The 72,089-nt window shown below is 41.1% G+C and overlaps 1 protein-coding gene across 1 annotated transcript; it reads left to right on the top strand.

Moving 5' to 3' along the window:
* Positions 1-16,337: 16,337 nt before the first annotated feature.
* On the top strand, positions 16,338-68,006 carry GALNT5 (polypeptide N-acetylgalactosaminyltransferase 5). Its single transcript, XM_026674465.2, has 11 exons — positions 16,338-16,526; positions 16,659-18,407; positions 34,975-35,141; positions 35,774-35,893; positions 39,045-39,180; positions 40,118-40,237; positions 40,763-40,880; positions 41,971-42,294; positions 55,160-55,240; positions 57,174-57,335; positions 64,467-68,006. The coding sequence occupies exons 2-11, from the start codon at positions 16,999-17,001 to the stop codon at positions 64,605-64,607; spliced, it is 2,778 nt and encodes a 925-aa protein (XP_026530250.2). The 5' UTR covers positions 16,338-16,526; positions 16,659-16,998; the 3' UTR covers positions 64,608-68,006.
* Positions 68,007-72,089: the final 4,083 nt, after the last annotated feature.

Raw genomic sequence — 72,089 nt, 5'->3', positions numbered from 1 at the left:
TGGAACATTCCTGCAATTATAACTCTACATATCCTCATTTTTTATTTTAAATGGAGGATTCAAAGATTTATGAATGTATTGCAATTGAAGATGGTTAAGAGAGGGGGAAGCGGGACGAAACAATGTGAATACATTTGGAATACATTGAATAAAACAACAGGTTGCAATTAGTACAATAATAATAATTATAGCATAAAAGAAAAACTGTCTGAGCCAAGACCAATCAGGGAGCCAATTGGTTAGCCACTCAAAAGGTGAGTAATGAGCATGGATATTATTTTGAATGTATGATTGTAAATTGGCAAGCTCATCCTCAATAGTTTTATTCAAAGAATGAAAATGCACAGCACATCCACGGAATCCAACTAATGTACAGAACCCTCCCTGACGGGCTAAAAGATAGTCTATGGTAAAACGCTGCTGTAAGACATCTTGATTTAAGTCTTCTACTTCATGCTGCAAATCACGAATAATAGCAGTGGTAGCATTGATGGATTTTTCAAGTCTGCAGGTGAGACCAAGAATAGATCGTCTGTTTTCTTGAGCAATTATGCCAGGATAAGAGCCTAGAGCAGGGGTCGGCAAACTACGGCCCGCGGGCCACATCCGGCCCGTTGGTCTGTCCAATGCGGCCCGCCCCTGAAAAAATCGCTGCCATTGGTCTGTCCAATCCGGCCCGCCCTGAAAAAAATCGCTGGGCGTGGCGTATTGCCCTGTGCCGCGTGGCCCCCAAAGCTGCAAAACAGTGCGGAGCGATCTAGGGGTAGGGAAAGAAAAGAAATTTGCAAAGGCCTCGGCTGGGAGTTCGAAATCACCTTCGAGTGCGACCCTCCGAAGGTGAGTCCCCGCCGATCCCCTTTTTTTTCCGGGGCTTCCAGGCTTAAACTTTGCAAAGGCAAAGCTCGCAGGCTGGAGCGTCTTCCCGCCGAGGAGCGGGAAGGGTTCCACCCCGGGCGGGCGGGCTGCTTGGAGCCACCTAAAGCTAGGCCGCTGCTGGTGGAGCCTTGCCCTGCCTTGGTGCCCCGTTTCCGGCTTGGCGGTCCTGCTCGGCGGCACTTTAAAAGCCTGCTCCCAGCACCCGTGCAATTTCCCAGCAACTTTCGGCTTCGTTTTAACTCGCGGGCGCTCGCGCCTGGCCCCGAGCCACACAGCGGAGGGGAAGCCCGCGGGCGGGCGGGCAGGCGGGCTGCTTGGAGGAGGCGACCCGGCGGCGCTGCGGGCTTCCCTCCGCCGTGTGGCTCGGGGCCAGGTGCAGCGCCCGCGAGTTAAAACAAAGCCGAAAGTTGCTGGGAAGTTGCTCGGTTTTCCGGGCTTCCAGGCTTAAACTTTGCAAAGGCAAAGTTTGCAGGCTGGAGCGTCTTCCCGCCAAGGAGCGGGGAAGGTTCCGCCGGTGGGCGGGCGGGCTGCTTAAACTTTGCTCGGGCGGCACTTTAAAAGCCTGCTCCCAGCACCCAAGCAACTTCCCAGCAATTTTCGGCTTCCTTTTAACTCGCGGGCGCTCGCGCCTGGCCCGAGCCGCGCGGCGAAAGGAAGCCGGGCGGGCGGGCAGGCAGGCTGCTTGGAGGAGGAAAGTTGCTGGGAAGTTGCTCGGGTTTCCGGGGCTTCAGGGCTTTGCAAAGGCAAAGTTTGCAGGCGGGAGCGTCTTCCCGCCGAGGAGCAGGAAGCGTTCCGCCCGGCGGGCGGGAGGCTGCTGGAGCAGGCTGCCGTGTGGCTCGGGGCCAGACACTTCAGCCTGCAAACTTTGCTTTTGCAAAGCCCTGGAAGCCCTGGAAACCCGAGCAACTTCCCAGCAATTTCGGCTTCCTTTTAACTCGCGGGCGCTCGCGCCTGGCCCCGAGCCGCGGTGGAGGAAACCCGAGCACCGCGGGTCACCTCCTCCAGCAGCCGCAAGCCCGCTGGGCGGAACCCTTCCCGCTCCTCGGCGGGAAGATGCTCCGCCTGCAAACCTTGCCTGTGCAAAGTTTAAGCCTGAAGCCCGGAAACCTGAGCAACTTCCCAGCAACTTTCGGCTTCCTTTAACTTGCGGGCGCTCGCGCCTGGCCCCGAGCCGCGCGGCGGAGGGGAAGCCCAGCGGGCGGGCAGGCTGCTTGGAGAAGGCGACCCGGCGGTGCTCCGGCAGCAGCAACAGGCAGTTCCGCCCGGCTCCGCTCAGGTGTCCAGCTGGGGCTGTCAGGAGTTGCTACGCCGGCACAGCTCGCGCGGCTCCAGTCCTGCGTTGCCTTGGGAAGGAAAAGGCAAAACCAGGAGCCGCTGAGCCTGAGCCTCCGCTGCCGCTGCTGCCGTTGCAAAGCACCGCCGCAGCTCTTCCTTTTGCCTTTCCCTTCCCGAGGCAACGCAGGACTGGAGCGCGGCCGCACTGGCGGTAGCAACTCCTGACTCAGGGGGCCTCCGAGGGGAGGGGAAGGAGGAGAAGAGGGGGAAGGGTGGGGGCGATTCCCAAAAATCTTGTGCTGACCCGGCCCGTCTGTCAAATTTTAAAAGTCAATGCGGCCCCGAGCCAAAAAGTTTGCCCACCCCTGGCCTAGAGTAAGGACTCCTAACGGCCCCTGCCAATGCACGGCCAAATGTAGAACCAGAAGACAATTGTGTGTCAATAATGACTTCATCATTACATGTAGGCCCCAGAAAGGAACGCCGCTGTCGAGTTGATGGGAGCGTACCTATTTGAACAGGCAGAGTAAAATAACCTATAGTTGCACATTGATAATTTTGAGGATGAACGTTAGTAGCATATTCATCAAAAAAGAACCACATATCCTTAAGCTGCCAACCAGCGCATATCGATCCTGTATTAGATTGATCAGAGGCATTAAAAATAGGAAAATTGTCAGGATACATATCAGGAGCTATATTAATTCCATGCAAAGAAGAATTAAAGGTACCTGACAACCAATAGTAGTCAGAACAATAACTATAATTCCCTAGCTTTTTTAATATGTGCTGAGCATCATCATAATCAGACCAATTATGAAGCCAAGTGTGTTTAGCGTGACAACAGAAACACAGACCCCTTGTAAATTGACTAACTTTCAAATAATGCCAACGGACAGAATTCAATTGCATAGGGGGTGTAGAAAATAGCCAGGAGTGTGAAATAGATTGTAGTTGTGAGACAATAAATGTAGAAGACATGATCAAGTTAGGGGTAAAAAAAAATTGACCAAATGCCATTGGGGGCTCATAGTATAAAGTAATATTTGTGTCATGGGTCATAAACATGTATTGGGCATGACGAACCCACAAATTAGGGTTAAGACGAACCACAGAAGTGTCATTTTGAGCAGAAACACCATTAACCATAAACAAGAAAATACAAAGTAAAATGGTAACAGAGTTAGCAGTAATAATAGCAAAAACAGCAGCAACAAGATTTTCAGGAGTCTGAGGTAATGACGCCTGTTGCAGTTGTTGTTGAGCTTGATATGTATTAGATTTAACCTGGCCCCAAGTGATGGGTTGCGGGCGCATCAACCTTGGAAGACGGACTTCCGTGTTCAGATGAAGATTGAAATCTGGAATCAGGTTGTGAAGGCCCTGATGCCATGCCATGATACGGACGAACACAGCGCGCTGGAACCCACACTGCTTGTCAAGTAGAAGGATCTTCCACGGCGGTGTAACCGCGACCCCAGGTGATCAGCGGTGTAGGGCCTTTCCAGGTTGGAACTGGAGCTTAGCGATACTTTACCAAAGGCCTTGCTAAAGATTCAGTAGTTCGAAAATGCAAATTAACAGGTGAGTCTGCAAGAGAATCTAAAAAGGTTAAATAAATCCAAGTATATAATGCTACAGCAATGAGATTTTGAATCTTTCGCAGATGGTAAGGGCCAGACTCAGTTTGTAATTGTTTCTGAAGCAATGCCTTAAAAGTACGATGAGCTCGCTCAACTATAGCTTGACCCTGAGAATTGTAAGGAATTCCGTGCACTAAAGTAATATTCCATTTCTGACAAAAGGTTTGAAGTTCCTTACTAATATAAGCGGGGCAATTGTCAGTTTTAAACTGAGAAGGCCGACCCATTATAGCAAAAGAGGATAGGCAATGAGAAATAACATCTGAAGTACGTTTATGTTTTGAAGCAGTAACCCAAAGGAAGTGTGAATGAGTGTCAATAGACTTATGAAGATAACAGTATGGCTTAAAGGTTGAAAATTGAGTTACATCCATTTGCCAAATTTGATTAGCTTGGGTTCCTCGTGGGTTGACACCCACTGGAAAGGGAACTGCCAGTTGCTGACAAACTGGACAAGCACGGACAATATCCCGGGCTTAAGATAATGAAATTTTAAATTGCTTTGCAAGCGATTTGGCATTTTGATGAAAATAAGAATGACTAGCAACAGGATCAGCAAACAAAGACGCAACATCCTTTAAGGATTCATCTGCCTTCCAATTTCCTTCAGTCAAGGCATTAGTAAAGGGAGTATGACTTCGAATGTGTTCTACATACAAAGAATACAAGCGAGTTTCCAAACTATTCTTTAAAGATAAAAACAAGGATAACAAATTCTTATCCAAAGAGAGAGCACAATAAGAAAAGGGAAGAGATTGCATAGCTAAATACACATATTGAGTATCAATGATCAAGTTAATAGGTTGGTCATTGAACAATCGTAAAGCCAAAATCACAGCAGCCAGCTCAGCACGTTGAGCTGAAGTCTGCGTGGCAGTAAATTTAGAACACCATTGTTGTTGAATCTGCCAGAAAACCACACCCCTTGTAGGTGATCCATCAGTAAAGACTGTAATAGCTTTAGAAATAGGATTTCGCACAAAAATTGAAGAAAAGGCCGGATTTAAAGTAGTAGTAACCACTGTTCTAGGATCCTTGGGTAAAGAATACAAGTTTCCCACATATTGAGAAAAGGCTATCTGATATGATTCTGAAATCATCATCAAATGCTCATGTTCAACTTTTGTACGAGTGAAAGCTATGCTAATGAGATCCTGTCTTGTAAGATATAAGGCTCATTTACGACCTTTAATAATCAAATCCTCTAATGCTGATTGATAAGGATAAATGTTTCTAGGCGGAGTAGCTGACAAATTAATCCATTCATGAATGTTGACCACTTGCGGGGACACATTAGAATAAAGACATCCCGTGGGTAAGGGTGTAGTGGGAAGAATAGCTAAGCAAAGTCCTATTGTTAAGGATGTTATCCTGTCCACATATCGATGCTTAAACTTATTCAATATTTCTTGAAGGCATGTTCTTTGAAGATCAGTTAATACAACTAGATCTCCTGGTGATTGTGCTCCCTTCAAAGACTGAAATAAGGGCAACATATCACCAGTTGTAATGTAGAAAAATGGGCGTGCCCAATTAATAATGCCAAGTAATTTTTGCCATTGTACTAATGTATATGATTTCTGTACTTGTAATTCAGGAAGAATTGGAATGGAGGAAATGTGCAACATTCTATGTCCTAAGTAGATATAAGGTTCTACCTTTTGAATTTTGTCTGAGGCTATATACAATCCCTGTTGTGCCACAATATCCGTTAACTCTTTTAACAACTTAGATTCATCAAAATCCGGGGCTGCTATCAATATATCATCCATATAATGATAGACTAAATAGGAAGGAAATTTATTCCAAAAGGGTTGAAGGGCATTATCCACGAAATATTGACAAAGTGTAGGGGAATTAAGCATTCCCTGAGGCAACACTCGCCAATGATATCGTTTTGTGGGCATGCTATTATTAAAAACTGGGACAGTAAATGCAAGTTTTTCTTTGTCTTGAGGCTGCAAAGGTATAGTAAAAAAGCAGTCTTTAAGATCAACTACCAATAATTTATAAAAATTAGGAATTAAGTTAGGATTTGGTAGACCACATTGTAAAGGACCCATGGGTTGGATACATTTATTAATTTCTCTTAAATCATGAAGGAAATGCCATTTCCCATTTTTCTTTTTTATAACAAAAACAGTATTCCAAGGACTAGTAGAAGGTTCTATATGACCAGCAGCCAATTTTTCTTGAACCAATTGTTGTAAAGCAGCGAGTTTTTCCCTTGATAATGGCCATTGTTCCACCCAAACCGGAGTAGAACAGAGCCATTTAAGAGGAAGAGCCATCATCAAGAATCAAATGGACATTAAGAAGAGAAAGGATATCACGGCCTCAAATATTAGTATGAATATCTAGAATGTATGGTTGTAGGAAAAAGGACTTACCAGCAGATGTTGTAACATTAATTTCTTGAACACTCTGCCAAGCAGCTGTAGAACCTCCTATTCCCCACAATGAAGAAACTGTTGTTTTTGGCCACTGTACTGGCCACTGTAAAGAGATGACAGTAACATCGGCTCCAGTATCCAATAACCCTTGAAATGGTTTATTAAGGAAGAGCGTTAACAAAGGACGAGAGGAGTTCAGCTGATGAAGTAAGCCTACAGATAAAGAAGTTGATCCAAATCCTGCATCCCCACGATTACCTATACCAGGAGATGGAATTTCATATGGAAGAAGAAGCAATTGAGCAACAGAAGAATTACAAGGAAGAACTTGAGGAAGATTCACCCAAGTCTGAATCATGAGGATACCAGTGTAATCTGAATCTATTACCCCAGGCTCAACAAAATAGCCCTTTTTGTGTGCAGAAGAACGAGGCAAAATTAAGCCAACTAATCCCAAAGGAAGAGGACCTTTAAATTGAGATGGAACTATTTTAACTTCCATGGGAAATTTAAACTCAATTTCCTCTTGAGTGATTAAATTGATCCCAGCGCTACCGGCTGTGGCTGGGGAGGAGTGAGAGAGACTGCTGGAGGAGTCAGAGTGATGAGAAAGGCACGCTTTGGATTCTGGGTGGGTGCCACACCCATTGGCAAGTTTCCCGACCAAAACTGACATTGATTGGCTCAATGAAATCCCTTTTTACAAATAGGGCACTTCTTAGAAGGACGATTCTGAGGCATAGAAGGTGTAGAACGACAGTCCTTCTGAAAGTGGCCAGGCTTCTTACACTTAAAAGTTACCAATTGGTCGCTGTCCTTTCTGAATAGCAGCTGCTAACATATGCATTTTATAAGTTTGTGATCCAATATCCTGGCAGACTCGCAGCATATCTGCCAGAGTGTAATGAGCAGTAACCTTTAACGGCTGTAAAGCTCTTTTACAATCTGCATTAGCATTTTCAATAGCTAACTGGTGAAGAAGTTCACCAGCAGCTTCCTGATGATCAAATTGCTGTCTAATTGCTTTGGAGAGATGCTCAATAAAGTCAGCATAAGGCTCATTGGCATTCTGTCGAATGTTTGAAAAATTTGCTCTAGGTTCTCTAGCTTGGGGTACTTTAAGAAAAGCATGAAAGGCACATTGAGAAACAATAGTTAACGTAGCTGGAGGAAGAACAACTTGAGTAGGAATTGTACCAAATGGTCCAGAACTAAATAGCTGCTCAACTGCATATGCTCCTCCTCCTTCTAAAGCAGCAGCTTGAGCATGTCTCGTATATTCACTCTCTCAAACCACATATTGCATGGATGTTAAAATCATGCAAAATATTTGCTTCCAATCTTCAGGGATCATTGTATAACCATTTTTTATTCCTTCTACAAGTCCTCTTGTAAAATCCCATAGTCTGTAATTAATCCCATAGTCTGTAACTGCCTTTTTTAAAACTCTCTTAAGAGCTGATAAGGCAGACCCTCCCATTCTGCTACTTGCAGTCCAAGCTGTGGCCCCTGACCAGGATGATATTGTACTGGACAAACAGACAGTAATTCTGCAAGTTCTGTTCCTGAGACAGAGGCATCCCTTTTACAAGTCTCTACCATTTTCTGAAAAGAAGACTGAACAATAGAGTCAGGAGGCTTTTGCCTTGTATCTGCAGGAGCTGAGGGAATTGAAGACATATATTCAGGTGAAGAAGGGGGACAAATTACAGCATTAGTATAACGTGAAGGTGGAGATGTTAAAAGAGAAAGTTCATTGTGACCAAATGTTTCAATTGCATGACTACATAAATGGCACACGTGCAAAACTTCTATTTTTGCTCGAGGTTCAGTATGCAATGTTTTCCCAATACGTTCCCAATCAGTTAATTTTAAAGATCCCTTTTCTGGGTACCATAGGCACTGAGCTGCAATCTCCTGGACCAGCCTTAAGAGATTTCTCTGTGGTACCTCGGTATTATTTTTCTTTAACAAATAGCCTAATTCATCTACATGCTTCCTTTGTTCCTCAGAAAGCGAAGACCCCATACTTACAGAAACCAAAAGGTTGAAGAAACCACAAAGGGTTGAAGGTGCACCAAATCCTTGCCAGACGAAGTAAGAGGGTCCCTGTTCAGGCGCCACTTGTTGTAATGATGAGGCAGTCAAGTTGTTTGATCATGAACAACTGAATTATGATGATCTTTATTGGAGTATAGTCTTGCATTTATATACATTTTTAGTTATCCTCCATCATTGGTTAACTTTGGTTACTGCTTAACTTTCGTTACTGTTTAGTATAGTAATCCATACAATTAATTATCTCTAGTTAAAGTCTAACATATGTCTACTTCCCCTCTCTAATCCTCCTTTATCCATAGATTAGTGACTTTGTTTGCCTGAGTTGTATTTGCTTGGAAACATTCTTTATCTGAGGTTTGCCATCTGAGATTGGAACATTCCTGCAATTACAACTCTACACTGGGTCTTCCTGCCTTGCTCTACCTGTCCCCTGCTCTGCCCAGCCAGACGTTGCTCTTCCCCAGTTTCTTCCACAGCCAACAGAGCCACACTCCCACTCCCTGTCAGCTGCTCGGCCTCCCCCTCTGAATCAGATTCCGACAGGGGCATGACATGGCTGTCTGAATGGAACTTTTTAAAAACTCAAAATGCAGCAGAAGTAAAGAATGACAGAAAACAGTCAAAATGATAGAAGTAATAGTTTCCTAACTTATTTAGTGAAAAAATGTGGATATTTGTCCACCGGGCTGATATCGCCTTCCATCTAAAAGCCTCTGGAGATCTTTCCAAATATCTTTCCATCAATGTGTTTTTGGATAAGATAGTCCAAATTGGTTTCAAGACTGGAATTTTAAAAGCTGCATAAATATTCAGGCTGAGGTCTATGCTCTCTACCCCAAAAAATGAATCCTTCTTATTTGCCTTTCAAGGATTCCTCAGGAAGCAGGAAAGATGGAGCTTTTCTTATAATTAGCCTGCTCTGTGTCATGGAACAAGTCTTTAGACATGCAAGAATGTTAACATCTAATTACCGCTTATGTGATTGCTAACAAAACATTAGTAAAGTGGCAAATGTTGGCAAAGTGGTAAAGTGTGAAGTTGCAAAGTGACAAATTTTCCACGTGAATGGTACACATCTAAGCTTTGGATTCAAAGTTCAATTATGAAATTATGAGCATGAAATACTTAACAAAATTTGCATGAATATTCAAAACAAACCTAATATTCATTGATGCATCAGTATATCCTTTGTCCAGACTTGTTTCTGTAGCTTATTATCAAAGCAGTTATTTAATGACTCCAACAAGTGTAGCGTGAGAGGGAGTCCACATTAGGAAAGAAAAACAATCTATGGACTTGCTATGGTAGCAGCTGAATTAATTTTTGAGTAGACTTAAGGCTCAGCTGCTTTTGTTATCCTGGGGCATTTTTACCTGTAGATAAAGAAGGCTTAGCTCCTTTATATTGTATAAATCTGTACAGTAGTGATCTGTACAGTGAAAAAATAAATCAATGTTTGGGAGTTACCTTGCAAGGAATTATCCTCAAAAGTGATATGTGCAAAAATGTAAATCTGTAAGTAAAATAACCAGCATTCACTTACTTTATTTTAATTCATTTTATTACATTTCTATTCTAAATCTCAGACCAAGTGGCTGAATTCCATAATCATATGAAGTTTTATTATTTCATTTTACATTGGATATCTGTGTAATTTTAAACAGGGGCAAAAGAAGATTGAGATTCAGAATATGTAGCTGGATGACCTCTACTACCTTAATGAAGTTGCTTTTAGAAGAATAGCTTCTAACATTGCCAGTTGTACACTCAGTAGTATTTTTCTTCTTGCTGGCTGTAAGAAGAAAATGTGAACAAGTGGCGATAGGCAGACAATAGAAGATGACAATTTTTGGATTCACCATAAAATTCTGTGAGGCAAAATAACCGTGAGAAACCCTTTTTCTGGCCTCTGGATTGACATATACAGTATATTTAAATTGCCTTATGCTCATTTATTAGTTCTTAGCTACAGTGATTTTTATTTGAAAAAAAAAATGAGAGTACAAATCAGTTGCATTGATTAAGTTTCTTTGCCTGCTAGTACTAAAGTTGTATCTGAATCCACTTTTCTCTTCAACAAACCACTTTCAGATTCTTTTCTCCTCCTTGGCTTGAACATTAATCAGCATTTGGTACTGGATTGTTTTATTTTAAAAAAAGAGTTTTTAAAGATTGCTTGAAGGTGGACGTGCAGGGGCCATAGAGATATCAAGTGGGATGCTGTTCCAATGGACATAGGAGGCCTGCTTTTTTGGTCCCACAAGATGGCTTTGCTTAGTCAAAGAGACCTGAAGCCAATTCTGTTAAGAGTAACCAGATGGGCATATATAGTGGGAAATAGGTGGGCTTCAACGCTAATAACTGGCATCTTGAATTAAAGCCTTGAAGCCAACTGGGTACCTCATATAGTCACTTTGGTGCAGTGGTTAAGACACCAGGCCAAGAATCAAGAGACTGTGAATTCTAGTCCCGCCTTAGGCACAAAGCCAGCTGGGTGACTGTGGACAAGTCGTTCTCTCTCAGCTGAGGAAGAAGGCAAGGGCAAGTTTCTAAAAATGTTGCTACGAAAACTGCCAAACCTTTCCCTTTTCACTTTCCTTCGCTGCTTCCGACTCTTCTTTGGGAGCGATGTTATTTTTTTGTAAATTTAAATTCCAGGGTACCTTAGTTGTTGCTTTTGCAATTTAACCCGGTCAGCCAAAACTTTCACTTCTTATCTTCCTCCTGCACATTCTTTTCCGGTCGAGTTCTTCTTTGAGGTGGCCATTTCTGACCACCGCTGCAACCGCCTTCGGGAAAGGGAGTAATGGCCAGCTGAGGAGGAGAGATGCGGCTCTCCTCAACCCTGCTGGCAGTCTCCCCCCTCTTCACCACCTCTACGGGGTGGCTTAGCCCCGAAACCAGCCGGTTCGGGGCGCTCCAGCGGCAAGCCCAGACTGAAACCGCGATCGCGGATTTCTGTCTGTTGCCGAAGGAACTCAAACCAGAAGGCACAAAGTTATTTTTTCATTACTATCACAACTGTGAATAGTTGCAGTATGAGATCATTGTTAAACGAGGACTACCTGTACATAGTCACATGTAACCTGTGCAAGCAATGTATAAGAAGTGACATATTTCTCTGGAGATCAGATGCTGAAGGAGGCTGTTGCTGTCACATCCTGTCATAGGCCTTGTCAAGACAACTGTTTTTGCTGCTCTTAAAAACACAATAATAGATGATGATGGATCAACCTTTGAACCAATCCACCAAGGATTTTTCTCTTTTGCCTATTGCAATCAAAATGGTTCTAAATTATATTCTAAATCGTGATTACAGATTAGATTCTGATGTTTAGATGTTTTTACAGCCAAGTTTGTTAGTTCCCTTAGTTACATCTAATCATTGTCCAAACATGCCCTAGCAGTATCTTTTCCCTCCTTTATCCTAATGGCACTGCCTTCTTCTCATCTCCAACCCATGAGTGAGATAGGCTTTAGTAACCCTCCCTTTGACATTAAACAAGGGGAACCTCTAGGTCAGGGGTGTCAAACTCAAGGCCCAGGGGGCTGATCCAGTCCACAGGATGCTTAGATCTGGCCCACGGGCCCACCCTAGAAACAGCAGAGGACCAGCCCAGTGCCTCTGCCAGTAAAAACAAAGCTAGGAAGGGCTGCCTGTGGCCCTCTTGAGCTCCATTTTCACTGGCAGAGGATTGCAGGTGGCCATCACAGCCAAAACAGAGCTCGGGAGCCCGTTTTCACTGGCAGAGCACCTGGACCACCACAGGCACTGACACGAGTGACGTCGAGCTGGCCATGCCCACCCGGCCCCACAAGGTCAAACACAACCCTGATGAAATGAAATGGAGTTTGGCACCCTTTTATAACCTTCTGAGTCAATGACAGTCTCCTGGACCACTCTGGCGGCCCCGTTTTGGGCCTGGAAAGTATTCTGGACCATTCCGGAGACTCCATTTTGAGCCTGGACAGCCTCCCGAAGGACTCTGGAGGCCAAAAGCGGTTGTAAGGGGGTGCAATTTTGCTAGCAGAGGCACCATGGGCCCTTTGCTATTTCCAGACCGGCCCCACAGGTCAGATCTAAGCACCTCATGGGCCGGATCCGGCCTGCAGGCCTTGAGTTTGACAACCCTGCTCTAGGAAGTAGAAGCAAGCCCATGTTATTTTCCTGGCCTTATACAATTTAATTCCCAAATTAAAATATCTCTGCTTTTATAATTCTACATCAGATAAGGATCCAATACAGGAAAAAAATGACATTCAATAGATATATTTTCATTTACTTTGAAAAACATTACTTTTACAAATGAAGGCAAATATGTGTGTCTCAGGATAATGTTGCAGGTTCCAATCTGGATTGGTCACTGGAACCAGAGGTTTTGTCTTCAGAGCTTTCTCATGCTGGAGCCCATCCTCAGGTAACTTCTCTCTCACCAATTAGAGAGACACATCCTGGTGAGAGAAAAATTCCCTGAGGATGTCTAACTCCCAGAGAGCAGTATCTTACATATTTATGGAAATTTGTGATCAAGAAAAGTCAATAGATATCCATAGCACAGATGGATAGTTGCTTTCACAAAGGAGTTTGGAATGAGATATAATTACAATTGTAAGATTAATCAGACTCTGTAGATGTATTACAGAAACCTGATGCTACTTCCTTTAATATGCTTGCCCAATTAGATAGCATGAACCCATAATTATTTGGATCAAGGTCATGCAAAGCATTCACCATCAAGCTTTTAGAATTCAGTATATAGTCAGATAGTTTGGTGTAGGGGTTAAGGTGCTGGTCTAGAAACCCCAAGTGTGAGTTTTAGGCTTAAAAAACCTTTAGGCATAGCATATAGCGCATAGCATAGCATACAGCATAGCATAGGGCCAAAATAGTTTCAAAATAGCAATGAAAAGATGAAACTTTTAAAATTCCAGATGTACAATAAAGTATTCATAAGTACTATGAAATCTTGATAAGAACTGCAGGAGACTATTCATAATTAACCCTATTAATGACATAATTGTTTCCCAGGAAATAACATATGCATATTTTCTGATGGCCATTTATATATATCACTTTTAAAAGATTCTTCAAAGAAACTAGAAATAGAAAAGCAACAACAGAAAATCAAATATATAAGAACAATAAAATATATCAATATAAAGTAAAAACTGTCAATATTAGGTGGATAACTTGACTGCTCTCTTATATCTGAAAAAGTTTTTCTGCTAACTCAAGGAAAGAAAGATCCTCCAGCACAGAGATTAAGTTACAATTTTCTGCCTCATAGATGTAATTTTGTATACGATATAAGGTAGGTTTAGGTTTTGTTTGGAGCCTATATGATTACAAACTAATAGAGCTGAAAGCAAACTGGCAAATATAGATTTTCAGCTCTCACTACTGTTAGCTCATTGATCAGAGGAATCAAACCCCAGCTTTATTAGCAGTTCGCTTTCAGATTTAAAATGGGTTAATAATTCCTTTAAAGTACAGTTAAGTACGTGTTACTACTGCAATCTTCACTGTCAAATTTGCACAGTATCTCATGCAAAGCAGGTGTTCTATTTCAATATCCTGTAACACTATATCTTAAATATTTATTGTAGATAGGTGAGGCCTGGCTTGATTTCTTCTTGTTACTAAGCATCAAACCATGATCTCCATTTTGAGTTTTGTGTAATTTTTTTTTCCAAAAGTGGAATGAAAAGAAGGGAAAATCTTTATTACATGTTTAAATTTTCAGGTCCATGTGAGGTTGATCCTCAGTATTATTTTAATGTTAGTCTTCTGGAGTAAATTAAAAGCTGTTATCTTATGGTTGAACAAGTCTGTCCAAACAGAAACCACACATTTGTTTTTGCTGAGTGGTAAAGCCACATGGCAAAGTTTATGATAGCACTATGTGACCATGCCATTTCCAGCTCTGAAATGTTTCATGATTCATAATGTGCAAGCATAGTTTAAAAGTGAGGGCATGCTCCTTCATTTATTTTCAATAATTCATTCACCAGGTGAAAGGGAAAAGGCTAAAAACACACTATTTTATGTTGTTCAACTATTCTTAGCAATTTGTGGCTAGATGATAGTGTGAGAAGCTAGTATTCAAATAGGGCATCACAAGATGTTTGAAACCGCAGCATGGCAGCTTTCAATTTCTTTCCTTGTACCACACCAAAGGAATAGCAACATTCTTTCATGTGCTTAGTTCTATGCTGGCTATATTCGTATATAGCCAAGCATTTATATTTTGTAAGCCGCCTTGAATCGCCATAGGCGAATAGGTGGCAATATAAATTTAATAAATAAATAAATATACTGCCAGTCCAAAATGTGTTGGGTTTAGCAGTATGTGTGATCACAGTCACTGTCATACCATAGAGGCTGTCATTTACAGCAAGAATAGGCAATCTGTATACCCAGATCCACTCTACTGCAGCTGTCTTGGATAGGTTCACTAAACTTTCTTGTGTTTTTATTTAGTGCTGGGTGGAAGGCTTTTCCACATCCAGGATAACTACTACATATGCATTTTCTACTTTTCTTTATCACTTTTACACCACCTGAAACTTCTATTCTACACAAAAAAATTACTAAATTTTAAAACCAACAACATATTCCTATACTCAGATATAAATCACATGGATTCCAATGGAAACTACTCAGGGGTGGGATACCACAGGGTTAACTGCCGGTTCGGTCATTTACAAGGTTCAGTAATTTATGAAGTGCTTCCCTGCCCGCTGCGAGCACACCTGTAAATCGTCATCAGCATGCTGCGTGCAGAGAAGCAGCCTTTGAAACAGCCCTCTTTTCCTGCTTTTTAAACTGCAGCTGTGTCTCATTTGGCAGCTGAAGTTGAAAAATCAGGAAATAAAGATCAGGTAAGAGCCCAGGTGGGCAAAAACATCAGCAGACATAGAACCGGTTCTATGTCTGCTGCTCTTCAGAGCTACCGGTTCTACAGAGGTGGACAGAACCGGTAGAAGCCCACCCCTGAAACTACTTCCAATCCAGATAAAACAGATTTAGGATTGCAGCTTCAGATTCTCTAAACCTCTGGTGTTAGATTCAAATGAGATCTTTCCGGAACTACCAAGTATCTGCTTTCACGCACTTGGAACCAATGTTGCATTCTTGTTTATGCACCATTCAGAGCATCCAAGCCAAAGGAGTAATTAAAAAGCAAAGGCTGTATTCAGTAACTAGGCAGCTTTAAATTCAGTTCTACCAAGTAATGTTAGTGTTGGCTAACTTTTGGCTCGTTTGTAAGGGCTTTTTATGATTTGCATTCAAATGCCATAGCTCCACGATATTGCCTTCATCTCAATATCAATCCATGACTGAGATATCTCTCCCCACCTTTTTTTTTGAGTTTCTCCAAGAGCAGCTGTGAGTTACGTTACAGTGACTTAACAGAAGCAGGACTGAGGCTAGCAACAGACTGCAAATTACATGCTGATATACTGTAATTTTTTGCAGCATAAACATAAGGAAGAGCATGGCTCCCCAGCAGAGAGTAAGGCCCATATAATCTCCTCCAACTGCTGTTGATGAAGTACGGTAACCTGACCTTGCTGGAAAAGGAGCTTTTTCAGGGGGACATCACTTCTGTAGGCTTCTACCAGGGGAGGATCATTTGCACTTCCCATTAAAAATGTTCCATCATGTGGGGATTGTATTGTTAATTTGTAATTTCTGGCCTATTTTATTATTGCTCGTGACAATAATTTTTATATTGTTTATTGAGTCCTCCCTGAAAGCCTACTTAAAAATAAACACAATTTGAAAACATTCTCATTGGTTGCTCCTACTCCAAATATCAGAAAGTAATAAGAATAAACTGCTTTCAGGCAACTTTCTCCCCTTTTCTTCAAAACCCACCACCACCTCTTTGATCCATCGCCGCCAATCACCGGAGTAATATGCTGAGCTGAACCACAGTCTGCTTACTCCTGGCTTAGCATGTCAGCTCAATCCACCTAATTGTGATTGGCTTGTGATTAGCTTGTGCAACCTCTGAACTCAGCAAACCTGTTCAATAAACCCCGATGACACAAACCATACTTTGCGAAAGAAGAGGGAAAAGGTGGGCGGTTAATGACTTTACATAAGAATCAGTCAAGATTGTACAACGTATCTTCTGAAGAGAATTTTCCCGTGATTTCTACCGTGAGCCACATACACACAGGCAGACCAGGCTTGCTTCTGGCGTTTGGGCACGATTTTCCAAAAGTCTCTGGGATCTCGGAAGGTGGTAGCAGAGGCTACGCCAAAGCGGTAAGAAGTTTGCACTTTGTTTTCTCTCCGAGGCGGTGTCGAATTACAGAGAAAGAAAACCAGCTTGGGCAGAGTTGGGGGTGGGCGGGTGGCTGGGATCAGCCTCCTGTTAATATTTTTTGTTTTCCCCAGCAATCCCCCAGGCTGCCGAGAGAAAAAGGAAAGGGACTCCTAAGAAGAGGCTGCAATCTGCACCGCCGGCCGCCCGGGCCCTGGTTGCAGGCTGACTGGCTGGCTGAGGACATGCGGCTGCAAGGCCCGCCACGCGAAGGCGAGGAGACGTGGATGCCGCGCTATAAATATGCCACGCAGGCAAAGCGCAACAGGCGACTTCTCCTAGCTCGAGATGCGGGCGGACTCCAGGGCGAGGGGGCTCCGCGTGGCGCTCCTCTTGTCGCCTCTGTAGGTTAAGGAGGCCCGGAGGCGGCGGGAAAAAAAGCTTTTTGCAGAGGCGAGACAAACTTTCTGCGAAATGAATAAATTCCGGAAGGTTTGCCGAGGCAGCGGGAGAGCCCTGGCTTTGATCTTCGCAGCTTCGGTGGTTTGGCTGATCTTTGACATGGCAGCCCTCAAGTTGTCCTTCGGCGAGAGCGGCACCAAAGTGCTGCAAGGGGAGACGGGCGGGAAGCAAAAGGGGCCCGGGCGAGTTTGGCGCAACTCCGAGGATGGCGCGGGGAGGTGGTCCCGAGAGGAACCCGAAGCTTCCCCGCCGTTCGCGGGACAAGACGGGAAGAAGCTTTCTAGGAACAGCGAAGATGCTGGCCGGGACGCCGAAGGGAGAGTGGGGCAGCGCTTATCCCCCGGCGCGACCCCGGCCAAAGCAGCGCCCGGGAAAATACCCGGCCTGCGTGACATATTCCCGCTGAAATGGCAGCGGCTGCCAGCTCAACCTTTCTCCCGCGCCCCCGAGAAGAAAGTCAACGGGGCTGCAGCCACCGGCGGCGACCCCCGGCAGACAAAGCTGGCTCTGGCCCGGCGGGAACAGGAGCCCCACTCAGTAGTGGCTGGAGGGCGAGCGCCTGTCAACCCAACTCTTCTCAATGGAGTCCCTCAGAGGACCGCGGGAGAAGCAGAGGTGTTAGCGCACACAGAGTTCACAGAGACAGGGGCTTTGGCTGGGTTCAAACGTGGTGCCCCCCCTGGAAACATGCCTGAGGAATGGCAGGGCAGGCCTGGGCTTCTGAAAGCCAATGGGCCTGAGGGGCTAGTAAGAACGGTAGAGGTGCCCGAGGTCATGGAAAGGTGGGATTTACCTGCGGGCAAGCTGAATACCTCGACATCGGAAAAGAAGGAAGTCTCCCTGAATAAAATAGCTCCTGGAGACCTGCCAAGCAGGAACAAGGCAAAAATACCTCCTGCAAAGGATGCTCTATCAGAAAACCAAAAGGTCTTTGTAACCAAGGAGCTGGTCCCTATGTTTTTTCCAACAACTCAGCATCTCCAACCCAGCACCAAAGGACTTAAATTGATGGGAAAGTATGTACAGCTGCCAGGTGAGAAAAGCAGCAATAAGGGGGAAACCATCAATGCAACCAGAAGAGATGGCCTTATTAAAGCCATGACTACGGAAGGGATCCTTGCCAGAGGAGGAGCGTTGGGGAAGGTTGACAAAGGCCATTTAGCAGGCGAAGAGCAATTCCCCAAACCTAATCAGAGTAACGTGGATGTTGCAGAAAATTCTAGGCTGCACAAAGTGTTCACCATCGATAGGACCCTGACCCCAAGAGACCCCAGAGCACCTGGTCAATTTGGGCGCCCTGCCAAAGTCCCAGGTGAGAAGGAGGAAGAAGCCAAAAGGAGATGGAGTGAAGGGAATTTCAATGTCTACCTCAGTGACTTAATCCCAGTTGATCGTGCCATTGATGACACAAGGCCTGCTGGGTAAGCTGTAACTACTTGTGCTGCACAGCACACATTTAGGCCAGCGCAATTGCTGATTTATTAAACGCTTGTCTAGAACAGGAATTCTTGGGGGGGGCTGAGGATAGATTTCATGGGGTCCATGAATTTGGATATATTATATAAATATTATTATACCATATAGTTATTTTTTCATACAGTATTTGATAACTGCATAATTGAACATAATTGACTTGTTTTGTAGTAACATCTATATCTATTTGTATGCATTTAAATATGTAACACACATTTAAGTATTAACATGCCACCCAGTCATTTTGTGGACATTTTGTCCAAAAGAGTTTGTAGGCTTCATGGGACTCTCAAAGAAGTCTATGAAACAAACAAACAAACAAAAAGCCAGTTTGGTCTAGTGATTGAATCAATAGAAACCCAAAACCTCTGAGTTCAAGTCCCTCCTGTGGCTGGATGACTTTGGGTCATTCATTGTCTCTCAATCCAATTCACCTCACAGGGTGTGTGTTGTGAGGAAAAGAGGAGTATTAGGTATGTTCACAGCCTTTTGAATTATTTATAAAAGTAAAGACAGGATAAAAAAAATCTGAAAAGGGTAAAGACCCCTGGTTCAGATGTAGTCCTTTAGAAAGAGATACTATATTAAATATACAATATTTGCAAAAGCACTTAATAAGTAACATAAATTACCTAACATAAATTTGCACCAGCAAATTAGTAATAAGCATAATTAGCAATATGTGGAGTGGAATTAACTTTTAAAGTTTTCCTCAAAGCCAACATAGTCTATATATGCTTTTTGGGGGGTGGGGAATATCCAAACAATGTGAGGCCACCATATAGAAAAGGCCTCCCTCAATACTTTAAAAAAAATTACAGAACATCAGATGTTAGCCCTGAAGCTCAAATAGTAGATTTTAAAATTGTTTAAGGACTTAGAGTCTCCTATGAGTACTTTAAATTTAGTATTTTTCATAGAAGTACATTGGGCAAATGGAAGTACTGAGCAATGCCGATCCTTTGAATGTTTGTTCAGAAATTAGTCACAGGATATTTGCTTTATCTAATTTTCTGGTGAGTGTACATAATTTTGTGAGATGAGTGCATTTAAAATGGTGCGTCACAATTGAAACATAGCTATGGATTTTCATATCTGGAATCTTGTTAGTGGAACTGTACAGCTAGAATATTCATGCTGATACTAAGATGCACATGGAAATTGGAAACTGGCCCATCAGATTAGATATCAATACTACCAAAAAAGTTTAACTGAGTGATGTGCTGAATTGTGTAAACACACCAACATATGCATACATACAAACGGTTTGTGTAGCCTTGACAATGGAACACAAGGATTTCCTTTCTGCTTATTTCAAAGAACAAAGTTGGCCCTTAGAGGAGCAATTTTCCTGCAAGAAGAACTTTGCTTTGGCAGCTATCACCTCAAAAAGAAAACAGAAGTTTGAAACCAGTCTCAAGAGTATCCATCACTGCCCCTGGTGCTAAACCAGCAAAGGGCCACAGACATCCAGACAACCCATTGTTTTCTGTAAACTGCCCAGAGTCACTTTATGAGTGAGATAGGGCAGTATTTAATTTTTATAAATGAACTAGCTCGATACCCGTGCTTCACTATGATACTATGTGGTCGGGCTTAATTTTGGGGGAGGAAAATAAGGGGGGGGGATTGTGCCTCTGCCTACCAGTATCCATCGGTATTTATCTGGCTAGCGTCCTGTCAGTGTGTGAGAGAGTTGAGGACTGTTTGGAAAGTGAAACAGTATTTGCTGTGTGAGCAAGAAGGAGACAGCAAGGAGCCTGGGTGTGGCTTTGTTCAACTGTTCTGTACTAAAGTTGCTTGGTGCTCTGAAACAGAAACAGAAACTCCTTTCCTCTGCTTGTGTTTTGCTTTTGGAAGAGATTTCAGGTGGGGAGGGGGAGTAGAACTCCTTAGCATCAGAGCGTGTTAGTAATAATATACAAAATACTAACGCTTTGTTGGTCATTTTGAAAAACCCTTTCTTAGTGAGTACCTAGAAGCCAAGAGGAACATACGTGCCAAATTTCAAGTTTGTAGGCTTTACGGTTCTGGAGTTTTTGTGATGATGTGTGAGTGGTATTTTGCTTTTATATAGAGAGATTAGTTTTTGTGAGGGGTCCTTGGTGCTCTCTGGTGCTCTTGTTTTCTTGCAGATGTTTCATTACCCTAACTAGGTAAGATCATCAGTCCTAGTAAGGAGTGCTGTTTGCTGTCAGTTTTTATTCTGGTGTTTTGCCAATCTGTATGGGTGGGGTTGGTCTTAGGGATTCTTTGGTTGGGGTATTTACTGATAGCTCTTTGGCAGTTTCTTGATTGGGTATTGCTTACTTGATTGTTGGTCTGAAGTTGAACTTAATTAGTTTTCTCCAAATGTTCCCAGGCATGAGTGCATTACATAGTCCTCCTGTCCTCATCCTGCTTCTGTATTCAGCATACTTTCCTTTGTTTAAATGTCATTTTTTGGTTATAATTCTCTTATTACTTTTTGTTCAAAAAAATTGTTCAATTAGGTTTTTTTATTCTGTTGTAGGGAAAAGAGTTGTATAGTATTAAGCTGAAAGCTATAGTTTACAAATCTTGGTGATTCGGTTCAGACCATGTAAGCCACCACCCCCTCAAACCAGCACAACCGTAATATCGCTTCCTGTGATGTGTGAACTCAGCCACAGAATCAAATCAGTGGCGGACTGTCATTATTTCATTTTAACGCAGGCTTTCAGAGCCGTGCAAAACAGTATTACCCATGCATGATAATCGGCTAATAGAGAGAAGTGCACCGATTTGGGAATTGCATATATTTAAAACAGCATTTATGTGTCTTAAACAGTTGGTTTCTGGTACCTAAGACAGAAAATACCTGGTGCTGTTTTAACCTATAAAGCACACATGACTTAGTAACTGTTGAATTGCAGGATCAATCTCTTTAAGAAGGCTGCTCACCCTATTTGAGTTTAAGGGGTTCTTGCATCTTCACTGGGGAACACTTGGGACTCTTGAGATGGTGGTAGGAGAGCCCTCATCTTGCTTGTGTTTGCAAAGCTATGGGGACCTACCTTTTCCATCAAGATTTTGGCCTGAACTTTTTGGACTTGAGCTCCAGGTGTAATTTATTTGCATGGATGCTCACTTTTTAAAAACCGTGTTATAAAATGTTTGAGCAGTACGGAAATATTGTGATAAATAAATTGGATAAAAGCCATGCAAAACAGGGTTTTCAGAAGCCTTTGAGGAAGATAATTAGCTTCTCATTCTTGAGATAAATTCTTCTACCTAAAAGCTGTTTTCCACCTCCCTTTTTTTTTCTGCCAGTCTAACTGAATATGAAAGTAGATAGGCCAACAAATGCTGTCTTTGAAGCACAGGGACATTAATAAAGGCACCAGAGAGCCTTCAATTAATCTGTCTTGGATGTTGTCATAGATACATGTTGGTATATCGCCTGCGGAAACTGTAGTTTGGCATTCACTTTGTAAATTAGATTATTTGTACAATGCACTGTTGTATTGTGACTGGCACCTGATATCCTTGGATTTGGGTAGAGATAGTGGTGCATTATGGCAATATTTGGGCAGTCTTCAGAGGCACCTTGACAGAGTGAAGGCTCTAAAATGCAATAGGATCACTTGAATAGTCTATGAAGCCCAGAATGGCAAAGGGCAGAGAATAATGTTTCCCATCAACTGCTATTTGATCTGTGTTTTTAATCAGAGATGCCAGTCATTGAACTAAGAGCCTTGTCATGTAAAACAGACATGCTCCCATTGAGCTACAATCCACTATTTTTCCAACAAAACAACCCAGAACAAAAAAAAAAAGTTTTCCATCTAGGTTGGGAGGATAGGATCAACCACCCTATCAAACATTGGTGAAAAATGATCAGGGGAACGGATTCTCTGTGGGAGGAGTTCTTTGGTAGGTTGCCCTGGCCTTCTCAAGATCTGCTGGAAGATATATTAGCCCTAAGGGGTAAAGATTCCCAGAAGGCATCCATCAAACCCTTAGCTGAATTGCAAATAGAAATCGAGAAAAATGCTTTCCCTTCAGCCTTTTGTTCATGCAGAGAAGACCTGACCAAAACCTTTGACTCTTCTTCTATTTTTTTTCCCCTAAACCAGTATGATATAAAATGACAAATTCAATGAAATGAGAGAAATCTTTATCACCGGCTAGAGATGTACAGATTTTCTGCCGTACTTCTTTGATAGGCTTAGTGGGTCACATTGAAATGTTGCTTGCTTTGAGGCTGTCAATAACACCTTAGTGTTCGCTGACTATGTTGTAGGGGGAGGAGGAGAAGCTTTTATTTGGACAACATGACCGGAAAAACAGTCTTGCAAGTGGTTGTTGTTTTTTTCCCTTCTTTTTTTATAAAGGGCGCCAGCTCTCCAAACATATCCATTTATTCTACTAAATATATGCAAACAAAACACTTGAGCATTATGAATGTTAGTAATACTCCTAGAAATTAAAGTCTTGCCTGGGTATAAGTGAATCTTGTTTTCTTTGACATAGCTGCACTTTGTTTGGCTGTTTGAAGAGGGAGCTAATGCATAGAATTGCCAGGGGAAAAAAAAAGAAACAATATACATACTGGAGCACTTTAAATGCACCCATTTTTCTGATGTTGAAAGCATTCTTGGGAACAATGGTCTGACTCAGTATAAGGCAACTAGCTACGTTCCTTCACTTTTTGCATGTACATACATTTCAAGCCAGTCTACTCCAACCTCACTTCATGTTTATTCTTTAGAGACTTAGCATTCAAAAAAGACTGGCTTTAGGTTTGCGGGGATATTAATGTGGGACTGCAGGATCCATACGCTTTATTTGTGATTTTTGAAGTGTATGTATATTTTGAAGTGTAAAATGTCCATTGCTTTCCGTTTATCTTATAGAGGAGGTGGACAGCATTAAATTTAAATAAAACAAATAAGATAAATAAAAATTATCAACGGCACATCTTTTCTGTTTCTGTAGCTGTCACTTCTATGAGGCTCTCTTTCTGGAATATCTTTAGCCCTTGCCTTGATAGCTACTACAGGTGATTCTCGACTTACAGGAGTTCATTTAGTGACTGTTCAAAGTTACAGCGACACTGACAAAAGTGACTTATGACCCTTTTTCACACTTAATGATTGGGGCAGGGGGTCATGTGATCAGCTTCTGTGACCTTCTGACAAGCAAAGTCAATGGGGAAGCCAGATTTACTTTATAGCAGTGTTACTAACTTAACTGTGGCAAGAAAGGTTGTAAAATGAGGCAAAACTCACTTTACAAATGTTTCATCTAGCAATAGAAATTTTGGCTCAATTGTGGTTGTAAGTCCAGGATTACCTGTAGTTTAGCATTTTGTGACCTGGGGTGGATATAACATATAGCTATATTGCCCATGGATTATTGTAACATCCTTAACAACATCAAAAATAACACCAAGGCCTCCCACTTAGAATTAGCAGTCCTTCATTTGTGCAATAGTACTCTTCGCTTTATATACCGTATATACTCGAGTATAAGTCGACCCGAATATAAGCCGAGGCACCTAATTTTACCACAAAAAACTGGGAAAACTTATTGACTCGAGTATAAGCCTAGGGTGGGAAATGCAGCAGCTACTGGTAAATTTCAAAAATAAAAATAGATACCAATAAAAACTTTCACTAGGACAGTTGAGAATAAGTTTGATGTTCACAATTTCCTCTTTGAAAGAGACCAGTAAATAGGGAACAAGAAGATGAAGAAAAAGAAGTGTGTTTTTCACACTTTTCACACTGCAGTGAACAAAAATGGCATCGTAGGAACAGGCTTATTCTCAGTCCAAAGGTTTTTTGTGATTTCTTCCCTGATTTAAGGGAAATTTGGGAAACGATATCACTATCATGAAAGGTTTAATTGATTCACTAACCCAAAAAGAAGATGATGATGACAGTGGGAGGCAGGAGTCACTCTCCCTTGCAAGAAAAAGCAAGAGCCGTTCTTATTTCTCTCTCTCTCTCTCTCTCTCTCTCTCTCTCCCCCGTAATACAGTCAAGCCCTTTCCAGCACGCGCGATCTGCGGCGCAGCTTTGTACCTTGCAAATGCAAAATCCCGGGGTTTTTGCATTTGCAAGGTGCAAAGCGGCGGCGGATCGCGCATGCTGGAAAGGGCTTGACTGTATACGGGAGAGAAGAGATCATAAACGGCTCTTGCTTTTCGTGCAAGGAGAGTGACCCCTGCCTCCACTGTCATCAACATCATCTTCTTTTGGGTTAGTGAATCAATTAATTTGGGAAATGATCTCACTATCATGAAAGTCAGTGTTCTCGCGTGTAAGGGGAATCAGAAATCCCTGCGTTCAACGCCTAGCACGCAGCTGTGAGCAAATACTGGGAAAACCTGATTGATCAGAAGGAAGGAGGCAAAAGAGGGAGGGGTGGTGGTGGACAGAGGTCCCATTGGTATTTGTGAAACACTTGGTCGGCAGCGCTTAAAGTCAACGTCCTGGCTCCCACCCACCCAAAGCCACGAAGTCCCCCAATTGCGCAGCCCAGAATCGCCCTCCCTCAGGGGCAGCAACGACGCCCGGTGTTTCCCGAGACAAGAAGCTCCGCCGTGCAATGAAAGCGCCCTGGCTCTAGGCTCGCGGGCTCAGAAAACAACGCGAGCCGAGGTCGCTTTGGCTCCGCTCAACCGTTTCCTCAGCCCCAGCTGCTTTCAGTCCGCTCGGGAGGACGGGGAGGAGGTGGTGGCGGCGGCTCGCGTTGTTTTCTGAGCTCTAGGCTCTAGGCTCAGAAAACAACGCAAGCCGAGGTCACCGGCTCCGCTCAACTTCGTTTCCTCAGCCCCAGCTGCTTTCAGTCCGCTCAGGAGGAGGGGAGGAGGTGGTGGCGGCTCGCGTTGTTTTCTGAGCTGTAGGCTCTAGGCTCAGAAAACAACGCGAGCCGAGGTCGCTTCGGCTCCGCTCAACTTCGTTTCCTCAGCCCCAGCTGCTTTCAGTCCGCTCGGGAGGAGGGGAGGAGGTGGTGGCGGCGGCTCGCGTTGTTTTCTGAGCTCTAGGCTCTAGGGCTCAGAAAACAACGCTTGGCTGCGCTCGGCTCCGCTCAGCTTCGTTTCCTCAGCCCCAGCTGCTTTCAGTCCGCTCGGGAGGAGGAGGAGGAACGAAGCTGAGCGGGCCAGCGACTCGGCTCAGCGTTGTTTTCTGAGCCCTAGAGCCTAGAGCCAGGGCGCTTTCATTGCACGGCGGAGCTTCTTGTCTCGGGAAACACCGGGCATCCTTGCTGTCCCCTGAGGGAGGGCGATTCTGGGCTGCGCGATTGGGGACTTCGTGGCTTTGGGTGGGTGGGAGGGAGCGAGGACGGACAGAGTCCGTGAAGTGGGGCTTGCCTGCCCTTGCTGGCTGCCTCTGCTTCCTTAGGGCGGGGAAGGGGGCTCATCTGGACCAAGGGTGAGTCTCCCCCTCAGTTTCCCCTGAAGGATCTTCCGTCGCTTTTGCCTTCTCCCTACATCTTCCCTCTGTTAAAAATCCCCCCCACACACACACACTTATTTTCGGGCGGATAGATTTCGTGTCTGAGCATTCTCACATGGCGGTGGGTCTTCCCCCCTAAAAACAGTTAAAAAAAAAAAAACAATATATCCTCATGCAAGAACTTTTCTGCTTCCGATTACCCCCATGCTTAAAAGTTGCAAAGGAAACACGGAAGCAGGGAAGCGGCTGCCCAGCTCCGGAGCTCCACACCATTTTTTTTTTCAGAGGGAATCTGACTCGAGTATAAGCTGAGGGGGTTTTTTTTCAGCACAAAAAATGTGCTGAAAAACTCGGCTTATACTTGAGTATATACGGTAGGTCTGGTAGTCATAGCAAGAATTGCAATGTGTTTCTTTTGGGGGATGTTTATATCTTGTTTTTCAGTTCCAGGGTATCTCACAATTAATAAAATAGATAAATAGATAATAAAACAAAATTGTTAAAAAAAAGCAATACAATAACAGATAAGTCCTTGATTTACAGGCGCAATTAGGACCAGAATTTCCATAGTAAATTGGGGCTGTTTAAAGTCAATCGTCTTGTGACCAGACCCAATATTTTGGGACCATTTTTATCACAGTTGTCTTTTATTTGTTGTATTTTTTATAATGGATTATTTTAATGTTTTTTCAATGTTTTTTTTATTGTAAGCTGCCCAGATTATTGGATACAACATGGGCAGCAAAGAATGGATGGATGGATGGATGAATGAATGAACGAACGAACATATGAAGTGAATCATATCATTAAGCCAATGCAGCTTCCCCATTTGTTGGAAAGTGGTTAGGAAAATTACAAATCATTGCCATATGATTTCAGGATGCTGCCACTGGTCATAATATTTGGAGTAGACTCTCCTGCCCGAGCAGGGGGTTGGACTAGATGACCTCCAAGGTCCCTTCCAACTCTTGTTATTCTATGATTCTATAAATGTGAGCTGGTTGCCGAGCAACTGAACTGTGATCATGTGACCATGGGGATGATATGATGGTCATAAGTGCTGGGACAGGTTATAAATCATTTTTTCTGAGACAGCCATAACTTTGAAGCATTGTTACACGAATGGTCATAAATCAAGGATTGCCTATGTAACATAATTTAAGTTTCATAACAGTAAAATATGTTGGAACGAGCACCAGGTGTATCAATGATTTTAAACATCTGGCTTAAAATAAAGTCTTTGGCATAAATGAAAAATGCAATAAAGGCAATATATACATTTCCCTAGGGGAAAATAATTTGAATATTTCTGTCCTGCCCCATTCATCTGGTAGGGACTCTAGAGGACAGTTTCAAGGACAATTGTCAATTGTTATTTTACACTGTATTAAAACTATATTAAAATGAAAGTTCTTGAAAGTATCTTGGCCTAGTTAAAAGTGTGTGCGATCTGTGCTCATAACCTGGGGCATACATGACAGCAAAGTATCATAGCCTTTTTACTAATCCTTTGTAAGAAAATTGTGTCCCATGACACTCAGAGACTTACTGATGCAGAATGTTTTAGGGGTTTGTCACTATCGCTAGAGCCTTATGGCTAAAAAGTTCTTGCTGTCTCGCTGACACTCTTATCTTTTCATCTTTTTCTGAATACCAAAACTAATTCATTCTAAAATCTCATATTTGCAACCTGCAGCCACTAGAGGGCGCTGGAAATCAAGTTGGGTTTTTCCCCCCTCCCAGCTGGAATAAAACTAGGTTTGCTTCAGTGATGGGATTCAAAAAAATGTACTACTGGTTCTGTAGGCGTGGCTTGGTGGGCATGGCAGGGGAAGGATACTGCACAATCTCCATTCCCACCCCACTCCAGGGGAAGGATATACTGCAAAATCCACATTCCCTCCCCACCCCACTAACCTGCTTTCCAGCTCCATTCTCCTGTGCAGGGCAACCAAAGAAGATCCAGCCAATCAGCCGGGGCTCAGGAGACAGAGAATAGATGTGGGAGGGGCCAGTCAGAGGTGGTGTTTTCCAGTTCTCCGAACTACTCAAAATTTCTGCTACTGGTTCTCCAGAACTGGTCAGAACCTGCTGAATACCACCTCTGGTTTGCTTGTATAAGAATTGTGTTAAGAATAAAAATAATTTCCATAAACTCACTTTGCAGTTTTATGCTAGAGAACTTTCGGTGATCAATCCATAGCAGGGCTGTCAAACTCCCAGCCCACACCTGCCCATGCCCAGTTTAGCAAAGTGGGGGGAGTCACAATACATCACGTGACACAGCCATGACGATGTGAGTTTAACACACCTGATCTATAGTGTTAGGTAACTAAACTACGGTATAGTAGTAGTGGAACACATTTATAGAGGTAGATTCAGTGATTCACTCTGCCCTCTCCCCTGGAGAGGTAATTTTTACTACAGCTTGTCCAAGCTGATTCCCATGCGTGTTACTGAACGAGTCCAAGTAAGACCCAGTTCATAATATATGTGGCCTTCAGGCTTTGATTATTCTTTCTTTTTTCAATCCACAGTAATTTTACCTTTGTTATGGCAACTTTGAGAAGGTTCAGCTTTGGTGCTGGCATGTTAGCATTTAGGCTAAAAAGAACCCCATTATGTTCTTTTATGCTTCTGGATTATATATAGAGTTTTCTGTATCTTCAGCTATTTCTATATATATGTTAGTCTTTCTCTATCTGAATCCCTCTATATTGTTTGGAATTATAACTCTCATTTCTCAGACACATAGAGAATCATCAAAATTGCATTGAGAATTACCAAAGTGGAGGAGACTGCTAGAAGGTCTCACAAGTTGGCAAAAAAAACCAACACCCTTAAATTGTAGTAATAATGCAGATCTAGAACAGATGAGTGCACAAAAAATTAGATAAGCCATGGGTGTGCTATCCATTTTATGCTTGAGCAAGTTACCTTTTTCTCGGGCTTTTATAACTCTAGTTAAATCAGATTTACAGCTCCCAGGAAACCCAGGGCCATGTTGGTTGAGACTTTTGGAAGCTGTCATCTCTGGGCAGTTGGAAAACATAAGGTTTAGGTATTAGATGCTTCCAGTTTACACTCAGTTTACATTTGCTTTACATCTAGCTTCCTTGTACTTTGCCCTTCATAAATTATTTCGTTTCTCTTGACTTCTATTTCCTTATAACACATTGTAGTTGCCAACACTTAAAAAAAAAAAGATTTTCCTCTGGAAAAATAATATAGGTGCCTTGGGATTTGAAGACTATTTTGGCCACCCTGCTTGGTCACAGGAGGCGGGTGCTATTTTAAACCAGAAACTGGCTAATAGAAATCCAGGCAGCAGCCTGGATCTTTTATTTTTATCATCCACTAGGGACTATTCTTTGCCAGCGACAAGGATGTATTAATACAAACAACTGTTGACGAAATTCTATCAAAAGTTAGTGCAGTGTATGGGTTATTTCTCAATTAAACTTAACATAGAGTCTCTGTGATTGAATTTAACTCTTGTTCAGGAAAGCAAGTTGGAAGTCCATTATGGGGTCTCTTCTCTGCCAGTAGACCTGGTTCATGGTCAGAGAGTAGCATTGAATGACTGCATCTAAGCTTCTTTTAATTTACTCAAGTGCCTTGGGTGACCTTGTCCAGTTTGGAATATTGTGACAAATTTATAAGAGTATTTATCTCCAGCCACAAGTTTCTTCATGCAATGCCAGGTCAGAAAAATGTTATCTTTTATGTGGGGATGGGGTACTGTATGGAAGAGTGCTATTCCAAGGCTTCGCAGCTATCTGAGGATGCCAGTAATAATGTTATTATTAAATAAATAATAATATTATAAAGTAAGTAATAACCTTGCCTCCTTGCAAGAATGCTTAGAAAACAGATAACAGATAATCAGACTTGGAAGGGACTTTGTAGGTCATCTAGTCCAACCCCCCGCCCAAGCGGGAGACCCTACACCATTTCTGACAAATGGCAGTCCAATCTCTTCTTGAAGGTCTCAAGTGATGGCACTCCCACAACTTCCGAGGGCAAGCTGTTCCATTGGTTGATTTTTCTCACTGTCAGAAAGTTTCTCCTTGTTTCCAGGTTAAATCTTTCCTTGTTCAGTTTCCATCCATTAGTCCTTGTCTGGCCTACAGGCGCTTTAGAAAATAGCTTGACCCCTTCCTCCCTGTGGCAGCCCCTCAAATATTGGAAGACCGCTATCATGTGTCCCCTGGTCCTTCTCTTTACTAGACTAGCCAAGCCCAGTTCCTGCAACTGTTCGTTGTATGTTTTAGTCTCCAGTCCCCTAATCATCCTGATTGCTCTTCTCTGTACTTTTTCTAGAGTCTCAACATCTTTTTTATAATGTGGTGAGCAAAACTGGATGCAGTACTCTAGGTGTGGTCTTACTAAGGCTTTATAGAGTGATATTAGTACTTCCCTTGATCTTGACTGTATCCCTCTGTTAATACAACTTGGGATTGCATTAGCTTTTTTGGCTGCTGCTACACACTGCTGGCTCATATTTAGCTAGTTGTCCACTAAGACTCCAAGATCCCTCTCATAGTTACTGCTGTTGAGCTTGGTTTCACCCAGTCTATATGTGTACTTTTGGTTTTTCTTGCCTAAGTGTAGGACTTTACTTTTCTCTACATTGAATTTCATTTTGTTAGATACAGCCCAGTATTCTAGTCTGTCAAGATCCATCTGGATCTTGAGCCTATCTTCTTGGGTGTTAGCTATTCCTGCCAGCTTAGTATCATCTGCAAATTTGGTGAGTTCCCCTTCTATTCCTTCATCTAAGTCGTTAAGGAAGATATTGAAGAGTACTGGGCCTAAGACTGAACCTTGTGGCACCCCACTGCTTTCTGCCCTCCATGTAGACTTAGACCCATTAAGGACTACTCGTTGAAACATGACACCTCATTACAGTTTTCACTTTTCAGTCTTTTCAGTCTTCCTATTTCTTGGTTAGCCCTTGGAGGAAACTGGAAAATATATCCCCAGTCACAAATTCTTGGCAAGGGTCTTTCCATTTTTTTAAACCTTATTACAGAATTAGTCCATGTATTGTTTTCTTTGGGTAGTAACTTCATGGCATTTGCAGAATTTTTTATGTCTTATTTTTTTTCCAGCATCCTATCTGGCAATAAACTCCATGACTTTCTTGAAAAAAAGGTCTTCTACTCAATGTCAGAACTGGGTATGGAAGGACGGGAAAGCAATATTTTAAGATAATATAATGTAGATGTGCCTGAAAAGCCTATTTGTTGGCGGCAATATGTATGTCGAAACTCAAGTACTTTGGCCACCAAATGAGAAGAAAGGACACATTGGAAAAGATGTTGGGAAAGATTGAAAGCAAAAGGAGAAGGGGATGACAAAGAATGAGATGGGTAGATAATGTCACTGATGCAGTGGACATGAGTTTGGGCAGACTCAGGGAGACAAGTGAAGGACAGGGAGGGCCTGGTGTGTTATGATCCATAGGGTTGCAAACAGTAGGATATGACTTAATGACTGAACAACAACAATATATACCTCAAAACTGAGGCAATCAAACCAGGCCACAAATCTGGATTTTAAATTGAACTTTAAATGTTCTACATCTGCTCTTTGGTACACCAAACTTTCCTCTTCTCCTCCATGCTGCATCGAGAGCCCAGCCTTCCTATGATGTCATTTAGCTGAGTCTGTACTAAGATATAAAACCCAACCCCCGGGAGAGACCCCAGCTTTTGACTCAGCTCTTTCAGTCAGTAGCTGTGTCTCTGAAAGCGTTCTGTTAGATAGCACTCACCAGCGATCTTCAGTACCTTTTTTCCTCGCTTCAAGCAGCTCCCAAGGCAGCTGCTCTTCCAGGAGAACAGGGCTTGCTCTCCTGCAACGTTGGGAGCAGTGTTACAGAGCTCTGTGCAGGCAAGCTGGGCAGCGTCTGTAGACCTCCCCCACGCCTGCGATTTGGAGCGATCGTAAAAACGATCAGCAAACTGATAAGAGCACAAGCCAGCTGATCGTGTGGCTGGTTGCTGCGTTTTTCCCTTGCTGACTTCGCTCGGGGCTCTGTATAGCCTAAGGAGCGATTCTTCTATCTTGGAGCCTGTTTCCCCTAGTCAGTGGCCATCTTGGATTGAAGCCTTCCACCACGAGGTGAGCGGCCATTTTGTAAGCCTGGGGGCCATTTATACCCTAAGGGGCTTAATAGAAAAATTTCTAAACAGCTTCTTCCAATGCAAGAGCCTTTATTCTACAAATGGAGCAAGATAAGGATCAGGCAGAGCTTTCCCCCCCAGTGGAACAGTCTCTTAAGCCCAATAAGAGAAAAAGACGTAGGCAACGCACCCAATCAGTCCAGAGGGAGGTGGCTGCTAAAATCAAAGCTAAGGCTCTAGCCCCTAAGAAAGCAACTCAGGCTGAATTGAGGGCAGAGAAGCGCAGACATGCAGCTCTAGAGAGGCAGTTCAACAGAACTATTCAACATAAGGGAGTGCAACTACAGCATGTTTCAGGTGATACTCGTGGGCCCCAGCCAAGCCCTCCCAGGAGAGGAGAAGTTATCTATGAGCCTTTCCATCCTCCATCCTGGTCTCTTGAGGCTCTTGCAGTACAATCAGATCCTCAGGATCTCAGCAGATCTGGGCCTTATTTCCAACAGGCTTCTGTGCCCTATGCTCCTCCCCCTCCCTCCAGGCCTCGAACCTCTCCTCACTCTAGGCCTGAAGCCAACTTCACTCCAACAGCAGTGGGCCTTTGGCCTCTACCTTTGAGCATAGACCATCCAAGATGTTGTCTCATTGGCCATTAGGCAGGGATTGGCTGAAGGCTTCAAGCAAATTCTTCAACCTTGCCTCATCATCCTGATTTACACAGCCCCCAGGACCTCAGGGTCCATTCTTCTCTACCAGAATGGGAGGAGGTTGATGAGGAGGGAAGGGTTTCACCATCTGAACACAGTTACTCTTCTCATTCAGAGTGTGAAGAGGGTGAGATTTTTGACCAAAATCTTTCAGAGGAAGAGGATTCTCGCCCAGAGCAGACATCCTCTGCATTGGTCTTCAAACCTACTCTCTTCAGGCCATTACTCAGCAAGGCCTTGGTTACTGCCAAGCTGTTGCCAGAGGAAGTGGCTCCCGAGCCACAGGAAATCCCTCTAGCCAAGGGGATTCGCTCTTCTCCAAGCCTCTAGTGCATGCAAAGATTTTGCCTTCTCCCATTTCGTTCCTGGACATGGTCAAGGAACAGTGCGCTTCTCCTTCGGCAGGTCCTCGCCCATCTTCTCTAGATAAGCGTTTCTACAATGTCAGCACAGCTCTGGACAATGCCCTGGCAGTGCCTTCTGTTGACATTCCGGTTCTGGCCTCATTCTCATGAAAACAGATGATAAACGCTCCGAACAGACCCTCAAGCGCAATCACCAGGCCGCTGCTTGGGCTGTTCAGACTTCAACAGCAGCATCCTTTTGCACGAGGGCATCCATACGGTGGCTGCGCCAACTCCAGAATAGATTGCCTGCTTCTGACCTTTGGTCTCACCAAGACCTTAATAAGATTATTGCAGCGGCGGAATTCACTGCGGATGCCACTCTCAATTCCGCCAAATTTGCATCTAGGGCCATGGCATCTTCTATAGCAGCAAGAAGACTTTTATGGCTCCGAAATTGGCAGGTGGAGTCATGCTGAAAATGGAAGCTGGCTTCAGTTCCATTTGCAGGCGATAAGCTTTTTGGTGATGCTCTGGAACCTTTTCTCAAAACCAGAGATAAACGTAAAATTCTCTCTTCCTCTGAGAAAAAAGCCGACTCGCCCAGCTCCTTATCGCCCTCCTGTCTTCCGAGGGGAGACCTCATCTCGCTTCCCCCGCTCTCACAGGCCATACTCCCAACACCAAGACCAACGGGCGGAAGCATCTGGCAGGCAACAACCTTCTACTGGTAAACGACCCTTTCGGAGGGGAGGGGGTCGTTCCTTCCGTCACTCTAAGTAATCCCTCGTTCTCCCCACCCATTGGAGGTTGCCTAGCCTTCTTTGCCTCCAAATGGGAGGAGTCAATGATGGACACCTGGGTGCTCAGCACTATTAGGTCAGGGTTACAATTGGACTTCCTAACGCCACCCCCCAATTTTTTTTGATCTGTCCTGTCTCTAGGGACATTTCCAGGCAAGCCCTCATGAATCAGGCCATTCAGCACCTTCTTGAAATTAGGGCTATTCAACCTGGTCCCCCCTCTCAATGGGGACGTGGGCTTTACTCTCACCTTTTCATCGTTCCCAAAGCCTCAGGGGGGTGGCGAGCCATCCTTGATCTAAAATTTCTCGACCAATTTGTAAAATACAGGTGATTTAAAATGCAGACTCTGCATTCTATTTTAGAGAGTGTTCGGGAGGCCGACCTCCTCTCTTCCATTGATCTCACTGAGGCTTACCTCCACATCCCCATTTGGCCTTCATCTTATAATTCTAAATGGGGCCTTTTTCCTTGAAGACATCCTCTTCCTCCCTGATGCTCATTTACTTATTCCCTGATCTGCTTGGCTGTGCAGAAGAGGATATGACAGATAGGCATCTGTCACCATCTGATCATGGATCTAACAGTTTCTGTTTGAAGTTTGAGCAACCTAACTTTAATTTTGAGACTAAAAATTATCAAAAGAAAGAGTAAGAACCTTCAAATTCCCTAATTAGTGAGTACATGGACAGCAAACTGAGCAGGCATAACAGTTCACAATGCTCCCCACTATATATTGAGATGTATTTTAGGATTATGCCATTACTATTTCTCAATTTCCATTAAGCAGATGCCTAGCAATGCTGACTGGTGATACTGTTAGCTGTATTGGATTCAAGTACAGTACTCAGATGATAGCTTTCCTTACTTTACACTCAGATTTCTTTCCCACAATTTTTAATTGCTGGGGAGGAAGTGTTTGCATTTTGAGAGGTATTATTTAACTAGAATTTATTTTTCAGTGCTCAACTCTCTTGTCCTCAGAAGAAAAGATCAGTAAAATAAGTTTCTATGGCAATTAGAGAGGTTAATTTCACTTCTACCAGCCAGCTTGTATCAAGTATTTATGTTATATTATGCTATGCTATTAATCTCTTTTGTTCCAGATGTTCAAATCTTCTTGTCCACAATGATCTTCCCACCACTAGCATTATAATGTGCTTTGTTGATGAAGTATGGTCCACTCTCCTGCGTTCTGTCCATAGTATCCTCAACCGGTCCCCCCCTGAATTGATTAAAGAAGTTATTTTGGTGGATGATTTTAGCACAAGAGGTAAGTCAGTATCCTAGAAACAACATGCCATTTCATAATTTGTTGTTTGAAAACAAAACATTTTTTTTCATCATGATACAAGTTACTGAGGTTCTCCAATACATCCCATATATTTCCCTGAAATATCAAAGTGGACTTACTTTATTTCAGTGGATCCCCGTATGTCAAACACAAAAGATCAAGTCCCCCCATGAACAAAAATGGATTTATTGCTACTCATGCCTATTATGCACAATAATCTCCTCAACTAACGATTGGTACCTGCTTAGATAAGAGTCAACAGCATTCTAGGAGGGAGTTAGTTCTTTTGTGGCTATGTAGGGATTCTAATCTGATCCCTTTTTTCACTCTGCCTCCAGATTCTGCCATCCCTTCTCCTACATTATATCATATTTTTTCTCCCCTCACAATTTAGAAACAAATGTACCCAGCAAATGTAAAGGTATGATGTATAATCAGTTGATTAATATGCAGTTTCTACTGTCGGTAGAAAACAATTTTTTGGTATTTTTCAATATCCTCTACAAGTATCAGAGGCAGTGTTTGGGGATTGATGACCCACTTTATTAGTTAAATTTGAAATAGATACTATCTGTAGTACACATATTTGATTCTCCTCTGTTCTAATTTAGCTTACCTGAAAGACAAATTAGACAAATACATGGCACAGTTTCCAAAGGTCCGTATCCTTCATCTAAAAGAAAGACATGGTTTAATACGAGCAAGACTAGCTGGAGCAGAGATTGCCAAAGGTAAGCAGAATGGCATTGATTGATTAATTGCAGATACCCTACAAGGTACAGAAATAATTAGAACAATCTAGTTTATTAAATGAAATTTGTTCATTTAAATTTAATTAGAATAAAGGGAACTAAGTAGTATGTTCCAAGCTTTGGTTAGCTGGGAGCAGGTGCTAACATGCGGTTCTCTTAACTGAGTTCACACATTGTGTGAAGTCATGGCTTGTTTTATCCTCTCTCCTTTCTATTCTCAGTAGTTTACAGGTATTTTTAAAAAATACAATAAAATATAGGTAGTCTTCATTGAATGACTGTTCTGACTTGCGATAGCAGTAACCGGGTTGTAAGTATATCCGAGTAGTAATTACAACTTGGTTACTTGTACTTGGGTTATTTTTTTTCTATTTTGTGTTTGTACTGTTTGTAAGCTGCCTAGTCACTGCGAGCAAGTAGTTAGCTTTATAAATTTTCTAAATAAATAAACTGGTCCTCAGAGTTCAATATGACACAATTCCCCACGGTCACAGGATCATGATCTGAATGCTTAACAAATGGCCTGGATTGCCAGTCGTCACAGTGTCTCAAAGTCAGGTGGGCAGTCTTGGGTTCCCCACAAATAAATTCAGTGGGGAAGCTGGCAGGAAATCAGAAGTTGCAATCATCTGAAGTACTTGCTTAACAACCTGCATGGTCTTAGTTTAATGATAGTAACTGGGGACTGCCAGAAATGCTGTTACTAAGTGGTGCAGTGACATGACATCACACTTCTTAGGAATGGAAATTCCAGCCCTAATTGCTGTTAATAACCAAGGATTCCCTATAAACTCCGAGAACACCAAGGATTCATCAGTTCAACCCTGATCTACATATATTTTCTAGTTTTGGAATAAAATAAGAATCTAAGAACTTGAGACTATCAACATCACTCTATAAAATGATTAAATTGTTTAATTAAAACAAAACCATACTTCAAATTAATGTTAGAGATAAAACTAAAAACAACTTCCAGTACCCCCAGTAAATGTGATTACAGAGGATTTTTTGATTTAGTGACAGTGGCTGTTTACACATGACGTTAAGATCTAAACAGTACAAAAATCACTGGCTGAGTTTATATGCTGGGCTAAGCCATAAATAAGCTATAATATAATGTAATATAATGTATTATTCCAGCAACTATACAATAAGTTTATTGAAATCAATAAGATATTTTTAAAATTACACTGCACAATATGTTTAGTATTAATTCAACTGAACTCCAGAATGTCTTTCTAATCTGGCCTTTTTAATACATTTTAGGAGTAATGTTTTTAATTTTTAAATACTTTTCATGAATTTGATATTGTTTTATTTGCTATGCATCACGTTGGTGTTTTTAGCAGAAAGTGTTACACATATATTTCAAATGTTAAAACTTCCTGTCCACTAAAAATAGAAATTTAGTAGCAAGTTAATATAAAGGTTTTACTAAAAACTGTCCTTGAGGCCAGCTCTACTGATATTCCAGTGTGAAGATCTCCTCTACTTTAATAGCTATTGTAACAAATGCTCTTGCCAATTTTCAGAATAATTATATATTTGGAATTGTTTTTCTTCTGAATGTTACTGTTATCAACTCTAGGACATTTTATGGAAGATATGCTTTTGCTTTGATTTTTGGACTCAAATTGTATTTTGAGATATGTGTGATAGAAATACTTTCTGAAAATATCTTTTTTCTAATTAATATGAAAATAATAATATGTGTTCCCCGAATTAAAGGATTACAGAGTTGTAAAGAGTTCTATTTGGTATCTTTGTTGCATTTTTCTGTACATTCTGTCACCATATTTCCCTTTAGAATCCTGAATAATTTTTCCACACAAGCCTGATCTATTGGAAATCGTGTCATGAATAGGATAATGTAAATAAATTTATAAAGTCTCCAAGTTTTGAAAGCTGATGACCATCAAAATGAAATGTGAATTAACCCAATGCTTCTTTAATGAGTTGGTTGGGTTAATTGTAGCCAGAGAAAATGAGGTAATTACATTACACAGTCAATAAGGTTTAATTATGCAGACTCACTGAGGGAAAGTAAATTTTGAGAGAGGTGAATATTTTCAGAGGTAATACCAAAAATCATCAAAAGGAGGAGAAACTTTTTGACTTCTCTCTTCATTTTTCTTCCTTTAGATAATATACCTTTATTGGTTAGTGATTGATTTTCACATCTGGGAGTTCAGCAGCCATCCTTGTATGTTTAAAAACAAATAAAAGTCTTGCAAATTTGTGGAGGCTAATCCTACCACTATGCACCCAAGTCATGTAACCACTAGACATATGTTTTATGATCATGAGGGGCTTATGTGCAAAAATCCCCTCCAGGCAAGAGAGAATCTATTACATTATAAAAGATCTCAGTATTAGTATATTAGTATGCATATAACAACTCCATTTTGAGTTTGCCAGCTATGCAGCAGTGATGGAGGCATTAGTAGGTGATAGGACCAGTTATTGCTCACAAAGAGCTAATAAGCACCTTCAAGATTGTTCTGCATGAAATAAAATTGGTCCTTCCATAGGTATACCTTTTTATTATTACACCACTGCAGTGTTTGCAAGTCTCTGTTAATAAAATGAAAAACTTTATTAACACGTTTTCCAACTCATATGTCATATATATTGATGAAGGTTTAAAGCACATCACAATTTCACTACTCTAGAGAAATTTCTAATTAGGTGAATATGGTGCTGGCCAGCGGAGGCATTCTTATCAATTAGTGAAATGCCATAAAGGACATTTTCCCCAGTGGTATATAAAAATTGTGTGTTGGAAAGAATATATGGTATGATTAAGATACAGTTAAGAATTAGCATTTCCAAGTTACTTTTTAGTGCGGAATCTTTTTATGATTCTTGACAAAGTGAACAGTAAAAAACAACATCATATCGTGGCAAGGTGGAAGTTTTTGAATAAACAATGAAGAGATATAATCTGAGGGGAAAAAATCACTTAAGTAATGTCTCTTGTGAACTTCCTCGTTATATATGGATTGTATGTTAAATATCTATCCACAATAAGCGAATCGAATTTTTTTTTCGAGAGGCCAATAAACACTGTAAACTTTGCCAAATTTTTCCTGTCTCCTTGTTATAATGGCAAATTTACTTCCTTCTCTAGGTGATGTCCTGACCTTCTTAGATTCTCATGTGGAATGCAACGTGGGGTGGTTGGAACCTCTACTGGACAGAATTCATTTAAATAGAAAAAAAGTTGCTTGCCCTGTCATTGAAGTGATCAGTGACAAAGATATGAGGTGAGTTTTATTCTTCCATGTTTCCCTTGAAACTAGGGGGAGGGGGAGGAATCCATGGGCAGAGAGGGAATTTAGCATAGCTTTTTCCAGGACTGTAGCCTGAACAAGGTCTTCCAGGAGGGAGCACGCCAATAATTGAATTGGTCACACCTTCATGATCTCAGGTACTCTGACTGTGTCCTTTTACCATTCAGCTTTTCTGTCTTGAAGGGGATTATTCAGCAAGCTCTTCTAGGCATGTTCCTTCAAAACACTTTAAAAACATTTACAAAGTATGAGTAGTGATGGGATTAAAAAATGTTTACAACCAGTTCTGTGGGCGTGGCTTGGTGGGCGGGGCTCACGGTTGTGATTCAACTGGTATAACAACCGGTTCGGTGAGCAAGCGCTTTGCTACTGACCTCCTGCAATCTCCGTGTGTCTTCAACAGCTGACACGTGGCAATCTGCTGTGCCATGCTAAAAGCAGCTGAGCTTGAAAACCATGAAATAAAGGTCAGAATAGAGCCGGGGTAGGCAGGCCCAGAAGCTGATCATCGGAGCGAACCAGGTCACTCACAGATGATCCTTGGAGCTACCGGTTTGGCTGAACTGGGCCGAACCGGTAGAATACTACCACTGAGTATGAGTGACAACAGGAGAACCCTTGGGACTCTTAACACAGATTACCACTCTCCTTTGGGCAAAACACAGTTCTACCATAGATAGAACATCTTTTCTTGAGATCCTTTCTTGTTTGTTATAAAGCTTAATTCAAAATAAAATAAGAAAACACAAACATATCATAACATTAATCAATTAGTTCATAATTTTGCAGGCTATTGTGTCTAATCTGATTTTGTTAACCCCAAACCTCAGAGATGTCATTCAATTTTTTGTAGCTTCTGATTCAGCATTTGCTTTTTAAATGAATTCTTTGCATGTTTTCCATCATTTAGTTACATGACCGTGGATAGTTTTCAGCGTGGTGTTTTTACATGGCCAATGAATTTTGGGTGGAAGCCAATTCCTTCAGATGTCATTAAAAAAAATAAGATTAAGGAAACCGATATAATTAGGTAAGTGTATGAAGTTAAAGTTTTGTGAACAGAATTGCTTTTTAAGTAATAAATGTCTGACATGGTAGAATGACACATAGTTTAATGATTTGCAAATTTCTTCTTTCTGGATGGAAAGTAATATGATGTTAAGCATGACCTGTTTATTCAACTACAGATGCTACTTTAAAACAGAGTAAAGAACTTTTGATTTTCTAAATATTACTGAGTTGCTATTGCTAATAGTGCTATTACTGAATTACCTCTGCCCATTCTGATTCATGAAACTTGTAACTTGGCAATGTGGCCACAAGTTCCCTGCTTCTTTAAATTATTGTCTAACATAAATCAAGAGATTTTATAAGATTTTGAAAAAAACATCAAACTATTGCCAAATTAGTTTTCCAATGTTTTGAACTTTCAGGTATATTTGCATGTAATACAACAACTGTCATTTGTGTGCAAAAGGACATATCTCAAAATAGCAAAATCTTCATTTGCCCTCCAAAACCACAATGTACATGTAATGTCTGGTTCAATTATTAGATGTCCTGTGATGGCAGGTGGGCTGTTTTCTATTGATAAGAAGTATTTTTTTGAGCTTGGAGCATATGATCCTGGCCTTGATGTTTGGGGAGGTGAAAATATGGAGATCTCATTCAAGGTATGTTAAACATTTTCATTTGTTTCCGATTCATACCTGATTGCCAAATTAATGCTCTCTTGTCAGTAGCTAAATCGTGCATATGCATTTGTTTCCAATTCTCCTAACTATGGATGATTAGGAATAACTGTATTAAAATAAACAGTATGTCATTATGGTATGATTATTAGTATCTATGGAAGGGGATATCCCTAATACCCCAATGCCTGGTAAATCAAAAGTATGTTATTATGGCTGCAAATCTCTAAGCAAGATAGTCAGCAGACAAATGTAATAAATAAAATAAAAATTGTTATTTGTGTCTATTATGTGCAAAGTCAGTGGACCAAAGTCAAGAAAATTGACTTTTCCCTGTATATAGATAAGAGTATTATTCATAATTATATAACTAATAATCTATTAATATTTTAACTGTCAGGTTTCTTAAGCAATATATATGGTATTATCTAAATATAACTTATATTATAAAATCCTAACCTTCCCTTTAAATCATGACATAAAGCTTCAAATGGTGACCAATCACTCAATATCTACACTTGTATTTAAATTGTTACAAAGCAATGATCAATGAAGTTTTAATACAATTCAGCATGAAGTCTCAGTCACCAAATGATAGATTGAGGCCTCACCACTGGTTTGCATCAAAAGAAAGTTTTAAAAAGAGTGTGCAAGCTAATATTTGTGCTCATTGTAAGTGATGTAATGTCTGAATTGCTAAACAACCATTATGGCCATTGTTTTACTTGTGAAGGTTTCAACAAGAAAGTAATTTTGAGTTGTAGAAATTAGACAAGGTGGTCTAAACCACGACTTATCCAGGAATTTGAAACCCCAAGACTTTATTTGTGCTGTAAATACATGGTTGATGCAAATCACAATTTTATATGTTCTCAACTTAGTAGATACGGAATTTCTCATGAAAAAAACAAAGTAAGACACATGCAGAAATTAAGAAATCTACACACTGCAGATTATGGAATAAAATTGCCAGAAAAAAAACAAAGTAAGACACATGCAGAAATTAAGAAATCTACACACTGCAGATTATGGAATAAAATTATCTATTGTTGGCCTGATTTTATTTCATCAGGTTTGGATGTGTGGAGGAGAAATTGAGATTATCCCGTGTTCCCGAGTAGGTCATATTTTTAGGAATGATAACCCCTACTCCTTCCCTAAAGATCGCCTCACTACAGTAGAGCGGAATTTGGCCCGGGTAGCAGAAGTTTGGCTGGATGAATACACAGATCTTTTCTATGGACATGGTTATCACCTCATTCAAAAAAACTTGGACATTGGGGATTTGACTCAACAGAAGAAACTGAGGAAGCAGCTTCAGTGCAAGAACTTCAAGTGGTATTTGGAAAACGTGTATCCTGATTTGGAGGCCCCTCTTGTTAAAGCTAATGGGCTGGTATGTTCATTTTACCAATTCATTTTACCAATTTGTGCTATGTGCTATGTTAATTGTGGTTTTAGCTTAATTTCTTATGCACTATAAAAATCTCACGTTAGCAGCAGCAAAATGTATTGTTACATTAGTTGAATTTCCCATCAAGTGAAGTTCTAAAGAGATGGGTGGATGAATTGGTTGATTTATTATTTTACCTTGTTGCATAATGCAGTTTTGTTCTAATAATTCATAATAATTTAAAAACTTCAGCATGGACTTCTGTATGTATAGTATGTTGAATCACTATCCTGAGGGTAAAATCCACAATATGAAAAAAATCAAAGGATTTTGGTATTGGGATTTTTAACTCTCAAATCCATGAATATACTGTATCTTGAGATTCTAATGTCAGTATGGTTATTTAAAGTGAAGCATAGAAAAACACTTCATAGAGTTCATCATTAGTTGTCCCTATGAAGGCCCCAAGATTGTCAGATGACAAAGAGGGTGGAGAATGTAAAAACTCTAATGTGTCATCACATAGACAGAGCACAGATAGTCTGCGATAGTCTTTTCCACTGTTTGGGTAAGCCACAGATATTGGTCTTCCTTTATTGTTCAAGTTCTGCTTCTTTAAATACATAGCTGGAAAAAAATGGGTCGTTGGTTTCGGGTAAAAGAAATCAATGTTGGGAGTAAAAGTATTTAAAAGTTTTTGATGACCAGTTAATATTGAAGTGTGTTAGTGGGACATTTAGGATTTATATACAGTAATTACGGAATTTCATTTATTTATGAAATTTATATGTCACCTCAATCCAACTAGACTCTAGAGCACTGGCTCTCAATCTGTGGTCCCCAGACCCCTGGGGCTTCATAATATTATCAAAGGGATTCATGAAGGCTTGAAGAAATGTTATGATTTAAATCTTGAGGTAAGTCTTGGTGATCTGTGACCATGGTTCGTGGCCACAAAATATATTTAAAGTGGGGTCCGTGGTGAAGAAAAGGTTGAGAAGCACTGCTCTTAGAGAATTAGTTGAATTGAAAACAAATTTGTGAGTGGGTGGTGGATATTTCTGGTATCTCCATGTTAGGAATAAATTAATCCAATGCAAATTGATTTCAAAGCATCCTGAGTGAAAACTAATTTTGGGGAGATTAGGGATTACATAAAGGGGGTGGGGGTAATTGAAGCAATTTTTAACTACAAATTAAGGGCCTTTTTACTTCAGATTGTGATATTGGGATAAATATAGTCTTTCCCTGCAGATAGGTCCCCTGGCCTCCATAAATTCTCTGCATAGTCTTTGGCAGATGAATATTTTCTGATAAATTAATACTAACAAGTTAAGGCTGCTGATATTTGGAGCTGTGACTATAACTCTTAATTTGTATTCTTTTTACAAGTAATAAAAATAGTAACTTTCCTTTACCTGTAACGGCTTTTCTTTTTTAAGAGTGACTGTGTAGCATACTTTGGTTCTTCCAGCAACTAATTTTTGCAAGTGTATTGCCTCAAAAGATAAAGAAAGTTAATTTAACTGTCAGGCCAAAAAGAAAAATCTTTCCTGGTTGAAGTTGACATCAATAAGGTAGAAGGTGCTCTGGGAAAAGATAAAGCCAAGCAAAGTTATTTGGAATGGTTTATATATACAAGTAACCGAATCCACACATTGTGCTATAGTCTGGTTTAATTAATTATAATAAAAAAAAACATATGGAAGCTTAGATTAACTAAAGCCTGAATAGGCAATGGAGGTCATGGGGTCCATCTGGTAATTATTACGACAAAAAGATTAAAACTTGGAATGGAGATGGAATAAATGGTAAAGACAGAGATTTTATAGAAAGTAATGGGTATGCTTGGAGTAAACATAAGTTTTGGTTAGTTTTGTAGCAAGTTGGCCAAAATGTGCCCAAACTGGTTACCACTTTTTGTGCCATTGGCACGAAAAGCTGCTTCTGAAACAGATATGACTAATGCTCATAGCTTAATCTACATCTTTTTTGTCTTACTAAAAAATTTTTTAGTGAAGTCTCAGTTAACCAAAGCCATAATAGATGGTTGGAATCATAGGAGAACCATGACATATGGAAGATTAGATGTGTAATGTAAGAAGAACAAATATTAAACATGAATTAATAAAGTGTGTTGATAAAAGTAAGAATAAGTTGAAGGATATAATAAATCTGAATGACAGTGGTCTAATCTACAGTTCCATGGAGAAATGAAGGAATAATAACAAAAAGGTAAAATGTATGTAGGAAGATAAGTGTATGAAAGTAGGAATTCATAAATTGGTGATAATTAGAATACACTTTTGTAAATGAGAAATTGACTGATTGTTAATAAGATAAGATAACATATGATTGAAGTAAAATAAATGGAATGATTAGGAGATGGTTCAGTACTAAGCAAGTGTGATATTTTTTGAGTTGTTTAATATATATGGATTCATATCAAAATCCTTATTAGAAGGTTTTTTGGATGAGGATGTACATATGTATGTATTCGTGTCCTCATGATAACGGTTGAGTAGCTGAATGATATTGAATGAATGTATAATGATTGTAGACTGTAGAAAGGATAAAGTATGGCTAAAATTAATGTATCAAACATCAAGCAATTATTTTTGACTAAGAAAGTTGAAAGAATAGTTGCAAAATTATACATGAATGATGAAGTGCAACATGTAGATGATTTTTTCTATTTTTGTAGAATATTTACTAAAAATAGAAACAAAGGTGGCAACATTTAAAGACATATAAAGGCTAGTAAAAGGGTAGAGATTGGTATGTTGTATGTTGCAAGGCTCAAAAGAAGCAAAAATGGTTGCTTACAAGAAGGTGTTTCTATTCTCTTTGACGTAGTAATTGTGAACATTGGGTATATCCAGAGAAATGAAAAAGTAAAATGAAGTGGGAATACCGTATATACTCGAGTATAAGCCGAGTTTTTCAGCCCATTTTTTGTGCTGAAAAAACCCCCCTCGGCTTATACTCGAGTCAGATTCCCTCTGAAAAAAAAATGGTGTGGAGCTCCAGAGCTGGGCAGCCGCTTCCCTGCTTCCGTGTTTCCTTTGCAACTTTTAAGCATGGGGGTAATCGGAAGCAGAAAAGTTCTTGCATGAGGATATATTTTTTCTTTTTTTAACTGTTTTTTTGGGGGGGGGAAAGACCCACCGTCATGTGAGAATGCTCAGACACGAAATCTATCCGCCTGAAAATAAGTGTGTGTGTGTGGGGAATTTTAACAGAGGGAAGATGTAGGGAGAAGGCAAAAGCGACGGAAGATCCTTCAGGGGAAATTGAGGGGGAGACTCACCCTTGGTCCAGATGAGCCCCCTTCCCCGCCCCTAAGGAAGCAGAGGCAGCCAGCAAGGGCAGGCAAGCCCCACTTCACGGACTCTGTCCGTCCTCGCTCCCACCCAAAGCCACGAAGTTCCCCAATCGCGCAGCCCAGAATCGCCTCTTCCTCAGGGGGCAGCAACGACGCCGGTGTTTCCCGAGACAAGAAGCTCAACTGCGTGCAATGAAAGCGCCCTGGCTCTAGGCTCGCGGGCTCAGAAAACAACGCGAGCCGAGGTGGCTTCTGCCCGCTCAGCTTTCAACATCCGGCGCCGCCTGTTCTATGTGCCGGGCCCGGCAAGTCCAAGCAGCCAGCACATAGAACAGGGCGGCGCCGGAGATCATTAGCCGCCTCTTTCGCAGCACAAGAAGAACAGGGTGGTGCCAGACCATTGGAGAAGCGGAGCAAAGCAGAGATTAGTAGCTGCCTTTCGGCGAAGAAAGCTTCCCCAACCAGCTGGCTGGTCGCCTCCCCTCGGCCATACAGAACAAGCAGGCAGAGAAGGAGAAGAGCAGCTGGCCAGTTGGGGAGGCTTCTTGTGCTGCGAAAGAGGCGGCTAATGATCCCCCGGCCCGCTCGGCTTCTCCAACATCCGGCGCCGCCCTGTTCTATGTGCCGGGCCCGGCAAGTCCGAGCAGCCAGCGCGTGGAGCAGGGCGGCGCCGGAGATCGTTGGCTGCCTCTTTCGCAGCACGGAGGCTCCCGGCTGGCCAGCTGCTCTCCTCCTTCTCTGCCTGTTTGTTCTGTGTGGCCGAGGAGGAGACCGGCCGGCTGGTTGGGGAGGCTTTCTGCGCCGAGGAGGCGGCTGCTGGTCTCCGGCTTTGCTCCGCTCTCTGATGGTCCGGGCGCCGCCCTGTTCTTTGCTTGGGCAGCCGGGCGCCCGCAGCGGCGCCCACGGCAGCAACAGGCAGTTCCACCCGGCTCCGCTCAGGTGTCCGGCTGGGGCTGTCGGGAGTTGCTGCCGCCAGTGCGGCTCCGGTCCCGTGTTGCCTTGGGAAGGGTGGGGCAAAACCAGGAGCTGCTGAGCCTGAGCCTCCGGTGCCGCTGCTGCCGTGCAAAGTGCGCTGCCGCGGCTCTTCCTTTTTGCCTTCCTTCCTGAGGCGACGCGGGACTGGGGCCGCGCCGGCGGTAGCGACTCCTGACTCAGGGGGCCTCCGAGGGGAGGGGAAGAGAGTGACTCCTGCCTCCCGCTGTCATCATCATCATCTTTTGGGTTAGTGAATCAATTAAACCTTTCATGATAGTGAGATCGTTTCCCAAATTAATTATTTTTATTTTTGAAATTTACCAGTAGTTGCTGCATTTCCCACCCTCGGCTTATACTCGAGTCAATAAGTTTTCCCAGTTTTTTGTGGTAAAATTAGGTGCCTCGGCTTATATTCGGGTCGACTTATACTCGAGTATATACGGTAAGTTAAGAAATCTGTGGTAAGAGGAAGTGCTAGGGTCAAGAATGAATAAAGGTGGATTGAGCATGAAAGTGAGTGACCAGTTCAAAAAAGTATATTGCAATGGTTTGGTCATATGGTATTGAGAAAATGAATGAGAATTGAATTTCAAAGTAAATATCTATATAAAAAAAACAGTGTCTTGATAGGAAGGGAAAGTACCAAAAATTATATTTGGACAGCATTTATGAGATCTTAGAAAGAAGTAGCTGAGAAAAACAAACCTAATGTATTATAAATCAATATGTGGATTTGGTAGAAACAAGGATAGTTTGTAAGTATATAAAAGACTTCTGACAGTTTGCAAAGTACAGAGAGATATAGTGAATTGTATTCATATAAATGAGATATAACTGTTTTTTTTTAATCTTATTTCATGTGTATCCATTTTTAATGTCTTGTTTATTTGGTTAATGTTCTTGTTTTTTGCTGCATGTAGCACATTACGTTCATTGAAAGGAAATAATGTGATGGGTATGTATGTATGTATGTTCAATAACAAACTATTACATGTGTTTATACAACACACAAAACTACAACAGAAGTAATTTCCTTTATGGTTTAGATCAGTGGTTCCCAAACTTTTTCAGTCCACCGCCCCCTTGGTACTACAAACTCATCCTCAATGCTGCTATTTTTGAATCCAGGGGCAGGATTCAAATTTCTGTGGGCGTGGCCTAATTTGAGGGTGTGGTTTGCTGGTAACGTGACTGGGTGGGTGTGGCTTGCTGGTCACATGACTGGTTAGGTATGGCTTGCTGGTCACATGACTGGGTGGGCATGGTTTGGTGACTGGCAAACCAAATACAAGTGGTCCTCACTTAATGGCCGGTTGCTTAACAAGTGTTCTAATTTATGATTGGCCTCCCCAGAACTACTTGACCTGTTTTTGGAGTTTTGACAGCCGTGCACACACATATACACATACTCCCTTCCAACCCTGCTGGAGCAGGTTATTGGACTAGAATCGGCAAAGCATCTCTGATTAGATTCTAGTAGTGAATAAAATCTAATCAGAGATGCTTTGCCAATTCTTGTTGATTTGTTTTATTTGTATTTCTTTATTTTATGTTGCTGAATTGCATTGACATGTGTTTCCCTTCTTGTGCACAACCCAGAAGCTTTTGTGATTCTTTGCAGCAAAAATTACCGACCTCTGGCTTTGCTCTACTTTTCAAATGTGACGGCACTGCCGCATTCTAGGTGCCGCCCCCCCAGGTCCACCCCATTGAGCCCGCTGCACTGGAGGGACCTGCCCAAGTAAGTCCGAGCAGGGCGGTGCACCAAATCAATGGGGTGAGCCTGGGAGAGGGAAAGAGAGAGAGAGAGAGAAAAGAAAGAAAGAAAGAGAGAAGGAAGAAAAGAAAGAGAAAAGGGAAAGAAAGAAAAAGGGACAAAGAAGGGGGGGATGGAGGGGGAAGGGGTAGAGAGGGAGAGCATCAGATTGTAATGAGGCCTAGTTTAGAGGCCCTTTTCCACATTGAAACATCTTTGCCAGCACATTGAAACATCTTTGGCTTCTATTAATTAAAGGTTTTATGGACGAAACATGGTCAAGACTATCAGGAAGCTCTCACATTTTGTTGAGGCTTTAAACAGGATCCATTGGACCAGATCTCCACCCTAAAAAAATTACTTTTCCCCAATGTATTACAGTGCCAATTCTGAAGAAGGCAAAACCAAAATGTATTGGTGAATTACAAGGAGAACACACACACACACACACACACACACACACACACACACACACACACATACACACTCCCTTCTAATCCTGCTGGAGCAGGTGATTGGACTAGAATAGATATCTCATTATCTTTCTCCTCCCTCCCTGCCTCCTTCTTTATTTCTTTTTCTTTCTGTCCCTTCCTTCCATCACCCCCTTTCTTTGTCCCTTTTTCTTTCCCTTTTCTCTTACTCTTCTTCCTTCTCTCTCTCTCTCTTCCTCTCTCTTTCCCTCTCTCAGGCTCACCCCATTGACTTCGTGCACCACTCCGTTTGGACTTGCTTGGGCAGGTGCCTCCGGTGCAAGGGGTTCAGTGGGGTGGACCTGCAGGGCCTCGCCCCGAAGACAGCGGCGGTGGGATGTTTGAAAAGGAGAGCAAAGCCACTCTGGCTTTGCTCTCCTTTCCCAATGCATTCGAGAGCGGAGTTCCTTGCACCAGAGCGTGCAAGTCAATGGGGTGATCCTGCGGGCCCTCACCTCAAATGTGGTGGCGGGGGGATTTTTTCTCACCCCTGAATTGTGTCCTGCCGCTCACCTCCAGCGCCCCCCTGCCGCCTCTTAGCGCCCCCCTGTCGCCCCCTTGCCTCTCAGCGCCCCCTTAAGGCATCCCACCGCCCCCCAGGGGGCGGTACCGCCCCCTTTGGGAACCACTGGTTTAGATTAATGAGTGAACCTGACCTATGTGTATGTATTTGTGTTCCACAATAGACAGGCATTTATCACTTCTAGTTTTTGGAAGCACAACCTACTGGTGATGCAAACTTAGCTGAAGTCTTGGAAGTAGATGCTGCAGAATTCATACATTTTTCTCTAAATCTACATTTTTCTTAACCACTGCTTTTTCTTTTATCAATATTTTCTGTTACTACTCCTGGATATTTATTTATTACAGTGCAACATCTCTGATTGAAATCAGTTAACTATAATGAAAGGATAGTAGTTATGTCTGTGGAAAGTTAAGCATTACGAGCAGTACATTGGGGTCTAGAAGAGAAAAAAGCAGCAAGTTTTATAATTTTTTCCCCAGAATTATCTGGCAGAAGTTTATATAGGAAATTGGTATAGATCTTAGAACAATATTTATAAATTAACAAAATGGGGAAATGTTTAAAATTCATAAGCCCCAAACACTGATGCTCCTTCAGTAAACATAAAACTTTGCTATTCTTCCCTTCCACAATTTATATAATTTGTTATCATTTATTTAACTATAACCTAAATGAGATGTATTGATTTCAAGCAGATGCTTCAGATATTCAACCTAATTGTAGAACTGTTCACTTCAAAGCCTAAAGGATTTCATATTTTCAATTTGCAACCACTAGAGTGCACTAGAAATCCATTTTATTCCTTTTTTGGAATAAAATAGGAATTGTTTCTATAGGGTCCCAAAGCCAAGACCGTCTATAAAACTGTATTATGGTGCATCTTAAGGAGCTTTTAATACCCATTCTCCAGTTCCAAAGATAATTTAGCAGCTGTAAATGATAGCCATCGTAACACAAAATGTATTATGAGTTCCTCTGGAATAGCATTTTCAGGAACTACAAAGTGGAGCCATAAAGCTTTTTATGAGCTATAGGAGATGAGAGGAAGTTGTTTGGCTTCCTTTTTCCAAAAACTGTTTTATTTTTTTATGATTGCTTCTTCTGATAACTTCAACATAAAATAAAACCATTCTCTTTAATACATATATTGATGTATACACACACGCACACACAAACACAAACCAGAATGAGCTTCAGGTCTGATTCATTTATATAAAAACTGCATATCAAATACAATTTTCCTGCTGTAGATTCCTTTTTACCTGGCATCACTAAAGGCAGCTTGAGAAGCCTGTTCAAGCCATGATGTAGGAATCTGTTGGGTCTTCATTCTGCCGTTTCAACACCCTGAATCCATGGAGCCATAGGACAACGTACAGTTCTTGTAGGACATAAGGCATACTTTAAAATTTCATGCCATAATATCAGCATCACACGGAGCAAACACATGGAACTGTAATTCTTATGGTTACAGTTTTCTGTACATCTTTCTCACGGCTGTTTTTTGTACTTCGTACTAAGAGCCGTGGTGGCGCAGTGGTTAGAATGCAGAATTGTAGGCTAATTCTGCCCACTGCCAAGAGCTCAGTCCTGACCTGCTCAAGGCTGACTCAGCTTCCATCTTTCTGAGGTCGGTAAAATGACAATACAGATTGCTGGGGGCAATATGCTGACTCTGTAAACCAGGGGTCCCCAACCACCGGGCCGTGGACCGGTACCGGGCCGTGGAGGACTCTTTACCGGGCCGCAAAGAAAAAAAATTAAAAAAATGGCGGCTTTCTTCGCCTTCGGTGAATGCTGCTGGGATCGGGATCAAGGACACAAATGAAAGAAGGGGAGGGAGGAAGCAACCGAAGCCTGTCCTTCTCTCTGGTCAGCTCTCAGTCGCTTTCTCGCTCCTCCACCAGCCCAGGAAGAAACTGCTTCAAAGAAGCCGGGGTGGTTTTCCTGTCGCCGCAGCTTCCAGCGCCCTTCACCCTCACCCGCCCGCCGCCGCATGCGTTCAATCCACAGTGCTCCGTCTGCCTGCCTGCCTGCCTGTCTGGTTGTTTGGGAGCAGCTTCGGCTGAGAATAATAACTATTCGCCTCTTTTTATCAGCCGAAGCTGCTCCGAAATGAAGAAGGCAGGCAGGCAGGCAGGTAGAACGGAGCACTGTGGATTGAACCGCGGGCGGGCGGGCGGGCGGGTGGGGTGAAACGGGCGCTCGGGAAGCTGTGGCGACAGGAAAAGCCACCCCACCCCCACCCCGGCTTCTTTGAAGCAGTTTCTTCCTGGGCTGCTGTAGGAGCGATAGAGTGACTGAGAGAGGAACGAGGCAGACACCTGAGGGAGGGAGGGAGGGAGGGAGACACCTGAGGGATGGGGCTGAGGAGGCAGGGCCGAGGCGCTCCCTGAACTTGGTGGTTTGCTGGCAGACGTTTATTACCCGACTAGGTAACAACATCAGATGTTACCTAGTCAGGTAATGAAACGTCTGCAAGCAAACTACCAAACTCGATTCTCTCTCCCCGGTCCTTGAAAAATGTTTCTGCTTGAAACCGGTCCCTGGTACAAAAAGGTTGGGGACCACTGCTGTAAACCACTTAAAGAGGACTGTAAAGCATTATGAAGCGGTATATAACTCTAAGTGATATTGCTACGTGGAATGTTACTCAAGTGATATTTGCCCTAATGGAGCTCCTCTGTAGTATCTTGCTACCATAAAACTTTAGTTATCCCTACCAGATACAGGTAGTCCACACTCAGTGATTCCCTCATTTAGCAGCCATTCACAGTTAAGACAGTGATGAAAAGTAATTTTGTAGCTAATGCTCACATCTATGACCTTTACAGTGCATTTCTGTGTCACATGTTCAGTACTACAGTACGTATGTATTCTCCCATGTAAGCCGTAAGCACAATTGCATTCACCATTTTTCACTTAGGAAACACAATCACCAAGACCAAGTTGCTAGTCCCAAGTTACAAGGACTATCTCTAAAAGCACCCTATTTACCCCGGACTGCATTCAGAACTCTATAAATAGCTTACAAAGTGTAAATATTAGGATTAAAGCAACAACATGGCAGGACAAATCAAGTAAATAACAATAAAACTGCTAGATCCCATGTTAGGAAAACAGTAGAATTAATTATGCATGACAAAATATAGCTCAACAAGGAGGATCGTAGTCTACCTTGTCTCGCATGCTGAAAAACCTACATCATGAAAACACAAGACCAGGGCTATATTGAAACCCTATTCTTTCCACCAGAGCTTCTCTTTTATATATTCCATCAATGTTCTCCTGCTAGCCCAGGCTAGTCCATGCATATATCTCATGATAAGCTATGATGGTATGAAAAAAAATCTGATCTTCTGATAATGTTAATCTTGACAAATTTTACAGAACAACTTCAATGTTGACCTGATTGAACAATTTGAAGCTCTTGCGTTATAATAGTTGTGTAAAAGAGGGAATTCTAGGCAAGTTGGTATCAGTACATCTACTGAGATTCCATTTTTCACATTTATGAATTTGTATAGAAGCCCTTCCTCTTCTAAATCTCCTTATTCTAAGGGCAAGGAATGGGTTAGGATCTGTATCATGAATATATATCATGAATATATCATGAACTCAAGCATCACAAAAATTTGAATATTATGAAGTGGGAGAAGAAAGGGAGTCTTAATAAGCCTTATATTTCAGCACTGAAAAAATGTTATATATAACCAGTCACTCATCTTCCAAATCCATTAGCAAACTGAGATTTTATAACAGCAGGAGGGCTTACCCACTTATTTATATTTATTTTTTTGACCTTTACAATAACAAATTACAGCTCACTTCATTAATCTGGAAGAGTTTGCTTAAAACTATGAATTAGTCTTGGTTAGCCCAACTAATTTTAAGATAGAAGATTGCTGTTTCAATGGGTTGGGCAACCAAATTAACTGCAAAAGGTCAGTTGTGGATAATTACATTTTAACCTGTCCCTGCTTAGGTTGCTGATACGATATAGTGACAAATAGAAATAACTTGGAGATTCCCTTGTGAAAAACCGAACGACAGCATCTGAAGTAGAGAAAGTTAAGTTTGGACAGCTAAGGATTAAGGAGTGTTGACAAGAATCAGGAAGTGTATTAACTTTGATCAACAGAAATTAAAGTGTTTTTGTGTGTTCACCTAAAACTGGAGATGGGGGTAGAGTCAGTCAAAGAGGTATGATACAAACTGTGCTTTTTGTGCAAACAGTGCATAGCAAAACTTTTATAATAGGAGCAGAGCTGAGGGAAATGAAGCAGAGGAAAAGATGCCTTGAGTGAGAGGTAGAAAGTTGTCGAGGTAACTGAACACTGGTAAGAGCTTATGTTCAAGTCTACATGGTGATGACTGAGGTAGTGTCATTTTTTTAATGTGTGCTTATCTCAGCTTCACATTTTCACCTAGAAGGAATTGCAGAATCATTTTTGTAAGTGTGGAATTGGAGATTAATTGCTTAATGTAATAAGACCTGATTATAGCAAAAGCACTTAGACTTGTATACCGCTTCACAATGCTTTACAGCCCTCTCTAAGCGGTTTACAGAGTCAGTTTATTGCCCCCAACAATCTTGGTCCTCATTTTACCCACCTCGGAAGGATGGGAGACTGAATCAACCCTGAGCCTGGTGAGATTTGAACTGCCAAATTACAGTCAGCTGGCAGTCAGCAGAAGTAGCCTGCAGTACTGCACTCCAACCACTGCGCCACCGCGGCTCATTATGATTGAAGTAAAACTTATGAAAAAACAAATGGAATGCTTGGGGAATCTTTCAGCATTGAGCATAAGACAAGGATGTGAAACGTTTCTATAGTTGTTTAATGTATTTGCAGTAACAATGTGACAAGTGCTTATGTTGGCATTGTGGTTTCTTTGGCTAGAGACATAAATGTTTTTGGATGCTGATGATGTCATGTTGTTGGCTGGGAACACAATATTTGAGGTGAATGTCGGCTAGATTGCAAGGTACAGTGTAGAACATGCAGGAGTTTGTAGAAAATTAACACATATCATTTAACATATCAAAGACAAACCTATCTTTGCCATGTTTGATAGGGAAAATGAAATGCAGGTTATAAATAAATTTTATAAAGAACTAGCGGAAATGAGTAAACAGCTCCAGATAATGTTCATCAGAGATAGAAAAGTGAATGGAGAATTTTAAAAAGAACTGATTGCTGATAGAGTTATCTCTTTTGCGACCTTCTGACTAATAGAGTCAATGGGGAAGCCAGATTCACTTAACCACGGTGTTGCTAATTTAACAATTGTAATGATTCATTTAACAACTGTGGCAAGGTCGTAAGATGGGGCAAAACTCACTTAACAAATTGCTTACTTAGCAACAAAAAATTTGGGCTCAATTGTGGTCATAAGTCAAGGACTACCTATACACTCTATCAGCAATCAGCTCATTTTAAAATTCTCCATCCACTTTTCTAGCTCTAGTGAACATTTTCTGGAGCTGTTCACTCATTTGCTCTAGTTTTTTTTATAAAATTCATTTAAGATCCTTTCAGATTTCTTTTCATTTCAGCCTTCTGATAATACTTTTTCTGTCCTGGAAGAATCAGGCATACAAATATATTTTGCTGGTAATAAATTGGCATACTCAGTGCACAATGTTTTTCTTCCACAAATAAAATACAATCAGATACAGATTACAAATGCTAAAGAGTGATTATCAAATTTAATTGCTTCAACATTTTCAGTCAACAATTGCCTTTTTTTAATATAATTTGAAGTTATTTTTTTTCTGAATATGTGTTTCAATCATTTATTTGTTCTAGATTATTAATGCAGCATTGGATAAGTGCATCACTGTGAATCAACCTAATCTTACCTTTGAAACTTGTGATATTAATAACAAGGTAAGACTGGAATTATTTTTTTATTATTCTTAAAGGCAAAACCCTTTAAAATGTCTTCAAAATACTGGATATGGTTTGGTCCTATATATGCTATTATGTTCTCTGCCCAGCTGTGATGCTTGTATGATTTTTAGTTTTAAAGCACCTTTAACCACCCTGCAGTCAAAAGGAATCCAGTTCTGTCCGGATAATCCAATTGTCACCTTATCCAAGCAGAAGGTATAGAGCAGTGTTTCTTAAACTCAGCAACTTTAAGATGTGTGGACTTTCAATTCCCAGAATTCCCTAGCCAACGTGCTGGCTAGGGGATTGTGGGAGTTGACGTCCATACATCTAAAAATTGCCAAGGTTGGGAAACCTGGGTGTACAGGATAAGGCATATGACCTTGATAGAGTCCTGCAAGAACATTACATAGGCAAAGGGGGCTGAAGCATTTTTTTAAGCGCAGAACAAGGCAACTGTTAGAAGTACTCAAGCAGGCACTTCCCTAATTCACTGAACTATCAAGAATAGGAGGAGGAAGTACATCACAATTAGATTTGGAAGATTCTGTTATTGCCAGTCCCAATTATAATATTCTTAGCCTTCCTGTGGAGTTGATTTCCTTGTCAGATCTACCAGTGGTGCTGACAGAAGAGGATTACAATGTGACAGTGATTCATTTGGCTTTCATGCTCAAAATTGAATTGCGGCCAGAATTCCTTCTTCAGGCAGGAGCTGAAGATCCTATATATGCTATAGGATCTTTTGATGGCCTCTGCTTGAACATTCTGGCCCTTTCCCTACAAGAAGCAGAAGGGGTGCAACAGTCAGGCTGATTGGAGAAAACTGAGCGCAGGCTTGTGTGATGGCTCCCCAGAAGAAGACTAAGGAGATTCACCTTGGAATCGGAGTAAGGTGAGCTTAGACAAGACCACCTTGATCCTGGCTGGGTAGCCTTGGGAAGTAGGAATCTGCATCCAGACAAAGCAGGATTGTGCCCTCTCTCAGGTTTGCTCATGCTTCCCAGCTTTCTACACTCACCCAAAAAACCCAATGCCTGTTTGGTTCTGCCAGGGATATAAACATGAGGACCCACAAGAAAAAAAATGGAAAAAAATGAGGGATGTAGTTGCAATGTCATGGAAAAGAGATTTGAGAAGTCTTTTTTTTTAATGTGTTTGCCCCGAGAAATTTTTAAAAAATGGATTGTGAATTATTTCCTAACATTTTATTTTTAAGATGGGGTAGTTGAAAATACATATCTATTTGTCTCAATGTAGGCAAACTTTTAATAAAATTAAAAAATCAGAAATGCTGAGAGCAATAGTATTTCAGATGCAGAAAATAACATGGTTAGGTCATTTTTTCCATGTAGTAATATATGTATTTTGAATCTTATTGTCCCTCTTGAACATTTTTTCCTGAAAATTAATCTTTTCTATATCTGTTCTGAAGGTGCAACTTCCTTTGAATTAGGTGAATTAATGGTTGCTTATATTTTCAAAAATAACTTTATTAAAGCAAGGGATAAATGAAGCAGCTTGTTAAGTCTATTTATAATAAAAACATGTTAAAGTGAATTTAAATAAATAAATGTACACTTAGTTTGAATAACCTACATTTTCAATTTAATACACCAAATATAGTTTTATGCATTTTTAAAGTAACAGAAAGGTAAGTATGAAGAGAGAGGGGAAGGGGGCAATAAAATGTCAATCTAACAGGCTGCCTTTTATTTAGTTTTGAAAATATATTTTATGTGGTGCCTTTAGCACTAGTCTAACTGAGAAAGGAAATTATATCATTTATAGTGAACCTTCGGTCAGTATTTGAGTAACCTCTGGAAAGAGCATCTTTGAGTGATCCAGGGTGTAGTCACAGAGAACCAGCTCTGTAATTCAGAAAACCCTGATTGAATCTTTATCTTTGCCAATTCTTTTCTATGTACAGAACCAAAAGTTCAACTACACTTGGCTGAGGCTAATCCAACATGAGGACTCCTGCCTGGCACTTATCGATGCCGAAGGGACCCTGGGTCTGCACCCTTGCGATAAACGAAACAATAGCCAGAAATGGTTGCATAAATCACTGGTAGCTTTTCACCCAGAACTCGTAAGTGCAGCTGTTTAGCAAATAACAACCCCTCTCACTGTGGCTAGAGTGGAACCGGTTCAAAACAAAGACAGCTTGCTACATCATTTTCCTTTGTATGCCAGTGACAGACAGGCAGACGTTTGTTATTCAAGTAAGGAAAGGACTTATGCAAGGTTTACTCTTAGCTTTTTTTTTTTTAGGTAGAGAAGTAACACTAGCGAATATTTAATTTATCATCAGCTACCTCCAAGTGGTCCAGAGCAGTACATATCATTCTTATTGCATTTAACTCTTTACAACATCCTGATCTGAACATTAGACTGAAGAATGTCTGGGGCAATTCTCAGTCATCCAAGTCATGGTTGTCCCAAAGGTGCTTTTTCAAAGAGGCAACTGGACTTTTTGAAGTCTTGGAAAAGCCCTTTTGGTCACCCAGTAGTGAGCTTAGTGGTTTAGACAGGATTTGGACATGGGTCTCTTTATTGCTAGCTTCACACTTTTAACTCCAGTATTACAAGTAGAAAGTCTGACTGAAAGTCTAAGGACCAGCAAGCTAGGGCCAAGTTTTGTAAAATCAAACCACTGCCTGCCCCCCAAAAAAGGGTGGGTGGGGTTGGAGCTACACCTGACAGATATTTTTAAGTTTTAAATTTTATTATCTGCCAGCCATGAAATTTCTCTCCATGCTCCATTTTTAACTGAATAGTGTAGTAACAAAAATAAATTTGGAAACATTGCCTTTTGTTGTTTAATGCTGTTCAGTTATATCACTTCCCATTTATTTCAGCACTTCCTTGGGATATCCAAACTGGAATATTGTCATTAAAAAACAAAATTACTGAACAAAAATTTACAACCAAATTGTAACCCACTAAAAAAGCTAATAGGCAACCATCAGATTTAGACCCTAATCTAATACAGATATAACTCATAGAGACTCATTTGCAACCCCCCCCCACACACACACACACACACACATCAAGGATGGTCTCTTTCATGACTAGTTGACTTTAGGGGCAGCTTTTTTGTCACAATATGTAAACAATTTGTTGTTTCCTTCTTTTTTTAATTCCAAAGCTAGGTAAGGGTTGTGGGTGATAACAAACTATCTTTTTTTCCACATAAGTTGTGAAGTTGCAGACAGGGGTGGAGCTTGTGTTTTTGTGGAGCAATCACTGCTTTCGTCATTCTGAATGATTCATCTTTCTGATGAAAGCCCTGGAACGGTGGGCTCCTCTGCCAAGTTCCCCGTAATTTCCTCAGTAACCCTGCGTGGTGTTTTTTTTTTAAGATCGGACAAATTTGTCTAGGACTCGCTATAAATTACTCTGTTACTTTAAACAAATGACACAAGGGTGTGGTGAAAAACAGTGAAGCAGGAAGAAAAATAAAACACTAAATAATGTCTATAAATATCCAAAATATGGATTGATACAAAGGGCACCAAAAGAGCAGCCTTACAAATAACTTGTAGTTAAAAAGAAAAAACCTCATGCTGTAAGAAAATCTCCATCTCTACAAGATGGAGAAACTCTCCCCATCATGATAAAACAATATTGGTTAGATGAAGTGCAAAAGTTGCTCCTTGTATTATAGAGATAGATATCAGTATGTATGGAGCAGGGCTGTCAAACTCCCGGCCTACGGGCCGGATTCTTCACGTGCTGGCCACTCCCCCGGGGTCGGTTTAGCGAAGGAAAAAAGTCCTGATATGTCACTCGATGTCACCGTGATGACATCAAGTTTGACACCTCTGGTATAGAGGTTAAAGTGATGAGCTGAACAAGAAGAGCCAGGTGCCCCTTCCCCACTTGATCATGGAACTCCGTAGACCAATCACACGTTCTCAGCCCATCCCACCTCAAAAGATTGGTGTTGTGGGAAAAAAGATTAGGGAGAACCTCATGTAATCTGCTTTTAGCTATTAATAGGAAAGGCAGGATATAAATGCAAATAAGAAGCAAAAAAAAGAGTATAAAACAACAGTGAATAACTTACTTGTTCCAGTTGGAATATATACATCCAATTTTGTATTAGGCTGTGTTAGAAAGTATTTTAAAGAGCCAAGTTTTATTGAAGTTATTGGAAAATAATCTCATTCAGTTTCCTGCTGCTTTGATACAAACTTGTCAAACTTATAGTTTCAACTTTTCAGATGTATTTACCTTAGATGACATAGAGCATAAACTGCTTATTTAGGATCCAAAAATAGTTTTTACCAAGCTGTTGTGAAAAATGATCTAATGAACGTATTTACAAAAAGAAAAAAATAAATTCTTTTTCACCCTCCATAGCTATAGGACCTAGAAATTGATCTTAATGCTAAGAAAATGCCAAAGTAAATTAGAATGATTTTTCTGCATCTAAAATTGGAACGGGGATAGAATATGTCAGTAGAGTCTTTTGGTTTTTGTGGGGAAGGTCAATTACAGCAATTAAGGGTATCTCATCAGTAATCATGTACCCAGTCTTGGTTGTAGATATGCCTTCCATTTATTTTTCCATCATATGAAACTCTTTAAAAAGGAAATGGTATTGTCTTGAGTTAAAAGGCTTCCTAAAAAATTAAGGAAATTCTTTGTCCATTTAAGTTACAAAAATAGCTTGCCAGTTTCCAGTTGTCTTCATAAGGGAGATGGGTACTTGCAATCATAAAGATGGTTTTTTTTCTGTTTATTTATGTATTTAGATGGCTAGCTAGCTGGACCATAAAAGCTAATTAAACACAATTGGATACATACTATTGCATACATACAATACTGAATTAACATCAAACTAAGGCCTACAAAAACTTTTATCTGCTGTGGTAAAATATCAGATTAGTTTTTATGGGAATGTTGGATGTGAAAGGAACAGAATATAAGGCTTATGGGAGAAATGCACCCCAAAGATATATCTGTCACTGGAAAGCAAAGTATGAATTTCTTTTATTCAAAAGTAATAGCTGTTACTTACAAGGCCCTTTTATGGCAGTTTCTATTGAAAATAAAGAAAAATCAGCAGAGCAGCTTATTCTTACTCATGAGAAACTTTTTCTTCATTTTTCTTTGTATGGAAGGGCAAAGAGGAAGAATGTATTTATCAAATGTGCATGCCACCCATCTTGACAAAGCTAACTCAGTAGGCAGGTTCCAGATACTAAAAGATACCTACTTCCACCTTTCTGGATATAGTAGGGGAGTCTTCGACTTAGAAACATAATTGAGGACAAAATTTCCAGTTGTTAAGAGTGTTGTGTCCCATTTTATGACTTTTTTGCACAGTTAAATGAATCGCTGCAGTTGTTAAGCCAATCATGCAGTTGTTAAATGAATCTGGCTTCCCCCATTGACTTTGCTCGTCAGAAGCCAAATGGGAAGGTTACAAATGGTGATCACATGACCCTGGGACAACTGAAACTGTCATAAATACATGCCAGTTTCCCAGCATCTGAATTTTGGCCATGCGAACATGAGAATGCTATAATGATCATAAGTGTGAAAACAAGTCATAAGCCGTTTCTTTCAATGCTGTTGTAGTTTCAAACAGTCCCTAAATGAATGGTTGTAAGTCAAGGACAACCTCTAGTATCAACATTGTGCCAACATCTAATATACACACATGCGGCTTGACATAGATAGGAACACTTTGCCAGACATCAAGTCTAAGATACGAATCTGATGGTAGAGGCACTGAAGTGGGATGCTAAAAAGTTTTAATGTATTTATTTGTAAAACTTATTGGCCACCATGCTTTCACAAGTTTAGTGTACAAGTAGCTCTCGACTTACAAGAGTTCACTTAGTGATGATTCAAAGTTACAACATCACTGAAAAAAGTGACTTGTGACCATTTTCATACTTATGACCATCACAGCATCCCCACGCTCACATGATCAAAATTCAGACGCTTGGCAGCTGAGTCATATTTGTGACAGTCACAGTGTCCTGGGGTCAGGTCATCCCCTTTTGTGACCTGACAAGCAAAGTCAATGGAAAAGCTGGATTCACTTAACAACCAGGTTATTAGTTTACCAACTGCAGTGATTCACTGAACAACTATGGCAAGAAAAGTCGTAAAATGGGACAAAACTCACTTAACAAATGTTTCGCTAAGCAATTTTGGGTCATAAGTTGAGGACTACCAGTATTTAGCAAGAAATGAGTGAAATGCTTATGAGCTTCGTTTCTATTGCCAGTGCTGTACCTTGAATGCTGAGAGTCCCTTCATTATGATGATCAGTATTTATTTGCATTGTGAATCTCTAGATTTTGAATATTTGTGGCAATGCAGGGTTTGTTTGTTTGTTTTGTTGTAAATTTTATTTGAGTTTTCACAAAAAAATACAAATAAAACATCTTTTTTGAAAGTAGCGTAATCCTGGGTTACATTTCTTCGTACAGACACAAATTCAATTTCATGCTTATTTTTATGTTCTATTCCATATCTTATTACTGTTTTATATTTTCTGCATAGCTTCTCCCCTCTTTTAATTTTCTCAATTTTATTTTAATTATCTCGTCTCAATTCAAATCATTATATTTATATTTTTTGTCTGTCCTGTTTCTATTATCTTTTCTCATTAAACAAAGTTTCTCCTGTAGTTACTGATTGGAGTATGATGCCTTTATATCTTTTAAGTTTATCCATTTAACTCTTATTTAGGCTTCAATATATACCCTAAAGTTATAACATTCAATATAATAAATGACTTCCATTCGGATTCTGCTTGGTACATTCTTAAAATACACACTATATTCTTAGAAAAAGAAAAAATTATAAATATATGTAATTAAAACAACACATTCCATTCCAATTCAATTCTGTCATTAATGTTAATATTCATTAAAATCTTAACTTCTTTAACATTACTTTTCAATTAAATATCATACTTCTATGGGAACAATTATAAGCTTTCCATAATTAATTCCCCCCCACTTATATTTTATAAAACATTAACTAATTAAAATGTTCCCGTCCCTTCCAAATTCAATTTTCTCATTTATTTTATTTCACTTATTTTATTCAGAAACATTTCACTAAATTACACTATTTTATCCCTCATTTTAATCATACGTTGTTTCCAATTTTCTAAAGTTATTTCTATTACTAATATAACAATACAATCTTATGTACCTTTACAGAATCCCTTTTTCAGTTAAATTTTCACCCATTATCTCTAAATAGATCCTGTTTCTCTATATCTTGTTCCAGTCCTTTGTAACTTCTTTTCCTTTCCTTCTTCCCTCTCTTCTTCTCTCTCCCCTTTTTACCCCCTTGTCTCTCTACCTCTATTTCTCTCTTCTGTATTCCCCTCTTCTGTTGCTTTCCAGTATTATACTTATTTTTTGAATTATTTTTCTTTTCTTTGTTTGTTTCTTTAAGTCTTAAATTCTCCATTCTCTTTCCCCCTTTTCCTTTTTCTTCCCCACATAGAATTACTTGTTCATTAAAGATGGCTTCTTCTTTGTCCCAATCTTCTTGTTTTGCAGACGTTTCTTGTTGTTTCTCATAGTTCCAAATCTCCATTTCTAAGAATTGAAAAACGAAGCCAAAAGAACCCCTCCCTTTTTGTGCATCTTCTTTATACTTTTTAAGTTCCATTTTCAATTCATCCAGAAGTAGTGCCATTGTATAAATTTTTAAACAACCACCCAATTAATTTTAGTCATTCAAATGCAATAACCAAGAATCCAAAGATCACCAAGTAATCCAAATACATGCAAGCTGTTTCTTTTTGCTCTTTTTTTCACTTTCTCTTCCTGGGGTTACTGTTTAGTTACAAAGTTTCAGTTAAAATGTATCTTTTAGAAGTCTTGTTGAAGTTTTACTGTAGATTCTTTTTAATTCCAGGCAGTCTCCTCCCTCTTTCCAGATCCTGTCCTTTTATTCTTTTTCTCTCCCTTCCTGCTTATGAAAAAAAAAAATTTAGTGTCCAGAAATCTTTATTATCCCTTTGACATTTTGTTTTATTTTCAGCTTAATTGCCTGTTGATGTCAAAGCGGATTTTTCCAATTTCTTATTTAAGTCTCTTAGTTGTCAGTATAGGGAAAGGGAGAGAAGAAAAAAAAAACCAAACCTTTCCCTTTTCACTTTCCTTCACTGCTTCCGACTCGTCTTTGGGAGCGATGTTATTTTTTTGTAAATTTAAATTCCAGGGTACCTTAGTTGTTGCTTTTGCAATTTAACCCGGTCAGCCAAAACTTTCACTTCTAATCTTCCTCCTGCACATTCTTTTCTGGTCGAGTTCTTCTTTGAGGTGGCCATTTCTGACCACCACTGCAACCGCCTTCGGGGAAGGGAGTAATGGCCAGCTGAGGAGGAGAGATGCGGCTCTCCTAAACCCTGCTGGCAGTCTCCCCCCTCTTCACCACCTCTACGGGGTGGCTTAGCCGTGAAACCAGCCGGCTCGGGGCACTCCAGCGGCGAGGCCAGACCGAAACCGCGCACAATCAGGGATTTCTGTCTGTCGCCAAAGGAACTCAAACCGGAAGCCAGGTTTTTTTTTTTTTTTTCATTTCCTTATCTTTTTCAGCTTTCAAAGATTCTTCAAACTCATTTCTTAAATAAGCTGATTTTCTCATTTGAGAATAGTTACGTTACTATTAGGAAACCTCAGACACCTAAGTTAGTTGCACCTGAGAATATGAGTCTTGCTCATTCGAAATGTTTCAGGAATTTATAATTTGATTTTGACAATTAACAAATTAGCCCACCCTCTTTTCATTGTGATATGTCCCCTATTTCATCAGCTGAGTAATACTGCAATCTGAAGAGCAGAATCACCTGCCATTATAGCAAACGGCATATGCATAACTTCCTTTGCATAACAATTACCATTTAGATGGGGAGAATTGTCTTTGAATTTTCATAGAATTAGCAAGCTGTGCCACATAGAGACTCTAGTCCAGGGGTGTCCAACCTTGGCAACTTTAAGACTTGTGGACTTCAACTCCCAGAATTCCTCAGCCAGCAAGAACAGATAGACCTGTTGTGCACTTCTTGTCTAGAAGACATGCTGTATATTTCCTGTTCCACGTATAAATGATGTATGTTGGGAAACATGGCAAGAGTTACTTTGCCAAGATTTTTTTCTAGTACAAAAGCAATGGCTTACTTTTCAGCTTTGTGCATATAACCCATTGTCACCATCTTCTCTCTTCTCTTTAGATGGATCACCTTGTTTTAGAGCACCTTTCAAGGGCCACGTGTTTGGAAATAGACCAGTCTCAGAAAATCCTGAGGACTAACATTTGTTTTTCAAGCAATATTCATCAGAAATGGCAATTTGGAAATTACTACGCTGAGTGAAACCATAGCCAAGCAAGCTACATGTAGGAGCTGCTTAGTATGCTGATAAGTTCAAGAATGACAACTCTAGAAATGGGAAGTACAGAATCAGCAATGTTTCTCAAAAACCACAATTTGAAAGTAGTATATGGGGAAATCCAACAGATGGAGAAAGGGCACAGATGGTTTAACTGGTGTCATTCCAGGCAGGCCTGTTACCTCAAAGGCAGGACAGAAATCTGGCCTGAAAAAAAAAAAAAAGAGTTCAACAGAAAGGAAGTACTTTGAATATCTTTTTCCATGACAAAAAGTAAACTTAACAACAGAATATTATGCTACATTATTATGGGACCCATTATGAATATTTCATTTCGTTAGTGTTCTCTCCCTCCCCGCCCCCCTCTCCCTTTCTCCCCCTCCCTTCCTGCCTCCCTCCCTCCCTCTCCCTCTCTCAGAAAACTCTTTGGCAAACCTTGTAGTCTTAAATCTCTAAAACCTTCATTTCAAAAGCATGTACAGAAGGTTAAAAATGTCTTCCAACTCCAGCAGAAAAGATCTTATTGCTGGCATCTCCAAGAAAATGTGATACATTCTTCAGCTGAAATCACTCAGCTGTAGAGACCAGAAGTAACTTTTTCGATGACCCTTAGAATTACAGCCACTTCTTCAACCCCTTTCAGATCATCCAAGATGGGAAGGAGAAAGAAGAGTCTCATAGCTATATTGAAAACTGTATTGCAGGCCTTAAAAAATTTGATATTGCTTTGAAGTTTCTTTTTGGATAACTTACAACTTTGGCTGGATATCCTGTGTGTGTTTCCCTCTCGTGACAAGAATTCACATTTCTTGTTTTCGAAACTGGACATAAATATGTGATCCCTTCAGAAGGATGACAAGCATGTATTCGGCAGGAGGAGGGGGCAAATGATAGAACCGATGAAGTAGAGCTTATAGAGGATTAATGGAAACAGCATTCCTTCAGAACGTAAAGCAGCATCATATATGTCAGTGACGTGATTCATCTCACTAGGCACGAAAAATTAAAAGAACCACGTAAACTTGCATTGGGTAGTTCCTCCCAGCAGTTCGTATTGCTATCATAACGCACTCTAGGATGGAAGAATCATCCAGATATTTACCACTTGCTAGCCAATTTGGAACTTGAGAGTAATAATCCTGACCGCATGAAGAGCCAGGTGCTCGTGGTCTCCAAACACACAGAGATTTCAAGCATTGCCACATTCTGGGTCACAGAAACAGTTTTCAGAAGATTGCTTGTTTTGTACTTTGGAACTGGCCACCTCATCAGTTAATATTCTATTAGATTTTACTGATTTTCACAATCTACAAGATCATAGGACTGGGATATTCCTTACGTAAAATTCAAAGTGAACACCTTTAAAAAAGGTGCTGCTTAAGAATGGACCTCATTGGATCTCTCCGCTTTCAGCTCAATCCCCTAATCAGACGATTAGCACTTAAGAAAAAATAATCTTGAGTGTTTCCAAAAGCAAGGTCAAATTTCACACATACCCCCACTGTCTTGAAATAGTTTGTCATCTTCTAAAAAGACAAATACTTGTGTTTTTCATACGTAACTTAGCCAATATGTGAATTTACATTTTTTTAATGTTGGGAGAAACACCATGGAGTTATCCACCTATTATCTGAAGTCACATTGCCCAACAGTGTAATGAAATTATTTATACACTATGCAATTGTACGCTATAAATATATTTCTGTGCCTAGCACAAGGGGACTAAGCCCTGGCTTGCAGCCACCTATCCCTAGATATTTGTATGTGAAAAGAAACTCCTAATGAAGGACCTAGAGCCATTTTGGTTTAGTGGTTAAGGTATGAAGTTAAAAAGCAGGGGGCCATGAGTTCAAGTCACACCTTAGCTATGAAAGCCAGCTTGGGTGGTTTTGGTCCAATTACTCACTGTCAGCCCAACTCACCTCACAAGATGATTGTAGGGGAAACAAGAAGAAGATATATTGGATGTGCTCACCGCCTTAAGTTGTTTGTAAAAAATAATAAAAGGTGGGATACAAATAAACAAAATATGGGCTTCCCCAGTAGGTGGACGCCTGACATTACAGCACATTAAACATTATTGAGAATGTGTGTTTCTCAGGAATCTGGAGTCCTGGGGAATTCTGGTCCTGCTTCCCTACATTCTCTTGGATGGTTGTGACTTGAGAGTGGTGCCCACTGTTAAATGAGGCTGTTATTTGACAGGACCAAAATATTTAACAATAATCTTCAAGGTATTTAAGACCAATGAACACTGGTAACTCTGGAATTAATTTGCTGAAACTGCTCATCAGCATAAGAATTCTTATGATTGTGAATTGCTCTGGAACAAAAGACTTAAAATTCACGTCTTGTGTCTCAGAACGTTGTGCTGGCATTATTTTTGTAGTCTATATTTTTGTAATCTAAGCTTAGAAGGCAGCCAAGCTTTCATCAGCCATCATATTTACAGTTGGTTACAAGATTCTTTGATGTCTAAGAGGGTCTCTGTATATAATATCACATTATGCTGACAAGGCTTGGCAAAGCAAAGTTGCCAAAATATTGATTTGCCTAAGAGACATCACAGTTTCATCCCCAACTGTCTTTCTGATTTTCTTTGCTTATCATTTAGTATTGCTACCCTGCGGGCACTATCAAAAAAATTACACAGATGTTGTCTGTGAGCTCATGATTTATCAAAAACGTTAATTTCATTACATATCGTGTGCTGATATCCTATCATTCTTCATTAAGCCAACATAGAGAGGCCATACGTAACAGTAACATCGTATTTCACATCCGTCCCAATGCATTTTCACTCTTCATTTTCCAAAATGTCTGTTTCAGTAATCGTTTTGTTTAGGCTTTAAAAATAACTTGGTATCCTCTTCATAGTGTGGGGACCATAGCAGCAATAAAAAAGTGCAATATTAGATCTATTTTTTTCTTGCAGTAAACAGATATCTTGGGCTCAAAAATCCGAATAAAAATTTGAAGTCCAGGATATAAGCATGAGCACCTGTGACATTCCCTTCACTCCAGAGCAGAATATATGATACAATTAATATTTACAAGTTTTAAAAATATGGCACAAATATCCCTTTACAATCAATCGTGATTTCTTATTTTCATTCTTTAACAAGCAGTCATGTTAACATATTTCCCTACATTTTGCAGTCATGTGTTGTCTTTTTTGCTTGCTGGTGAAAATTACAGAAATGCATTCCAAAAACGAATCGGGCTTCGAAATTTGATGCCATGTTTTTGGAAAGAATGCCAAATACAACAGCTGTCCCTGCCAACCAGTGTAGGAGAGGACAGAAATTTTTTTCCCTCATTCTCCAACCCCGATTCTTGGATTCTTAATCTGGAAATAAAGACAAATAAGCCCCTCATCCTTACTTTAGCTCTGAGTTGGTATTTACTTTGCCTGATTGGCTTCTGTGTTCTGCAGCACTTTGTGTAATTGTTTTCAGAATCAAGCCAAGATATAGATGTTCTCTAGGATTTGGCTCAGCCTAGGCAGTGAATTTACCTGCTTTGGTCTCTTGTATAAAAAGATTCGAATACAGTTGACTTGCTGCTGTGATGATATTTGTAAAGTCAATATAGTTGACTATATTCTTTTTTACTGTTTGGGTTTATCCAATCCATTTCTCGGCTCTTAAAAAAAAAAAAAAAGCAAATGATGCAATTTTGACATTTCTTCATTTTTTTCCTTATAAAATGGATTAATGAACCAATATCAGACTGTGAGATCCAGCCATCCATATAGCATGGCAAATTGCCTCACGTTCACCATAATTTAAAATCCTGGCACTGAACATCTAAAAATATCTATAGATGCCATGTTAATTATGTTAATTTGTTTAATAATGTTAATACATTGCGAATGCAGCCTGCCATCATTTTTCCCTTTCTTTAAAAGCACAATGAAGCTGAACTGTGTGCTTGTGATGATTTTTGCATTCATGAATGAAATGCCCATTAAAGACAGAAAGATAGAAAACTGACAGCAGAAAAAGACCCAGACTGGTCCATCCAGTCTGCATAGATAATCCCCTGTATGTGGCCCAGTATTGACATAACAGCAGCAAGTCCAGGTGAAAAACTGATCTTTCCATATTGATCTGTACAACATGTGACAAGCATGGACATCTTTAACATCTCTCCAAGATGGGTATCAACTTTGAAATATGAATGATCTCAAGTTGCACCTATAAACATGAACTGAGCTTCACTGAAATGATTGCAAATTCTCTGCAATTAAATATCACTTTGTATATACAGGTAGTCCTTGACTTACAACAGTTCATTTAGTGACTGTTCAAAATTAACGGCACTGAAAGAAGTGACTGGACTATTGTTCACACTATTGTTGCAGCATCCCCATGGTCATGTGATTTATATTTGGATGCCTCACAATTGACTCACGTTTATGACGGTTGCAGTGTCCCAGAGTCTTATGATCCCTTTTGCGACCTTCTGACAAGCAAAATCAATGGGGAAACTGTTATATTCTGGGCATGGGCGCAAGGAATGGAGACGAGGCAGTGAACAGTGAACTTCAACTCTTTATTAACGACCAGGAACAGAGCAAAAACCCTGGGCAGCAGCAGCTCTTTTATAGGGCTGGCTGCTGTCCCATTAACCAATGATTTACGTTAAAACGTTTAAATTGTACCCAATGAGAGATGTTCCGCTAATATCCAATCAGGTTGCTCCGTAAGGACCAATCCCAGCTCGCTATCCACGGACCAATCAAGAGTGCAGGATTACGAGCCTGCTTTTCTATCAAGGTTGTCAAGCTTTATTAAAATACGTTTATGTTAGTTCATAACACCCCTCCCCCCTAGGTTCCGTTTGAGGGATGTGGTGATATAATCGCGTAGATATGCAGGTCGTTTCACCTGCCTGTTTGATTTTCGCTGTTCCACCGGTTTCTGTCTGCAGTCTGATTCCGGTGGAACGCTTCTAAGTTTTTCTGGTACGGGTGGTTCCGTTTCGGTGCGGGAGGACTCGGCGCGGCTGCCATTGTTGTTATCCCAGTCCCCAAGGGTTACTTCCGGGTTCCGTGGGCTTGCCTCCTCGTGGTATTTCCCGCGGCGAAGCTACCCGCTTCCTGATTCTTCTTCAGTTGGCGCTTCTTTGGGTTGGTTGCTGGGTTTCCCTGATTACATCATTATCTATTTCGTTTCGGTCCCCTCGATATCCCCTCCCCTCAGTTTGCGAATAAGGGGAGTCGCGGGAAATGGGTGGCAATCTGGAGCGAAGCTGATCTATATGGCGTTTCCAAAGTCTCCCGTCATTAGTCTGTAGGTGGTAGGATCTGGGGCCGGTGGGTTGGGTAATGGTTGCAGGGACCCACAATGGGTCGCCGGAGAAGTTCTTAGCAAACACCAAGTCACCTACCTTGAATTCGCGGCACTTCCCGCTAGACCCGAAGGGTTTTTCTGGTGAATAAGAAGGATGTAGACGGTCAAGGTGGGAGCGAAGTTTCCGTCCCATTAACAGTTCGGCAGGCGTTTTATTCGTGACACTGTGTGGGGTGATGTGTTGAAGAAGCAGGATTCGGTTCAGCTTGTCGTCGATGTCTCCAGAATCCATTTTTTGTAGTTTTTTTTTTTTTTTTTTTTGACGAATTGGACCATTCGCTCCGCTCTTCCGTTGGCCGCAGGGTGTGCCGGCGAGGTTAGCGCATGGCGGATGCCCCGGTCTGCTAGGTACTGTTCAAATGCCAGGGCAGTGAACTGGAGCCCGTTATCAGAAACTAAAACGTCTGGTAACCCATGCGTTGCGAACAATTTGTTCAGTTTGTTAATGACTGACTCAGTTGTGGTTGTCTTCATTTTATGTATTTCTAGCCAGTTGGAATAGGCATCCACTGTAAGTAGAAAAGTGTGTCCTTTGGTGGGTCCCACAAAATCAATGTGGATGCGGGACCACGGACCCCGAGGGGTTTCCCACTCGGTTGGCGTCGCTTTAGGTGGGGCGTTGCTGACGTCTTGGCACTTCCGACATGTGGTTACCCAGGCTTCGATCTGTTTGTCGATGCCCGGCCACCACGCATAGCTCCGTGCGAGCGCCTTCATGCGCACAATGCCCGGATGTCCATCATGCAGTACTTCTAAAACTGTCTGTTGTATCCTCTCTGGGACGACGACTCTATCTCCCCAGAGAATGCAGCCCTTCTGAGAGAAAAGTTCTGTCTGCCAGTTTTTGAACGGCACGAAGTTGTCGTGGAGTTGGTCGAGTGGCCACCCTCGTTCGACCCAGCTGAGAACTCATGCTAAGACAGGATCCCGTTTAGTCTCGATGGCGATGTCTCTCGCCGTTAGCGGTGGCGAGTGTAGCGTTTCAATTTGGAGTGTCGTGAGGGTTGGAGCTGGGTCATCGATGGCTTCCGGAAGTGGGGAACGGCTTAAAGCGTCAGCGTGGGGAATGGCTTTCCCCGGGCGATGTTGCAGTAGATAATTGTAGGCAGCTAGGAACTCTGACCAGCGAGTCATTCTTGGCGATAATATATAGGGGGTTGGTTTGTCTCCCGCTATAATACCAAGCAATGGCTTGTGATCCGTAATTATAGTAAATGGTCGTCCATACACATATTCATGAAAACGCTTTACAGATGATACAACAGCAAGAGCCTCTTTATCGAGTTGGCTATAGTTCCTTTCGGCCCTTGATAATGTACGTGAGAAAAACGCAATAGGTGCTTCATTTCCGTTTGGTAATACATGACTTAAAACTGCTCCTACTCCAAACGGTGAAGCGTCGCATGTAATAGTCAAAGGTAAAGTCTCGTTATACTGCATTAATACAGCGTCGGAGGTTAGTAAGTCTTTCACTTGTCAGAAAGCGCGTTCCTCTCGATGTCCCCAGACCCAGGTTGCTCTTTTGTCGAGAAGTCTGTGTAGGGGCTCAGCTACGGTCGCCTTCTGGGGCAAGAAGATGTTGTAAAAGTTAATGAGCCCCAGAAAGGCTTGGAGGTCTGTTCTATTCTTAGGTGTTGGGGCGTTTTTTATTGCTTTTAGCTTGTTATCAGAGGGATGGATTCCTTGACTATCGAGAAGGTATCCAAGGAACTCCACCCTCTCAGTACACAGTTGACATTTATTTTTCTTAACCTTGAGGCCGGCGTCTTTGAATTTTTGGAGAACCATTCTGAGACGCCTTTCTAAAACTTCTCTATTTGGGGCGGCAATTAACACATCATAAAAATATGGCACGACTCCTTTTATGCCTTGTAAAAGTCTCTCCATCAGACTTTGAAAAATTCCCGGGGCTACGCTCACTCCGAATTGGAGTCTATTGCACTTAAAGGCGCCTCTGTGCGTAACGATAGTTTGTGCTTCCGCAGTTTCCGCATCTACGGGTAACTGTTGGTATGCCTCCACTAAATCCAATTTTGCGAATATTTTCCCGCCACCCAGGGAGTGGAGAAGATGTTGAACCACCAGCACCGGGTAAGCACTCTGCTGAAG

This window comes from Notechis scutatus, chromosome 1, assembly GCF_049901735.1.
Source record: "Notechis scutatus isolate UNSWTSFEM ecotype Mainland chromosome 1, rNotScu1.2, whole genome shotgun sequence".
NCBI classification, from domain to species: Eukaryota; Metazoa; Chordata; class Lepidosauria; order Squamata; family Elapidae; genus Notechis; species Notechis scutatus.
The sequence above is the reverse complement of the archived record's forward strand: the minus strand, read 5'-3'. Positions and strand labels throughout refer to the sequence as shown.

Bases quoted from the DNA above. Each gene is read 5' to 3' on its own strand.
- GALNT5 (XM_026674465.2), top strand. From the start codon at position 16,999: ATGAATAAATTCCGGAAGGTTTGCCGAGGCAGCGGGAGAGCCCTGGCT. The intron at 18,408-34,974 runs GTAAGCTGTAAC...CTTTTGTTCCAG, and splicing joins GATGACACAAGGCCTGCTGG to ATGTTCAAATCTTCTTGTCC. The intron at 35,894-39,044 runs GTAAGCAGAATG...TTCCTTCTCTAG, and splicing joins TGGAGCAGAGATTGCCAAAG to GTGATGTCCTGACCTTCTTA.